This window comes from Coturnix japonica, chromosome 28 (assembly GCF_054131305.1).
Source record: "Coturnix japonica strain WE chromosome 28, WE-NBRP24, whole genome shotgun sequence".
Classification (NCBI taxonomy): Eukaryota; Metazoa; Chordata; class Aves; order Galliformes; family Phasianidae; genus Coturnix; species Coturnix japonica.
The window spans coordinates 1,511,912-1,582,809 of record NC_140690.1 but is presented as its reverse complement, the minus strand read 5'-3'; the positions used below and the strand labels follow the sequence as shown (position 1 = coordinate 1,582,809).

Sequence of the window (70,898 nt, the reverse complement as noted above, 5' to 3'; positions counted from 1 at the left end):
AACTATGCGGCAGGAGCTGCTGTGGGGCTGATGTGGGTCGTATCTTTAGGGCAGGAGCTGCTGTGGGTCAGATCTATGGGGCAGGATATGCAGTGGGGTAGATGTGGATCAGATCTATGGGGCAGGCACTGCTGTGTGTCTGATATGGGTCAGATATATGGGGCAGGAGCTGCCATGGGGCAGATCTATTGGGCAGGAGCTGCAGTGGGTCTCATGTTGTTCAGATCTATGGGGCAGGAGCTGCAGTGGGTCTCATGTTGTTCAGATCTATGGGGCAGGAGCTGCTGTGGGGCACATGTGGGTCAGATCTATGGGGGTTGAGCTGCTGTGGGGCTGATGTGGGTCAGATCTATAAGGCAGGAGCAGCTTTTGGAAAGATGTGGGTCTGATCTATGGGGCAGGAGTAGCTGTGGGGCAGATGAGGGTCAGAATTATGGGGAAGGAGCTGCTGTGGGGCTGAGGGGGGTCGGATCTATGGGGCAGTAGATGCTGTGTGTGTAGGTCTATGGGGCAGAAGCTGCTGTCGGGCATATGTGAGCCAGATGTATCGGGCAGGAGCTGCTGTGGGTCAGATGTGGGTCACATCTTTGGGGCAGGAGCTGAGGTGGGTCGGAGGTGGGACTGATCTATTGGGCAGGAGCTGCTGTGGGGCTAATGTGGGTCAGATCTATAGGGAAGGTGCTGCTGTGGGGCTGATGTGGGTCACATCTATGGAGCAGGAGCTGCTGTGAGGCACATGTGGGTCGGGTCTATGGGGCAGGTACTGCTGTGGGGCTGATGTGGGTCGGATCTATGGGCCATGTGCTGCTATGGGGCACATATGTATCAGATCTATGGGGCAGAAGCTGTTGTGGGGCACATGTGGGTCAGATCTATGGGTCAGGAGGTGCTGTGAAGTTGATGTGGGTAAGATCTATGGAGCAGGAGCTGCTGTGGCTCAGATCTATGGGGCAAGAGATGCAGTGCGGCTCATGTGGATCTGATCTATGGAGCAGGAGCTGCTGTGTGGCTGATGTGGTTCAGGTCTATGGGGCAGGAGCTGATGTGGGCCAGATGTGGGTCTGATCTATGGGGCAGTAGCTGCTGTGGGTCAGATCTATGGGGCAGGAGCTACTGTGGATATGATGTGGGTCATAACTATGTGGTAGGAGATTATGTGAGACAATGTGGGTCAGATCTATGGGCAGGAGCTGCTGTGGGGCACATGTGAGTCAGATCTCTGGGGCAGGAGTTGCTGAGGGGAAGATGTGGGTCTGATCAATGGGGAAGGATCTGCTGTGGAGATGATGTGGGTCAGATCTATGGTGCAGGAGTTGCTGTGGTTCAAATCTATGGGGCAGGAGATGCTGTGGAGATGATGTGGATCAGATATTTGGGGCAGGAGATGCTGTGGATCAGATCTATGGGGCAGGAGCTGCTGTGGGGCTGATGTGGGTAAGATCTATTGGGCAGGAGCTGCTGTAAGGCAGATGTGATTCAGATCTATGTGGCAGGAGCTGCTGTGGGGCTGATGTGGGTCAGATCTATGGGGCAGGAGATGCTGTGGGGCTGACGTGGGTCAGATATATGGGGCAGTAGCTGATGTGGGGCAGATGTGGGTCTGAACAATGGGGCAGGAGCTACTGTGGAGATTATGTGGGTAAGATCTATGGGGCAGATGCTGCTGTCAGGCAAATATGAGTCAGATCTATGGGACAGGAGCTACTGCGGGGCAGATCTATGGGACAGGAGCTGCTGTGTGGCTGATGTGGGTCAGATCTATGGGGCAGGTGCTGCTGTGTGTCAGATCTATGGGGAAGGAGTTGCTGTGGGACAGATCTATGGGACAGGAGAGTCTCTGGGGCTGATGTGGGTCACATCTATGGGGCAGGAGCTGCTGTGGGGTAGATGTGGGTCAGATCTATGGGGCAGGAGCCGCTTTGGGGCTTATGAGGATTAGATCATTTCGGTAGGAGCTGCTGTGGGTCAGATATATGGGGCAGGAGATGCAGTGGGGCAGTTGTGGGTCAGATCTATTGGGAAGGATCTGCTGTGGGGTAGATGTGGGTCAGATATATGGGGCAGGAGCTGCTGTGGGGCAGATGTGGGTCTGATCTATGGGGCAGGAGATGTTGTGGGTCAGATCTATGGGGCAGAAGCTGCTCTGGGGCTGATTTGGGTCAGTTTTTTGGGAAAGGTGCTGCTTTGGGGCTGATGTGGGTCAGATCTATGGGGCAGGTGGTGCTGTTGGTCTCATTGGTGTAAGATCTATGGGGCAGGAGCTGCTGTGGGACTGATGTGGGTCAGATCTATTTGTCAGGAGCTTCTCTGTGGCACATGTGGGTCAGATCTATGGGGAGGGAGCAGCTGTGGGACTGATGGGGTTTAGATCAATTGAGCAGGAGCTGCTGTCGGTCAGAACTATGGGGCAGGAGCTGCTGTGAGGCAGAGGTGGGTCAGATCTATGGGTCACGAGCTGCTGTGGGTCAGATCTATGGGGCAGGAGCTGCAGTGGGACACATGTGGTTCAGATTTATGGGTAGGAGCTGCTGTGGGGCTCATGTGGGTCAGATCTATGGGGCAGGAGCTGCTGTGTGGCTGATATGGTTCAGATCAATGGGGCAGGAGCTGGTGTGGGGCTGATGTGGGTCAGATCTATGGGGCAGGAGCTGGTGTGGGGCTGATTTGGGTCAGATCTATGGGGCAGGAGCTGCTGTGGGGCAGATCTATGGGACAGGCTCTGCTCTGGGGCACATCTGGGTAAGATCTATGGGGCAGCAGCTGCTGTGGGGTAGATGTGGGTCAGATCTATGGGGCAGGAGCTGCTGTGGGGCAGATGTAGGTCAGATCTATGGGGCAGGAGCTCTTGTGGGACTGATGAGGGTCAGACCTCTAAGGCTGGAGCTGATCTGGGTCAGATCTATGTGTCAGGAGCTGATCTGGGTCAGATCTATGGGGCAGAAGCTGTTGTGTTGCAGATGAGGGTCAGATCTATGGGGCAGGAGCTGCTGTGGGGCTGATGTGGGTCAGATCTGTAGGGCAGGAGCTGCTGTGGGGTAGACGTGGGTAAGATCTATGGGGCAGGAGCTGCTGTCGGGCTGATGTGGGTCAGATCTATGGGGCAGGAGCTGCTGTGGGGCAGATGTGGGTCTGATCTATGGGGCAGGAGCTGCTGTGTGTCAGATATATGGGGCAGGAGAAGCTGTGGGTCAGATCTATGGGGCAGGAGCTGCTGTGGGGCACATGTGGTTCATATCTATTGGGAAGGAGCTGCTGTGGGGCAGATGTGGGTCATATCAATGGGGTAGCTGTTGCTGTGGGTTAGATCTATGGGGCAGAAGCTCCTTTCGGGCATATGTGAGTCAGATGTATAGCAATACCTGGCCCATAGATGTGACCCTCATCAGCCTCACAGCAGCTCCTGCCCCATAGATCTGACCAACATCAGCCCCACAGCAGCTCCTGCCCCATAGATCTGAACCACATCTGACCCACAGCAGCTCCTGCCCCATAGATCTGACTCACATATGCCCGACAGGAGCTTCTGCCCCATAGATCTAACCCACAGCATCTCCTTCCCCATTGATATGACCCTCATCAGACCCACAGCTGCTCCAGCCCAATAGATATGACCCACATATACCCCTCAGCAGGTTATGCCCCATAGATCTGACCCACATGTGCCCCACAGCAACTCCTGCCCCATAGATCTGACCCACAGCAGCTCCTGCCCCATAGATCAGACCCACATCTGCCCCACAGCAACTCCTGCCCCATAGATCTGACCCACAAGAGCCCCAAAGAAGCTCCTGCCCCATAGATCTGACTCACGCCTGCCCCACAGCTGATTTGCCTCTTAGATCTGACCCACATCAGCCCCAGAGAAGCTACTGCCCCATAGATCTGACCCCCCACAGCCTTACAGCTGATCCTGACCCAAAGATCTAACCCACAGCATCTCCTGCCCCATTGATATGACCCTCATCAGACACACAGCATCTCCTGCCCCATATATATGACCAACATCTGCCCCATAGCAGATCCTGCCCCATAGATCTGAACCACATCATCCCCAGAGCACCTTCTGCCCAATAGATCTGACCCCAATCAGCCCTACAGCAGCTCCTGCCCCATAGATCTGAACCACATCTGCCCAACTGCAGCTCCTGCCCTATAGATCAGACCCACATCTGCTTCACAGCAGCTCCTGCCCTACAGATCTGTCCCACATGTGCCCCAGAGCAGCTCCTGTCCCATACATGAGCCCCACAGCAGCTCCTGCCCCATATATCTGACCCACATCTGACCCAGAGCAGCTCCTGCCCCATAGATCTGAGCAACATCATCCCCACAGCAGCGTCTCCCCATTAATCTGACCCACATGTGCCCCAGAGCATCTCCTGTCCCATAGATCTGCCCCACAGCAGCTCCTGCCCCACAGATCTGATCCACATCAGCCCCACAGCAGCTCCTGCCACATAGATCTGAGCCACAGCAGCTCCCGCCCCATAGATATGAACCATATCTGCCCCACAGCAGCTCCTGCCCCATAGATCTGACCCACATGTGCACCACAGCAGCTCCTGCCCCATTGATCTGACCCACATGTGCCCCACAACAGCTCCTGCCCCATAGATCTGATACACATGTGCCCCATAGCAGCTCCTGCCCCATAGATCTGACCCACAGCAACCCCACAGCAGCTCCTGCCCCGTAGATCTGACCCACAGCAGCTCCTGCCTCAATAGATCATACCCCAATTAGCCCCACAGCAGAACCTGTCCCATAGACCTGACCCACATGTGCCCCACAGCTGCTCCTGCTCCATAGATCTGACCCTCATCAGCCCCACAGCAGCTCCTGCCCAATAGATCAGTCCCACCTCTACCCCACAGCAGATCCTTCCCAATATATCTGACCCACATCTGCCTCACAGCAGCTCCTGCCCTATAGATCTTACTGCAATCAGCCCCACAGCATTTCCTGCCCCATAGATCTGACCCATATGTGCCCCACAGCAACTCTGGCCCCATAGATCTGACCCACATGTGCCCCACAGCAGCTCCTGCCCAATAGATCTGACCCACATCTACCCCACAGCAACTCTGGCCCCATAGATCTGACCCACATGTGCCCCACAGCAGCTCCTGCCCCATAGATCTGACACACATATACCCCAGAGCTGGTCCTGCACAATAGATCTGACCCCAATCAGCCCTACAGCAGCTCCTACCCCATATATCTTACCCACAGCAGCTCCACAGCAACTCCTGCCCCATAGATCTGATCCACATGTGCCCCACAGCAGCTCATGCCCCATAGATCTGACTCACATCTGCCCCACAGCTGCTCATGCCCCATAGATCTGACTCACATGTGCACCAGAGCAGCTCCTGCCCCATAGATCTGATACACATGTGCCCCATAGCAGCTCCTGCCCCATAGATCTGACCCACAGCAACCCCACAGCAGCTCCTGCCCCGTAGATCTGACCCACAGCAGCTTCTGCCTCAATAGATCATACCCCAATTAGCCCCACAGCAGAACCTGTCCCATAGACCTGACCCACATGTGCCCCACAGCTGCTCCTGCTCCATAGATCTGACACACATATACCCCAGAGCTGGTCCTGCACAATAGATCTGACCCCAATCAGCCCTACAGCAGCTCCTACCCCATATATCTTACCCACAGCAGCTCCACAGCAACTCCTGCCCCATAGATCTGATCCACATGTGCCCCACAGCAGCTCATGCCCCATAGATCTGACCCACATCTGCCCCACAGCTGCTCATGCCCCATAGATCAGACCCACATCTGCCCCACAGAAGCTCCTGCCCCATAGATCTGACTCACATGTGCACCAGAGCAGCTCCTGCCCCAAAGATCTGATCCACATGTGCCCCACTGCATCTCCTGCCCCATACATCTGACCCACAACAGATCCTGCCCCATAGATCAGACCGACATCTGCCCCACAGCAGATCCTGCCCAATTGATCTATCCCCCATCAGCCCCACAGCAGCTCCAGCACCATAGATCTGACCCACATCTGCCCCACAGCAGCTCCTGCCCCATAGATCTGACCCCCCTCAGCACCACAGCACCTCCTGCCCCATAGATCTGATCCACATCTACCCACCTTTGAAGTACTTTGGTCCTTCTCTGCCAGTCGATCGCCGCAGCATCTGGTTGTCTCCTGCTCAACACTCTGTCCTACATCCCTCCTACACAGGCCAGAAACCAAGGCACAGAAAGTATAAGGGATCCCCAAGGGTCTGAGGCGTCTTCCCTGCTGGAACAGCAATGGAGGACACAAGACCACAAGAAGCCAGATTCAGGCAGAGAAGCTTGAGGGTGCAGCCATCTGCATTAAGGTTGCTATGGTTTGGCGTTGCAAATACTACTCTGCCTGACTGGGGCAGGGCAGGCTTATGCAAGTGTTTAAGCAGACGTCTTTCTGGTCCTGTAGGAAGCAGCAGGTCTGAATTAAAAGGAGCAATGAGGCAAGGAGTGCCCTGAGCTTGTTTCCTAAATAGAAGGCAGTGTGGGACAATTTGAGGAACAGGTATTCAACTACTGTAATGCAGAGCACTATTTTTGTCGCCTTCCAGCAGTCACCGATTAATGGAAGATTCTTGTCCTTCCCAGACTCCACTGTTGGTAACTCACATCTACAGCCTCTCTGGGCAGCCTGTGCCATTGCCTCACCACCCTCTGTCTGAAAAAGTTTCCCCCTAGTATCTAACCTAACATGTAGCCTAATTCTCCTCTCTTTATTCACAGGAGATGTGCTCTAGACCTCTAATTATCATTCTGACCTTCCTCTGGAGCTAATCCAGAAGCTCTGCACCTTTCTTGTGCTGTGGGCTCCAGATCTGGACACAGTACTGCAGATGGGGACTCATGAAGGCAGAGTGGAGGGGAGCAAGAGCCTACTTCTCCATGCTGCCACTTCTCTGTGGATACAGTTGGTCTTCCAGACTGCAAGCACACACTGCTGGTTCATGTCCATCTTTTTGTCCACCAGAACCTCCAAATCGTTCTCCACATTTCTTCCATGAGGAACAGCTCCATGATCTTCCCAGGCACAGAGGTAAGGCTCACTGGCCTGTAGTTTCCCATGTGATTTCCTTCCTGCCTTTCTAAAAACTGGGAGTGATGTTTCCCTTTTCCAGACCCCAGGGACTTCTCCTGCCTTCTTCTGACAGCCATGACTTTTCAAATACGGTGGAGAATGGCTGGGTGAGCGTATCAACCAGCTCCCTCATGACTCTGGGAAGCACGTCATCCTGCCCCATGGACTTGGACATATCCAGTCTTATGAGGAGGTCTTGGACTTGCTCGTCTCTTACAGTAGGAAGGATTTTGCTCCCCTGGTGTCCACCTAAATGTTCAGAGACATGAGTGTCATTCACTTTCTAGGCTCTTCTTGTGGCTCCTTAAAGTCCAAGAAGTCTCATTTTCAGCTCTCCTTACGCTTTTACCACACAAAGTAACCTGTTCCAGTTGCTTTCTCTTGTGGAAGGACAAAGGAGATTGACAGTGCACCATAAGTCAGAATATAAACTGCTGCTATACAGAAAATATTTCTGATTTCTTCAGTATTTGTCTGGAAGACAAAGCTCATAGAAAAATGTTCTAAAGTGTGAAGAACGAGCCCCTTTCAGGACTGAAAATGACTTCTGCTTTAGATGAATAACATGAATGTCTTACACGAAAAAATACTAATCTGGAAAATATGAAATAGGAGTCAGAAATGTTCCTGATGAGCTGCACATGAAGAGTATGGCAGAGTTTCCTTAGGGTAACCATCTTCTTTATTACCCTACAGGAATGGGTAACAAGGGCAGGAGTATGGTTCATCATTCCCTTCTTAGTTTGATGGCAGCTCCCTCTTTGTGCTGGGAAGGTAAATAATGATGGGAGAGACCCCTGGGTTTTGGTGGGACATGAAATATCTGTGGTCACAGCAGGTATGTGTCAGCTGTCACAAGGCAGACATACACAGGTAATGCAGGGTAAATTAAACGAGAGCCTGTACAATGAATATGATTAAAAACTGTGTAATAACAGCTCAACAAGAAAACCACTTGAAAGAAAGCAGGGGATCTGGCAGTGTGAATATATGCTAATTATAGAATGGATATTTGGCTGACGTCAGTAAGAATGTGCAATGTGTAATTTTTATGTGTCAGATAAGTACAATAGGCTGTTTTCTATGTTTAAGAAACCCTGACACTTGGGTCTCCAGGCTGTCTCCCCAAGTTATTCCCTAGTGTGCTTCACAGCACTAAGAATGTGGAACTGGATCATTCTCTTAGCCCTCTTGCATTGCTAAGTGTGAGATCCTCTGTTCAGAATTGGATTAGCTATCAATGAGTGATGCACAGATGCTATGGCAGACCCACAGTCCTTCCACTTCTGCCCTCCTACTGCTGACCTGTGAGCGCAGATGTACTGTTCTATAAGATGCTTTAGAGAGCTCAGGCTTAGCCAGTTGCTGCACCCACAGAAAGGCAGAGGGAAGGGCTGAAAGTCTGTGGTGACAAAGCTGGGCTGCTGAGGGGCTGATTTTCAGTTCTGTCACAGAAATCCCAGGGCCATTTGCAGTCCTTCAGGCAACTGCCCATTTGTAATAGGCTGACAAACTTGTCTTGTGCGTCACATCTGTTCAGGCTGCAGAATTCTTGGAGCAGGGTTCATTTCCTATGGAGAAAACCTCACTCTGTTTGGGTCTCTCCCTTTCTACAAAGAAAGGAAAATGACAGCAATCAAAATGATAAACACAAACATAGGACATTGCTTAGTTAGGATGTGTTTAACAGTCAACAGCAGTGTAACACTTATTCCTCAGGCAAAGAAAATAAGAAAACGAGCCATCTGGGCTTGTCTCTTCCCAGTTTTGAATGAGGCAACAGCATTAATCTTTTATTCCCTCCATTTTGGGCCTGGTAAACTTGGAGTTCTGAGAGATGTGGTTTTTGGTGAATAGATGTGGCCTTCAGTATTCTCCTTTTACTCCAAAGTCTGAATCTCTGCATTCCCCCATATCACATTAATGCTTTCTTTCCCCCTCCCCCCTCCCAATAAATAAATAAATAAATAAAAACAAAAATTAATAATAATAAAAAAGCAAGCTCTCAGCTTATGAAGAAATAGCTGACAACAACCTTCTGGACAAAGCGTTTTTATGGAGTACAGTTCATATTTATAGGGAAAAAAGATCCAGAACTTTGTGCTCTGTAGTCTCCCAGTACCATATCCCACACATGCTAACACACCCTTAGGACAAAGATTACAACTGGAAATAATGATGTGGCAGTTATCCTCCACCCTGATAAAACTTCATCCATTGATGAAAAAGGTGTGTTCCACAACCTAGTGCCCATGCCATGTGGTTCGTATCAGTGGGAGAAAGTAAGGGGGAAAGCTAGAAGGTACTGTTCACATTAAGGAAATACAAGAGAAGATTTTTTTTGTTTTCCTGCACAGAGGTTGCCTTGCTTAAGCTTTATTCTGCTATGGAGGAAATGCATACACTTTTCTTCCTCATTTTCCCTTGCTAACAGAGGGAAAAGTCTGACAAGAAGAGTTATTGTCACCTTCCTCATCCTTACTACTTGCTGACACTGGAGAAGAAAATCCTCTGGGGACTACATGGCTTTGTTTCTTGGCTGTCTACTGTGCAGTTGTCCCTTCTCTTTACTTTCTCATTTCCTTAAGGTAACATCAAGCTGATGTGTGCAGCCCACCAATAAAAGTCTGTGGAAGTAAGCCTTTCTCAGGAGGTGCTGTGCTACTGTCCTCACTCATTTGCAAAGTTCCCTCTCCATTCTTTAGCATAATCTCCAGGTGGGAATGGCAGGAGGCAGTTACAGAAGGAACTGCCAGACCCCAAAGCAGAGCTGGTGCAGGAGGGTACCACACAGCCATGACTTCAGGTTGGGAACTCAGAAGACCATCATACTTGAGCAAGGAAGAGTCCCTTTAAATAATGAGATGTGCAGAAACACCAATGAGTAGAGAAATAAAAATTCTGGCCTTTTCAGTTTATCATATTGGCTTATAAGTTGTGAGAAATCTATGCTAGTTCTTTGAGAGGGACAGATTTTGTTTCTCTACTTTTCAGCTTACATTTGCACCACTGAGTTACTGATGGAAAAGGAATGTTACCTATAACAAAGATAAGCTTTATCTACTGATTGCTTTAAATAAACCCTCATTCCTTTCAGCTTTCACAGCTTGTAGTCTGTTAATCCCGTCAATCATTGACTTTAAATGTAGGAAATATGTAGTAAATGCATGTCAAGCTCTCTCAGTGTGTGTCAGAGAATCCAGCCACAAGCCTAAGAACAAGTAGGGGCCCTAGCCTTAAAAGAAACTGGGGGTGGGGAGTCAAACCACATTTGGGCCACCACCACAATAAATAAAATCCAGGCAAAATATGGGTGAACCATGGGCTGACAGCTCAGCCTCAAAGGGTTAAAGTAAAGGGGTCAGCCAGGTTGGATGGCCCTGTTCTAACCTGACCTGCTGGGTAGCAGCGCTCCCATGGCAGGGGTTGGGTGGGCCCTGAGGTCCCTTCCAACCCAACTATTCTGTGGTTCTATGATCCTTGAGAGCCCCTTCCAAATCGGGATATTCCGTGATTCAATCTCGTGTGCTGAGCGCTCCCTCTGCTGGCACACACACATAGCTGGATTTTTCCCTACTCAGGCTGGGAAAAAAACGCGCCAGTGGAGCTGATGAAATGAAAGAGGTCATCGAAACAGAGCCCGTGGGGACTTGAAGGCTGAGCTTACCTTTTCTTCTTGGTACAGTTAGCGATCAGCGTCGTTCATTACCTTCAGCACCATGCAGATAGCGCCTGTATTTTACACAGGCCTTAGAGCTGGTTTTCTTTCACTTATTAACTGGAACGGCCAGTAAAAGAATCTGAAGTTTTTCTTCAGTTTCTGATAACAGGGCAACAAGTTTGTTTAGTCACTTCTTTTTTACAAAAGCTGTGACCTGAGGAACGGATTTATAAGCAGAGCATTTCTACACTCATGTAAAAATCCTGTGGAATGCAAATGTCCAGAAGAATTTTAGCACCCACTGTGGGCTTTGTCCTTCCAGTGCAGAGCAGACTGGCACATTGTTCAGCCTTGTCTGTTTAGAGCATAAAGTCCAAGAATGGCACCACATGAAAGTTTGTAATGCAAGGATCAAGTACCCCTCATAGTCAGCACCATCAGCTCCCACAATATCCCACAGCACAGCACTGAGGACCTGAGTGGAAGGTGGTGGGATACCTGTCTATGTTCCCATGATGCTGCCTCTAGGACACATGCTCATCCCTGGATAAGCAGTATAGCAAAAACACATCATCAGAAAACAAAGATTCCATCTTTCTGTTTTTCCTTGTCTATTGCTACTGAATTTCTTGTTCCATTGGGCTCGAATCCATAATGGCTTATATATGGATATGACAGTCCTGTCCTCTCTCCCCTCTAAACATGTGTACAACCACACAAGCAGCCAGACACAGCCCTGACACAGTTGCCATTCACAATCACTATCCCCCAGGGCAGCACAGTAAGCTTTCATCCCACAGGATGAACTACTGCTTTAATGGAGAGGGGAAAACACAGGGGGCAGCCAGAGACAGCTTTGTTCTGCTCTGGATGCATCTCCAGCAAAATCACGTTCAGTTAGGTGGCATACATCTCACAGTAACAGAGGGCAGTTTGCTATCTGCAGAAAAGGTGAAAACCAAAAGAAGTATTATTCACAAAACATAAAGAAATACTGTTATATGTCTTCTCTTTGAGTCATTATACACAGTCATTACAGAAAAAATGTTCTCCTTGCTGGGCATTGCAGCAGGATTTAGTTACGTCTTCTCTTAGAGATCCACATCTTATTCATGCTTACACCATGTCAAGTCAAAATGAGGACGGGCATTTTGTAGATGCGTGGTATGAGAGGCCAATATTCTGTTAGTAATGCTTTCCTCCCAAGGTTTGAAGGCAGCACCTTTTCCAGCCTCATTTCAAATACTGCATCACATTTAAATCCCAGCTTTCCTAACACAGATGCAATGTTAGGAAGCCATGTGAGGAAAGACAGGGATGGCTTTAAGTCTCTAAATAAGAAGAAAGAGAATCATCATCAAGGAGGCTGACTGACTGAAAAAGAATGTGCTTTTCCAGGCCATTTCTGAAGGTACAGCTGAGGGCTAACCCATAACAGTTACTTTACTTGCAGGGGCTGCCTGCAGGCAGCGGGTCCGGCAGCCGGCACCCAGGCGGCTGCAGCCAGGGGACCCCGGCCTCCCAAGCGCCGAAGGAGAAACCGCAGCTGACGCCGAGCTCGAGCCTCTCACAGCCGGCCAATGCGTGCTGCAGCAGCTTGGGGAATGAACCAGCCTCTGGACCCGTCCCTGCTGCCACCAAACAGCGGCTGGAGCCCTGGAGACATTTGTACTTCCTTGTCGTTCACCGCTTCATCTTACATGGGAGACAGCTTGCCACGCAACCCAGCACTGCAGGAACTTCCCTGGCGCCCAAGAGAGCAAGAGCAGCGTGCTCCTGAGGCCGGCCTGCTTTTCCACTCCTTATCGCTCACGGTGAACATACAGCATGAAGTCACGGTGATGCCAGAGGAGTGGGAGCCTTGGGAGGACCCGCAGCGCCCACCTTTCACCAGCTCTGTCTGGGTAGAGGAAGGCTGCTGGCTGCGCACCGATGAAGATGACAGTGATGAAGATGACGAGTGAGCGCCCTGCAGTGGGGTCATGTCGGCGCCCGCATAGTGGCCCGAGGTGGTAGTGGATAGACCGATAGTTATAAGGACAGGTTGTTTCAATAATAAATCGTTTCAGTTGTCACTTCAGTTTGGTCATTCAGTCCTTTCCTTGAGGGCGAGATCTCAGATGCGATTTTAATTTTGTCAGTGAAAACGTGCAAGGCTTTGGCTTGGTTGAACGAGGTGTACTCCCGCAGGGAACTCATCCCGATACTTCCATCACCCGCCCCTCATCCCGCCCCGCTCGGCCCTGGCTCCGCCCGGCTCCCCGGGCCGCGGCTGCGCGGAGGGCGGTGTGAGCGGGGAGCGCGTCCCGTGCCGAGCCGACAGCCGCCCCATGGCCGTGCCGCCATGCTGCCCAACACTGGGTAAGGCGACCTGGGCTTTCCTCCTTCCTTCGGCGGGGCCGCGAGCTCCGAGCCACAGGAGCTGCCGGGGCCGAGCCGGGGCCGGGGCCGGGGCCGGGGCCGGGGCCGGGGCCGGGGCCGGGGCCGGGCGGAGGGACAGACGCGTGCTCCGCAGCCCCTTGAGGGCGATGGGACGCGGGGTGGAGGCCGCGGCCGGGCACGGTGGCCCCGGAGCGGCTGGGTTGGACCCGGAGTCCCGCTCGGTGCTGTTTGCTCACGGGCCGAGCTGTGTGCACGTCCGGAGGGCAAAGTGCGGCTGTGGGTGTGCTGTGGAATCTGAATTGAGTGAGTGCTGCGGCGTTATTTCTGCGCTGCTAATGAACGGGGACATACGTTGACCTTATTCGTTCCTGTGTGTTGCAAGCAGTAGTCATGAGATCCTGTACGAGTGCAGAAAGCGCCCACGGTGCAGCCTGTGGGCTGCCCTGGTTGCGGCCGTGCCTGCTGCAAAAGGAGCCCACCTGCATGATTCTAACTCCCTGAACCTGTCCAGTTAACATTTCTCTTACCCCTTAGGCTGTTCAACCATCCAGACTATTATGTATTTACTTGGATACAAAAGTATTTTGAGAGATGGTAATGAAAGCCTTGCTAATGTGAATGGTGTCAGCTGTTATCACTTTGGCCTCAAATCCTTTCATTCTATCACAGAAGTCAATCAGGTTCACCAGGCTTGATTTTACCTACTGAGATTGATGATGCATTGGAACATGCTGCCCAGGGAAGTGGTGAAGTCACCATCCCTGGTGATGTTCAGGAAGGGTTTAGATGTGGCACTGAAGGACATGGTTTAGTGGCCATAGTGGGGATGGGTTGAAGGTTGGACTATATTGTCTTTTCCAACCTTGCAAGTTCTAAGATTACCTCTCATCTATGGCTAGTTTCTCATGTCCTGGTAAACCATGTTCCTAAGCAAGGCACAACCAGTGTCTGCTCTCACTGAATCACCCATGCCACTCAGCAACGCCTTTCCCTTGTTCATGCTCTTCCTACCCACATTATAGCAGATAAACAAGTTGCCACTGGCTTCCCTTGGAAGTCTCAGCTGCAGGTGAACTTTGGTTCTCCTCACACTGTGCTGAAATGCTCATGCAATATTCCCAGTTCCTTTTTATCTCACTGGTGCTTCCACTCTGTGTGACACCTTTGTACACAGGGGCTCAGTCACAAGTCGTTTGCACAGCTGTGTCAGCCTGCTGGTTGGTTGGACAGACTTGTGGGGATTTATTGGGTTAAGTGCAGTTACTTGCAAACTGAGTTTTACTGTGAAAGCCTTAAGGAAAATCATGGTCATTTTTGAAAATCTGATTTTTGGCTCTTGTCTTTGGCACCCTGCATTGGGATTGTGATCCTGGACTTTGCCTTTACAGCGTGTTGAGCTACTGGTCCTCTGTGTTCAGAGGGCCAAAAGAATTAAATTACAGAGAGCTGCACTGAGTATCAAAATGTTAGAATTGGTTGGTTTTGTTGTTTTTAGAAGTCACTCCTTTTCTGCTTTTGGAGAATGCAGCAGTTCTGTTGTGGGCAGCCTTGGATTATTGTACAAAAAGTCTTCAGTGGTGGTGAAAGGCTTATATTTCCAAGAAGGTTCTGCAGGTAAGAGTTAAGAGTTTTTCATAGGATTTCTTAATACTACACCATGTTTTCTATTCCCAATAGAGATAGGAAGGCAAAATCTTTTTTTCTCTATGCTTCCACATTTGATTTGATAGCGATAAAGCTCATTGCTGTCTTTTTAAATAGAAATTATCTTTGAGGAGTGAAGGAGGCCCCAATTGCGTCTTTGGGCTAGAACATATGTTGCTCATCTTAAACCTGTGGATTATCTTTTAAACTTCAACACTTGGAACATGGTTAAACTCCTCTTGCAGGTCCATGTTCCTTCTCTGCAACATCCCCTTCTCAGAGTATACAAAAAGGATTTACAACGTGCTTTTTTCCTTTTTTTATTCCCTCCCCAATTCAATACTCATGTAAAAGGGTCAGTTTGTATCTGAAGGGGGTGGTAGGAGCTGGGAGAGTTTCTGTACTCTAGGAAGATGATGCTTTGACCCCAGAAAGTTGATTTTTCCGTGACTTACATCCTTCAAAAGTAAAATTCTATGTGTAGACTAAATATGTATCCTACTAAATATGGGATTTTTGTGTGCTTTTTGTAGCCTACACAATTTGTAAATATGGCATGTCCATGTGTGTCTTGGGAATGGCAGAAGAATTTAAAGGAGAAGTTGCTGTCAATGCTTTATGGCCTAAAACAGGTGATTATTTTGAATTGTTGTGTTTTGTCCTATACAGGTGGTCTTATTTAGGACTGATTCAGAACACCGAGCACTTCTGTGTATTTTTTTGTGATCAAAGATGTTGTGTGGGTATTGGCTTTCTTTCCTAGTTCTCACTGTTGCCTTCCTGTTTTCACTTAAACTTGCCTTCAGCCTGAGCACATTCTGCTTTTTCTCCTGTCTTGTCACTGCTCCTTTCAACATGACTCGAACTTTGTTTTGCACACCATCCCTGAGTAGTATTGGACATTTATGTCAATATTTAGAATCCCCAGCTAGTTAGATTGCCAGGAAATAGATGAAGCTGACAAGATATGTACCTCTGTAGATGTAAAAAAAAAAAAGTTTTGGCTGAGTGGGAAATCAATTGCTTCTTCACACAACCATCCAACACTTCTTGCAAGTCACAGCACACTGAAGGGCCGCATAGCAGAAAAATAACTTGGTGTGCCCATCTTATACTAGCTCCAGTTTATTGTCCATGGGTCAGTGAGGACCAGGGCTGCTGTTGAAGGTTTGGTAGCTGCTGAACAAAGCGACCAGTGTCTTGAAAGCATTAGAAGCAGCAAGTGAGCTTTCAAAATTTGTATGTATCGGTGTTTCCTTGATGAAAACTGTTCATGTTCTGAAGTATAAAAGTTTGTAATGTTCAGTCTAGGAAGAAAAATGTTGTTTTGAAAGGTTTAACTGCCAAAACAAAAGTTAACTACTTTAGAGAGTGAGAGAGGTGACTTCTGTAGAATCTACATTACAATTACAAAGTTTTTAATTTAAAGAACATCATATATATGTGATCAGCTTCAATGCTGGAGATTAACACTGTGCTAGGATGGTTCTATTGGTTCATCCAGCTCCTTGAAACAAGAAAATATGCTGATAGTGAGATGTTATGAGCTCTCGATTTAACTAAAAGTGAAAGAGGTAGCCTGCCAAAAGGATGTAAGAGTGTGAATGAGTAGTAGAGGTACTGCAGGGTCAAAGTGGAAGATGCTGTATGTATGAATTAATGGAAAACCAGCAGCACTTTGTATGAAATAGATGGAAGGATGTGCAGATTGCAGGACAGTAGATGGTTTTTCATATCAGTCTTTGCCCATAGTTTTGCTATATTTAGAACAATAATAATTGGCTGTAATGTGAAAGTAGAGGAGCATAAGCCAGGAAAAGTTTGAGTTTGTGCTATTGGGTTTCTCATCTTTAACTTAGAGTCACTTTGTTATCTCACAAGTTATTGTGGGGCTAAAATTGAGATTTTCAGTATGGTAATGGCTGCAGAAAATGTTAATTGCTGATGCACATTCACTTTGAGAAAGATAGTTGTCCTGTTAGTTTTTCATGTCCTAAATAAAGCCAGAGGAAGTCTTTGTGTGGAAAGTATTGATAGAAGCATTGAATAATATGAATATTACAAGGAGTTCTTCCCTTTATTCCTCTTTTGGTTCCTTTAATACTTTTCAAGTAAGGGAATCTTTACACTTTGAGGATTGTTTGCTGGTTGACCATTCTTCGCTGGTTGATGGTATTTCACAGTTTAGTCTTCTCATGATTTACTTTCATGTGAGAGGAGAATAAAGTTTATGCATTTGCCAAAGAGATGAGTATGTGATGTCATTAGTGTTAAACTTGTAATTTCCTGTCCTCTGAATTTTCCAGCCATACATACAGCTGCTATGGATATGCTGGGAGGATCCGGAATAGAGAAGCAGTGCAGAAAAACTGACATAATTGCAGATGCTGCATATTGCATTTTAACAAAGCCGAAAACTTTCACTGGAAACTTCATTATTGATGAAGTTCTACTGAGAGAAGAAGGCGTTAAGGATTTTGATGTCTATGCAATTGCACCAGGCAAAAGAGATCTTTAAAATGAGAAGTTTGCTAAGGAAGGAAGGCCATATGGGGAATATGGATATATTCCTTTGACTCAGTCAAAAGATGCTTTGCCTCACGTTTGAGAATGTGGATTCTGGGAAAGCACATAATAGTCCACTGAGGCTCTAATAATCAATGCCTATATAAATATATATATATATATATATATATATGTTTTAAACCCATTAGCAAAAAGAAAATAGACCTGCACCACAAGCGCATGTATTACTATTTACCAAATAGTGAGATAGTGTTTCTTCATCTTCAGATGTTTCTGACTGAATTTGTAAGAGGCTTCTGGGTCTGATTTTAAATGTACCAGAACCTAAACATGTCACCTTGTCTTTTTTCAACCTGTAATTCATTTACTGGTAAATTGAGGTGCTGTTGCCTTCAGAATGGATTCCTGTTTGTGCTGTTCACCCTTACTTGGGCTTACTGTTATTGTTCAACTCCCCTTTAGGTCACCCCCTGATGCCTGACTTCTTCTTGGATGCTGAAACTGACATGACAGCCACATAATCAGAAGGCCGTGGAAGGGCAACCTCTGCATGTACATGTCGATTATTTGTGATGATAATGAATGCCTCCTCTATTTCAAGTTACTTTTGGACTACATTCAAGCTATGTGGCAAAATCTCTTGTATTTGGGCTGTTTGATTTATGGAAGTGACTTTAGTGTCTGCAACTTTCACAGTTCATAATCAGCACCTTGTTTTGAACAACCTTTTTGCTTTTTACCACCAGAGTTAAGTGGTATGAAGATTATGAGTAAATATTGCTGTAAAAAAATCACAAGCAATCAGCATATTTTGCAGGAGTGTTACATCTTTCTTGCAGTGTGAGAACTTGAGAAGCTTCTATTCCTACATGAAGTTCTCACAGTCGTACATGATGTGAATGTCTACAAGATGAAATAGAGAAGTTGTTTTTTTACAAAAGCATCAGGTTCACTTTTTCAGAATAGTGATGTTTCTATTGGAGGGCAAATAGGAATACTGAATATGTTTTATAGGAGTGCCAAAACAAATATAGGAAAGAAAGAGGCTAAGTTTGAAAAGAGCCCAGTTCCCTTGAAAATACTATTTGTGAGTGCGCACTTAGACTTTTCTGCCAGGAACTGATACTGCCAACTGCCCAGATCTCCAACACAGTAGCAATTCACTGAGTAGAATAATTATTTCCTGATACACTGACCTTCTGCATGGCTTTTAGGGGCTGCTAAGCATTACATGCCTTATAAATTGCAAATGCTCTTTCTTAATGTTAAATGAGCACATTCACTGCAGTGTAGAAAGTTGCTGATTAAAGTAGTGAATTGATTCACACCTTAGAAGCTTTTGCAGAAGAACTGCTGAAAACATATATATTCTTAGAAAGATAAGTGAGATAGAGCATTCCAGCATTTTACAGAGAATCCATCTGTTTCTTTTAGGTGCTTCACAGGCATCAGGTGGAGCCAAGCTTAATAAAGAATCAGCTTCAGCAGGGCCTGTTGCAGAAACATTCAGAGTTATTCAGGGAGAACTCAATAAAGAAATAGTGAAATCCACGCAGGGCGTCTTTCAGTTTGAATTGTCAGGTAAGACCATCACTTGTAAAATTCTCAAATGCTCACTTTTCTAGCAAGAGTCAGTCTGTATTTTCACATGTAAATACTTGTCTTTTATAACTGGTCTAGGAACAGGGACATCTTTGGGTGTGCTCTATAAGATGCTGCCTTTCAGAGCCAACTTCAGCACATGTGGGATTTACCCTGCTGCTGTTGTCACAGGGAGATGCTTTCTGCATCAGCAGCATGTGCTGCTCTTTTGGGGACTGTGGTGTGTTTTCCTGGTGTTTCATTTCTGCTGTGTCACCCTGCTGGCCGTGCTGCACAGGGTCAGCATGGTAGTTCTGTTCCAAACCCCTGCTGCCTCCAGCTCCACCAGCAGCCACTGCCTTGTCCCCTGACACTGTGGCACTGTGGGGCATCTGCTGGGGCTGACCTTGTCTGCACAGAGAGCGCGGGGCAGCTTCTGGCACAGCACCTCCAGCACGTCTAGCACGAAGATGGGAGAGAAAAGCAGGCGGGGGTAGCAAAGGGCAGGGCACATCAGTCCTTGTGGTGCTGCCACAGGTTCTCCCTGTTCCACTCAGGTGATGAAGGAGGCACTTGGTACCTTGACCTGAAAACCAGCAGTGGGAGTGCTGGGTTTGGGAAGCCTCCTGCAGCAGCTGATGTTGTGATGAGCATGTCGAGTGGCGACTTTGTGAAGATGTTCACTGGTGAGTAACAAACGGGTTTGGCAGAACTGAGGCAGCTACTGGTGGCAGGAAACATCTTGCTGATGGATGAGCTGACAGGCTCACCTCTCTTTGTGGTCTTGGAATTGGATGAGCTGTAGCTGGAAGTGCATGGCCTTTAAATTCCCTTCCAACGTAAGTCACTCTGTGAGTCCATGATTTTATAATAAAAATATCTACTGCTTTGTTCAGTAGCTATTGAACTTTTCAGAGCGTAGCTTCAGAAAGCATCCAGTCAATCTGTTGAACCTCTTTTCTGATGCTTTTACAGTAGAACTTGGTAGCAAAGTAACTACTATATGATATCGCAATCTCCAGTTCCTTTCCTTTTCCTGATGATTCTGTGTCTTCTTTTTAGGTAAACTAAAGCCAACCATGGCCTTCATGTCAGGAAAATTAAGGATTAAAGGTAACATGGCACTAGCATTGAAGCTAGAGAAGATGCTGACACAGTTTAATGCTAAACTGTGAGGGAGAAGCTGTACCAGCAGAACATCCAGCCTTTCTTTTATAATAGCAATGCTACATTTTAAAACGATAATCTACTTTTTTCTCTTTTTTTGTGTGTATAACAACTGTGGATAAAATGCTGATCTGTTAGAGAAGATCTAATTTAGTTTTATTAAGACTGAAAGGTGTTTGTGATTAAACAATTCCTTCTTGAGAATACTTCTATTATGTAACTGGTGTTTTCCTTTCTTACACTCCTTTGGAGCAATGCAACACACCTGAAGTGGGTTTTCTTTTACATATTTGCTTGCATGCGTGCATGTCCCATAAGAAGTCTGGGAGGAGCAAATATCACCTTGCAGATCTTCACACAAACACACCCCCAGCCCAGACTGCCACAAACAAGGTAATCCCTCCCACAGCACCTGCGTGCAGCACCAGAAGGTTTAAACTACAACATGTTTACAGGCACATCACCTTCCCTCTTTAGCATGGAAAGAATGGAAACTCATGAGAAAAAGCACAAATGCTCTCTAAGGGGACAAGAGCACAGATCCTCCTCCTGGTTCAAGAGCACGTGCAAAGCCAGAGGTAGCAACCTCACAGTGTTGCCAACAGAACTGCTCAAAATGTAGGGCATTTTACTCCTAAGTATGTAGAGAATATTTCAAGACTTAGAATTTATTTTCTAACTCGTGCAATGGTCAAATAGTTTATAGTCTTCAAAGCCTGTGCTCAAACAAAATTATTTGTGCTGTAAAGGTTCCATCCCTGTTGAATTCTGGTAATAATACAGAGAATGTTGAATTCACTTATGCACTCTGCAGTCCCAGCGCCATGAAAAACATGAAGGAACTTTCCTTTTGAGGTGACAGCTTGCCTGTGGCTGTGTGGTTGTTCCCACACTTGGCTACATTATGCAATACTGTATGTGTAATGCTGGTTGCAGCAGTGCAATCAGGAAGTATGCCTTAGGATTGCCAGGGCTGTTACATCTGGAAGGAGATGTAAGCAGATGTGGCTTGTTCTCATCTAGATAACATGAAGAGTATTGAGGGGATAGTGCAAGAAAAAGAATCTTTCAAAAGCAGTCAAACAAGTGCTTTGCTGCATGACCTGAAAGGGTGATGGTACCAGATTGTCTTGGTGTGAGCACATGGTAAGATTTTTGTGTTAATAACTAAAGACCGTTAGATACGCTGCTGTTCTCTGAGCTGAATAAACATCAGCTGGCGGTACCTCATGTATGAGCAGAGGATGGGTGAGAAGGTGGTGTGTTTGGAAACTGGGGGTGGCTGGGATCTAGAAGATGCAGAGTGAGCTGACAAAAGGTAAAGGTTGAAAACAAAATGGGAAAAGAGTTTTGCCAGTTCCTCAGCCGGTGACCCTCCTGAGAACTGAGAGTGGGGAAAAATTAATCAGATGAAATTCCAGCTCCCTCCCTTGAAGACTGACAACGATTTTAGAGGCACATGTTCATGTTGGACTACACCTCTTTTCCCCTATGAATAAAAAACCTTGCTGCCTCAAAAAACATGGCACCTTACCCTTCTTTGATCCAGTCTTGCTCAGATCTGGAGGAGCTGGAGAGAGCTGCAGCATAAGTATTCACATATAGTAGTACTTTTAAACACAACCTGTAGGTGACAGCAGGGCAGCAGCACCTCCAGTGCTGTGGGCTGCTCATGGGTGTGTTGCTCAATTCTATGCAGCTGGGAGCTGCTTGCAAAATGCTGAATGTGCTGTGACCAGCACAGTGCAGAGCTTTTACTCTATCTCACTTTCTGCCTTCCCTCGGAATAATGCACCTACTCTATCACAATTGCATTTGTGTAAAAATGAATATTTGAAACCCTGTTCTTTTGGTTACTCAGCTGATCTCCATTCCCTTGTTAGTAGTCCTGTGTTTTTTTATGGCTTGCACCATCATTAGTCATCTGCCTGTGCTATAAGATTCTCCTTTATCTCTCGTTTGCCTACGCCATATTCAAGCATTTCCAGGAAAAGCTCAGGGTATTGAAATATCCTTGAGTGGTCTAAGTATTCTTTCAGAATATAGGAGGAAGGAATGTGCTTTAAGCACCCGCATCTAAGTAGCTTCTGCTACACTCATAAATTAGATCTAATCCAAGACCTGTGAATAACAGCTCCCCTCTGCTTTATAGTTTAGCTGTTCTTTTGGAAACCTGAATTGTGAGTATTGTGTGAGAAACAATTGATGCAATTACATTTGCTGGAAAGAATAACGACTGTCACTTCCTTTGGAACAAGAGGAAGTACACCATTTTGTGCTTTTTCTGTCTAATACAACAGCACATGTGAGATAAGTAGTGACTAGATCTAAGGGAAGACATGTAATATGTTCTCTCCACAAGTAATTCAGCTTCAGCAGATCCACTGCAGTTACATTTTCTAAGGTACCTCAAACGAGATCAAGGCTTGGCTTTTCAAAAGATGCGTTTGCATGTGGGAGGGAACCTCTGAATGTTGTGCAATGAGCTGCAGCCTCTCTTCAGCCCCTAAATTAATGAAGATCCGTGTAAGTATGTTCAGCACACAATCAAAGTGCTGCCAAAACAGTCCCATTTAATGCAATTATCAGCTACTTTGCACTGTCCGTGCTTTCCCTTTGTTGGCACCTACAACACAATGCTGTCACAAGGGGAGCACGCAGGCACACAGCCCTTGGCAGCCCTTCTACATGATGCTGGGCAGAGGTGAAAATACAAAGAGGCTCAGTGAGGCAGGCACAGAGTGCCAGTGTCAGGTGCTCAGGTGGGGCTATGGGCATTCTGGGGACCTTCCCTGCCCAGAAAGTGTCTTTTTTGGCTCAGTGAGAGTGTTTTGAAGGCCCTCCAGGAAAGCATGATTTGGGAGTGGAAGATTGGTATGTCATGCTGGTCACACATCCATCCTAGTGCAGAACAGAGAGCATTCATTCACACTCCTACTACTGCTCCTTTAAGCTCTCCTACAGTCTGCAGTTCTGATTTACCAGCAGTCAGCAAAGAAATCATAGCTTCTTCCTACTCATTTGTCTCTAGCAGTCAAATAAAACCATTTGTGTCAAACCTTTCTCTCTGTAGCACCTGCTTTGGCCTGGAGGCGTCTCCCTCAGACTCACAGATAAGCATGCTGGCCCTGAAGGATTCCAAACCATGGCTCTCACCACAGCTCCCCTCTCCCCAAGTTGAAACATACCTTTTTACAGTTATAAACTGCATGTAAAGATCATCATACTCGAATAGAATGCACATGTTTTGACTTAGCCAAATGGAACTGTGTGGTAATAGTTACTTGCAAAGAGTTTGCTCTGCTCTCCAAGCCATTTTGAAAGCTGTGTGCCTTGAAGGCCAACTGCTCTGATTTTAATGCCTCTTTTATCCATATTTCTGTGCCTAATTCAGTCATACTGCAAAAGTGAAGGTAGTTACATGGATTTACAGCACCTTTGGGTCTCAGCAGCAGCCTGGAGACGCGAAGCACATGTGCTTGGAGACTCATACTGCCCAAGTGCTCTTTTCTTCACCAAAGGTCCTCTTCCTCAGTTAGAAGGTGCCATGGTGGAGCTGCAGGATCCTTCTTCGGGGAGATTTGATCACCAGAGTGAGGAGATGATTATACAGAATTTGTCCACATGGGTGTGTGTGCATGATGACACTAAGCTGAGTGGTGCAGTTGAAGGAATGCCATTCAGAGGGACCTTGACAGGCTTGAAAGGTGGGCCTGAGTGAACCTAATGAGGTTCAACACGGCAAAGTGCAAGGTTTTGCACTTAGGTTGGAAGAACCCCAGGCACCTGTACAGGCTGGGAGGAGTGGTCCTTGAGAGCAGCTCGGCAGAGAAGGACCTGGGGGTCCTGATGGATGAGAAACTTAACATGAGCCAGTAGTGCGCTCTGGCAGCCCGGAAAGCAAATGGGATCCTGGGCTCCATCAGGAGAGGGGTGGTCAGCAGGGATAGGGAGGTGATCGTCCCTCTCTACTCTGCTCTTGTGAGGCCCCATCTGTTGTACCGTGTCCAGGTGTGGAGCCCTCAGTACAAAAAAGACATGGAGCTGTTGGAAGGGGCCCAGAGGAGGGTCACGAAGATGATCAGGGGGCTGGAGCACCTCCCCTATGAGGACAGGCTGAGGGAGTTGGGTTTGTTCAGCCTGGAGAAGAGAAGGTTGCGGGGTGACCTCATTGCAGCCTTTCAGTACCTGAAGGGAACTTACTGCCAGGAGGGGAGTAAACTCTTGGAAAGGGCTGATAATAGCAGGACTAGGGGAAACTGATTTAAGTTGAAAGAGGGAAGATTTAGGTTGGATGTTAGGGGGAAAGTTGTTTACTAGGAGAGTGGTTAGGCCCTGGAACGGGCTGCCCAGGGAGGTTGTGGATGCCCCGTCCTTGGGGGTGTTCAGGGCCAGGTTGGACAAGGCCCTGGGCAACCTGATCTAGTAAAGGCGTATGTTTGGTGGCCCTGCCAGGCAGGGGGGTTTGTTCTTCATGATCCATGAGGTCCCTTCCAACCTGGGTCATTCTGTGATTCTGCGATTCTGTGATTCTGTGATCTAATCCCCATCAGCCACACAGCAGCTCCAGCCCCATAGATCTGACCCATATCAGCACCACAGCAGATCCAGCCCCATAGATCCGACCCACATCTACCCCAGAGCAGCTCCTGTCCCACAGATCTGCCCCACAGCAGCTCCAGCCCCATAGATCTGACCCATATCAGTACCACAGCTGTTCCTGCCCCATAGATCTGACCCACATCTGACACACAGCAGCTCCTGCCAAATTGATCTGACCCACATCAGCACGACAGCAGCACCTCTCCCATAGATCTGACCAACGACTGCCCCACAGCAGCAACTGCCCCATAGATCTGACCAACATCTGCCCCACAGCAGCTCCTGTCTCATAGATCTTAAACACATCAGCCCCACAGCATCTCCTGCCCCATAGATCCGACCCACATCTGCCCCTTAGGAGCTCGAAACCCATAGATCTGACCGACAGCTGCTCCTGCCACATAGATCTGACCCACATCTGCCCCAGAACAGCTCCCGCCCCATAGATCTGACCCACATCGGACCCACAACAGCTCCTGCCCTATAGATCAGACCCACATCTACCCCACAGCAGCTCCTGCCCCATATATCTTACCAACATCAGCGCCATAGCATCTCCTGCCCCATAGATCTGACACACATCACCCCCACAGCAGCTCCAGTCCCATAGATCTGACCCACATCTACCCCACAGCAGCTCCTGCCCCATAGATCTCAACCACATGAGCCACACAGCAGCTCCTGTCCCACAGATCTGACCAACATCAGCTCCACAGCAGCTCCTTCCCTATAGATCTGACCCACATAAACCCACAGCAGCACCTGTTCCGTAGATTTGACACACATCATCCCCACAACTGCTCCTGCCCCAAGGATCTGATATACATGTGCCCCACAGGAGCTCCTGCCCCATAGATCTGACCCACATCTGCCCCACAGCAGCTCCTGCCCAGTAGATCTGACCCACAGCAGCTCCTGCCCCATAGATCTGACCAACATGTGCCCCAGAGCAGCTCCTGCCCCATAGACCTTACCCACATCAGCCGCACAGCAGCTCCTGGTCTATAGATCTGACCCACATGTGCACCACAGCAGCTCATGCCCCATAGATCTGACCCACCTCTGCACTACAGCAGCTCCTGCCCCATACATCTGACTCACATATGCCCCACAGCTACTCCTGCCCCATAGATCTGACCAACATCTACCCCACAGCAGCTCCTGCCCCATAGATCTCACTCACATGTGCCCGAGAGCAGATCCTGCCCCATAGATCTGACCCACAACTACCCCACAGCAGCTGCTGCCCCATAGATCTGACCCAAATCAGCCCCACACCAGCTCCTGCCCCATAGATCTGACCCACATCAGCCCCACACCAGCACCTGCCCCATTGATCTGACCCACACCAGCCCCACAGCAGCTCCTCCCCATAGATCTCACTCACATGTGCCCGAGAGCAGATCCTGCCCCATAGATCTGACCCACAACTACCCCACAGCAGCTGCTGCCCCATAGATCTGACCCAAATCAGCCCCACAGCAGCTCCTGCCCCATAGATCTGACCCACATCAGCCCCACACCAGCACCTGCCCCATTGATCTGACCCACACCAGCCCCACAGCAGCTCCTGCCCCATAGATATGACACACACCTGCCCCACAGCAGCTCCTTCCCTATAGATCTGACCCACATAAGCCCCACAGCAGCACCTGTTCCGCAGATCTGACCCACATCAGCCCCACAGCAGCTCCTGCCCCATAGATATGACCCACCTCAGCCCCTGCCTCATAGATCTGACCCACATGTGCCCCTTAGCAGCTTTTGCCCCATAGATCTGACCCACAGCAGCTCCTAACTCATAGATCTGACCCACATATGACCCACAGCAGATCCTGCCCCATAGATCTGACCCACAGCAGCTCCTGCCCCATAGATCTGACCAACATCAGCTCCACAGCAGCACCTACCCCATAGATCTGACCCACATCTGCCCCACAGCAGCTCCTGTCACATAGATCTACAGACATGTGCCCCACAAGAGCTCCTGCCCCAAAGATCTGATACCCATGTGCCCCACAACAGCTCCTGCCCAATAGATCTGACCCACATCTGCCCCACAGCAGCTCCTGTCTCATAGATCCTAACCACATCAGCACCACAGCAGCTCCTGCCCCATAGATCTGACCCTCATCAGACCCACAGTAGCTCCTTTCCATAGATCTGACCCACATCTGCCCCACATGAGCTCCTGCCCTATAGATCTGACCCACTGAAGCCCCACAGCAGCTCCTGTTCAAAATCTCTCACCCACATCTGTCACATAGCAGTTCCTGACCCATAGTTCTGAACCAAATCATCTCCACAGCAGCTCCTGCCCCATAGATCTGAACCACATCTGCCCCACAGCAGCTCCTGACCCATAGATCTGACCCACATCTGTCCCACAGCAGCTCCTGACCCATAGATCTGACACACATCAGCGCCACAGCAGCTCCTGCCCCATAGATCTGACCCACATCAGCCACACAGCAGCTCCTGCCCCATAGATCAGACCCACATCTACCCCACAGTAGATCCTGCCCCATAGATCTCACCCACATCAGCCACACAGCAGCTCCTGCCCCATAGATCAGACCAACATCTATCCCACAGTAGCTCCTGCCCCATAGATCTGACCCACTTCAGCCCCACAGCAGCTCCTGCCCCATAGATCTGACCCATATCAGCACCACATCAGCTCCTGTCCCATAGATCTGACCCACATCAGTCCCACAGCAGCTCCTGCCCCATTGATCTGACTCACTTGTGCCCCACAGCAGCTCCAGTCCCATAGATCTGCCCCACAGCAGCTCCTGCCCCATAGATCTGATGCACATCAGCCCCACAGCAGCTCCTGTCCTATAGATCTGACGCACAGCCGCTCCTGCCCCATAGATCTCACCCACATCTGCCTTACAGCAGCTCCTTCCCCACAGATCTGACGCATATCAGCCCCACATCAGCTCCTGTCCCATAGATCTGTCCCACAGCAGCTCCTGCCCCATAGATCAGATTCACATCTCCCCATAGCAGCTCCTGCCCCATACATCTGACTCAAATATACCCGACAGCAGCTTCTGCGCCATTGATCTGCCCCACAGCATCTCCTGCTCCATTGATATGAGCCATATCTACCCCACAGCAATTCCTGGCCCATAGATGTGACCCTCATCAGCCTCACAGCAGCTCCTGCCCCATAGATCTGACCCACATAAGCCCCTCTGTAGCTCCTGCCCCAGAGATCTCACCCAAATCATCTCTACAGCAGCTCCTGCCCCATAGATCTGACATACATGTGCCCCACAGCAGCTGCTGCTTCATAGATCTGTCCCACATCTGCCCCACAGGAGCTCCTGCCCTATAGATCTGATCCACATAAGCCCCACAGCAGCTCCTGTTCAATATGTCTCACCCACATCTGCCCCATAGCAGCTCCTGCCTCATAGATCTGAGCCACATCATCCCCACAGCAGCTCCTGCCCCATAGATATGACCCACAGCAGCCCCACAGCAGCTTATGTCCCATAGATCTGACCCATATGTGCCCCACAGCAACTCCTGCCCCATAGATCTGACCCTCAGCAGCTCCTGCCCCATAGATCAGACCCACATCTGCCCCACAGCAACTCCTGCCTCATAGATCTGACCCACATGTGCCCCACAGCAGCTCCTGCCTTATAGATCTGAACCACATGTGCCCCACAGCAGCTCCTCCCCCTTAGATCTGTCCCACAGCAGCTTCTGACACATAGATCTGACCCTCATCATCCCCACAACAGCTCCTGCCCCATAGATCTGACCCACATCTGCCCCACAGCAGCTCCTGCCTCATAGATCTGACCTACACACTACATCCGGATCTCACTACAGCCTCCCTTCAGGAAGTTAGAGAGAGCAATGAGGTCTCCCCTGAGCCTCTTCTTCTCCAGGCTGAACAATCCCTGCTCCCTCAGCCTCAACTCATACAGCCTGTGCTCCAGACCCCTCACCAGCTTTGTTGCCCTCCTCTGAACGCGTTCCGGGGCCTCCATGTCTTCCTTGCACTGAGGGGCCCAAAACTGAATACAGCACTCGAGCTGCGGCCTCATCAGTGCTGAGAACAGGGGGACAATCACCTCTCTGCTCCTGCTGGCAACACTGTTTCTGATGCAGGCCAGGATGCCCTTGGCCTTCTTAATATACATCAAAGGAATCTCCTGAAAAGGAAACCAGAATATCTGGCAACATGAAACAAAGTTCTGATTCATAAAAGACTTGCAGCAAGGCCTGAATCTCTTGTGTAATCTGCTCTTGATTTATCCCATTAGCACTAGGTGGAATGCAGAAGCTTCCTGAGACGTGATAATCAAAACCTAGTCCAATGCCTTTAAAAAAGCCTTTAAGAGATTACTCCTCCTTGGCTGTTTAAAATAAACTTAGGTAATACAAAATGTTGGAAAATTTTTGGACAGCTCCCCAGGGCCGGGCTTTGGAAGGCCGTATTGACGAGAGTCAATCAAGCTCCGGCTGCAGGCGTATATGTGTGTGCCAGTTCTTCAACACAGTAGAAATCACAACTTGCTGCGTGATCAAAATTCTGCATGTGCTACTCCTGAACCCCAATTACTTCCAACGGTGTTAAATTACCCCTTGATCTCAAAGCTGAACAAAACAACAAAATGCCACACCAATACTGAATACATAAAAACAAACAACTCCTTGGGCCTCAAGGGGAGGCTGATGCACAGGCCACGGCTGCCAGCGTGCAGCTGGGCTTCCCAGGGCAAACAGCAGCACACGGTGCATCAGAAGCTGAAAGAACCCTCAGGGAAGAGAGGCCAACTCAAGGGGCTGAGCACGGGACACCCTTCTTCCTGCCGGGCTGCTTCCCCTCCTCTGGTTTCTTTCTGTCAGTCCTCAGAGAGCAAGGAGATGCTCACAGCCTGTCACCAGCACTTACGGGTTGGCTGAAAGGCCACAGGTTGGGAAGACCAACAAGGAAACGGGGGAAAACCTGCACCATGTCAAGGGAGAGACGTGAAGCCGACCGCTTCATCGCCCTGTGATTGCCAGCCCGAGCGAGGGACGTTCTGACCAGCTACTGAAAGAGGCTGCACCAGGTTTAGAAAGTTCGCTTCAATTTTATTGCGTACAAGAAGATTTGGCTTGTATTTATTACCCCGCCCACACCCTAAAATGAAGCCCCAGTGCCCAGGATTGCCGCTTAGCAATCAGTCACTCAGCCTCCAGTCAGACCCAAGGAGAAGCCAAACCCCAGGGCTACGTCACCTCCTCCCTCTCCAGTCCCAGCCAGCCCTATTTCAACCTAACCCTACACTAGGCCTGGACCTCAAGAGACACACCCTGAAGGAACGCAGCGTCTCCAGCTCTTGCCATACACCAAGTCCTGCACAGGTGAAGCCCTCTTTGCTTCTAACGCAGCACAAGTCCTTCCTGTCCAGTTCACTTCCATCATCTCCACCGTCCATGACAGGGAAAGCACGGCTGTGCCGGTAAACTGGACTGTTCAGTCAGCAGGTTTTGGTGCCACCTCCGAGGAAGCGCTGCAGGTGGTTCTGCTGTCCTTTGTAGCTTCTTGCTCAGGCCATCATCGTTGCTTTCTGCTTTCCTTCTCGGCTTTCTTCCTCAGCTGAGCAGCGCTTGCCTTGCCTCAGCTTTCCTCACTCTCTCCCAAGTCTCAGTCCCCAAACTCTCCGTGTCATACAAGAATCAATTCGGAAACGCTCAGGGAACCTTCTCAGCTAACAACTGATTGGCGGCTCGCTTTGGGAGCTCAAGTCACCCTGCTGGGCACGTTGGGCTGCCAGAACTGGGAACCGCCTTCCTGACAGTCGGGCACACAAGAAACTCCACCCCTGTCTCGTTCCCCAAATCCCACACAAACCAGAGCCTAAAGCCCTTTCCTGCAAGGCGGTCCCTGCACGGGCGGGAGGACCCTGTGCCTGGCAGCTCATAGGGAGCAGCAGTAGCCACAGGATAAGACTGAGCTGGCACCTCCAGGCTGCTGGCAACAGTTACAGATGGTTCCCTCCCACCCAGTTGCCCGTGCCTTTCTCCTATCCCATGAGAGCACCACTTACTGCCTTTGGGAACTTGGAAACTTGCAGCATGATGGCCAGCACAGAGAAGCTGCAAAACGGCTCCGTAGAAGAGTCTGTGGCGCAGCATGTTCTTCATTAGCATGGGCTCAGGGATCTCAGGTGGCCAGAAATGCAGTTCAGCAGCCATAGCACAGACAGCCTGCTGCTCTACTGCTCTCACGGAGGCTGCCTGCTGTGAGGGGGGAAAAAGAGGCATCTTTTTGTGTGCCCCCGTGGCGCAGGTGGTAGGAATGCTGCATTGCAACACCGGGGCCCGGGTGTTCGAATCCCCCTGTGGTGCAAGTGGTAGAAGTGCCACCCTGTAGCACAGAGGCTGGAATCCCGGGGGTTGGACTCGATGATCTCTAAGGTCCCTTCCAACCCGCACGAGACTATTACTATTACTATTACTATTATTACTCTCAGGCACTGTGATGGAGTTACTTCCTGCTAGAAACATTTCCAGGCTGACTTAGAGAAGTGCTCTGAAGCTTGGTCACCTTGGGCTACCGACCCAAGAACAAAGAGGGACAACAAACTTGCATTTCAATTGCCCTTTAGCGCCCGCCTCGGAGAAGAGCCCTCAGCCTTCAGTATTGCTGCACTTACAGGTTAGGGGAAGAGAAGCAAGAGGACGGGTGGGTGTCAAAGAAGGGAAAATTTACCAGGCAAGAATAAACCTATCCCTGAGCTCCATCACACACATGTGAATACTGCCTTACTAATATGAACAATAACATCATTCACACAGCTAAATTTACTCACATTCACGTACCTGGTTGTGGACATGTTCGAGGCCTCGCTGCTGCTGTGCTGTTCAACGCCGGCCACAGCAATAAAGCGTGCAGAAAGCCCATCTGTTGCAGACAGAGGAGTGAGCCGTGCTTAACCAACACTGCTTCAGTGCACGCTTAAAGTAAGGCACACCTACCTTGCGCTGGCCATGCAGGAAGCTCGTGATGCAGCTCCAGACGGCTCTCCTGAGGCCCAGCTTCATTTCACGGCCACTCACGCTCTGCTGCTGGACATTCTGCAACGGAAAAGCCACCGGATGCAAATCCCATCCCTCGCAGATGGCATCAGACCTCCGCTCTCATGGCAGTCGCACTCACGGCTCCGGGGGAGAAAGCAGACGTGTGCTTACCGAGCGAGCGCTGTTTGCTGCCAGCTGCTGGTAGGAACCCACGCCTAACCCTACAGTACCAACAGTAACCTATGCCTAACTCTACTATGGGAACAACAATCTACTCCTAACACTAAAGAATGAAGAGGAACAAACTCCTAACAGGAAAACACCAACTACTAACACTAAAACTACTCCTAACCTACTCCTAACACTAAAAAATGAACAATAAGCAATGCCTAACTCAAAAACACAAACAATAACCTATGCCTAACTCAAAAACACTAACAACAACCTACACCTAACTCTAAAACTAACCTAAACCCAAAAACCAACTATAGAAACAGGGACTGGAACAAACAGGGTAAAGATGGGACTGCAGAATGTGGCTGCAGAATAGGCCCAAAGGAGGAACAGATGTTACAAAAATGCCACCCAGCTAATGCAGGGGGCGGGGGCCGTGCAGCGGGTAAGGAGCTCAGCTCCTGGACCAGCCACAGTGGAGCTGTGACCATGCCAGCGTGGGGCCTGAAACGGTGGTGTGGTGCCAGGCCAGCTATGCCATGGGTGGATCCACCTCCATGGGCTCCTCTGGAGGTGGATCCACCTCCATGGGCTCATCTGGAGGGGGATCCACCTCCATTCGCTCATCTGGAGGTGGATCCACCTCCATAGGCTCCACATGGGTGGTGGTCACGGGGCTGGTCCAGGCATGATGGAATATGGCTCTCTTACCCATCCTCTGCCTGGTGGTCATGGCGGGCCCCCTCCTCCTTCTCACTCCTAGGGCCCCCAGCTCCATCCTCCCGCCTGAAACAGGGAAAACTTCTACCCTAGCCTTCTTAGCTGCCGACATGGCTGATAACTGCCACAACTGTCAGAGGCGAGTGCGTTGCGCGCGGCAGCGGTGACCAAGGTGACGTGTAGAGGGTTCTAAAATGGCGGCCGCACTGCTGGCACTGGTGTTCCACATAGGATGAGGAGGGGGCTGGTAATAGCAGGACAAGGGGAAACTGATTGAAGTTGAAAGAGGGAAGATTTAGGTTGGATGTTAGGGGGAAAGTTGTTTACTAGCAGAGTGGTTAGGCCCTGGAACGGGCTGCCCAGGGAGGTTGTGGATGCCCCGTCCTTGGGGGTGTTCAGGGCCAGGTTGGACAAGGACCTGGGCAACCTGATCTAGTAAAGGTGTATGTTTGGTGGCCCTGCCAGGCAGGGGGGTTTGTTCTTCATGATCCATGAGGTCCCTTCCAACCTGGGTCATTCTGTGACTCTGTGATACTGGTGTGTGGCTGCTTGTCCCAGCGCGCTGACCTTTTGTCTTCAGGTTCACCAACAAGACTGTAACTGATTTATGGAGGAGGCAAGTGATGGGTGCTACTGTGTGACAATCAACATCACTTTGTGGACATTTGAAAGCACCTTCCTCCAGAGCTGTTCACCTCCAGAAGAGGGTGCTCAGAAGTGTTTACTGGCAGAAAATCTGGCAGCTGCCCCCCCCCACAACAGGCCCCAGCCCGGCCTGAGCCACGTGACAGTGACAGGAAGTGCTTCCTGCAGGCGGCGGAGAGCACTTCCGGGCCATGGCGGCCATGAGCGGGGCCGGGAGGAGCGGGCTCTGTGCTGCGAACGGGGTCGGGCCTCGGTGCGGGGGCACGGAGGGGCTGTCGGGGGAGGAGCTCGCGGCTCTGCCGGCACCCAGAGGCGGCTCCCGGGCGGCTCCACGGTCTCGCTGTGCTGCGGAGTCACCCGGCCGGCCCCAAAAGCCTGGAGGCAGAGCCTGAGCCGGCCCCGGCCCGGACCGTGTGGTGCGGCTCCGGCCGTGCTGGGCTGTGCGGCACCAAGAGGAAGACGTCCGTTCGTTTGCCGGCCGCTCGCTGGCTGTAAGATCCGGGTGGCGCCGAGGCCCGGTTAAGAAATGGCGTGGATGAAGGTTTGTACGGATGGAGTGGGTCTGGATTGCAGTGAGCGGGACGAGTCCGGGCTGCGGTTTGGCGTGGTTGTGTTGGTTGCTTTGAAGGGCTGCCGTCATAGGGCGGAGGGAGAGGGAGAGGGAGGGAGCTTTGAACAGTGCGGGCAGTCAGGAGCACGTCGCGTTTCTGCCTGCTGTGTTGGCGCTGCCGTAAGTCTTTGGGTCCCCAGGGAGGCTCTCCCTGGGGGTGTCCCGATTGGAAGGCAGGATTCAATCCCGCCGCAGCCCGTCCATGGCAGGCAGACGCTTCTCTCCTCTGCTCATGGGACTCAGCAGTGCCAGGGGTTTCACAGCGCGTGTTGCAGTGGCCGGCAGCCTCCGTGTGTTTTTCTGTTGCAAACAGGATCCCATGGTGGAGCCGAACTAGAAGCAGACGTTGGTGTCTTGTGGCAGGAGCAAGGGCAGTGGAAGCGCTGCCCAATGCCGGGCGGTGGTGACTGCTATGAGAGCAGGGGTCTGATACCATCTGTGAGGGATGGGATTTGCATCCGGTGGCTTTTCCGTTGCAGAATGTCCAGCAGCAGAGCGTGAGTGGCCGTGAAATGAAGCTGGGCTTCAGGAGAGCCGCCTGGAGCTGCGTCACGAGCACCTTGTGTGTGTGCTGGCCATCATGCTGCCAGTTTCCAAGTTCCCAGAGGCAGTAAGTGGTGTTCTCATGGTCTGAGAGAAAGGCACGGGCAACTGGCTGGGAGGGAACTGTCAAATACAAGATACGAAATGCTAAAGTATTGATGCTACAGATAAAGCTCAGTTTGCATTTTTGTTAGAGTCTGTGACAACAAATACAATGTCCCTGAAGAAATGGCTTTTTTGGCCATTAAAAGACAAAATGCAATCTTTTGATTTGCACAAAGCAGTAAAAACAACACTGGAGCGATTTTCTTTATCCTTTGACAGAGTCTCTGGGTCTTTAATGTCCCTTCCCACCCAAACCATTCCACAATAATATATTTCCACAATGTAAATGTGAAAATATCTGCCATGGTCTCCTGCTGCTCTAGATGACTGGGAATCCTCAGCGTCCATAACAAGCCCAGGGGGAGCCTGGTCCTTGCGGTGGAACAGATCTACCCAGTGGGACACGCTCCCAGTAATTCTTCCCCAGCAGCCTGGCACTCACCCACTAAGGGGTGCCACAAGCACCCACTCTATGCAGCCCTGCTGCACAGGAGGAGCAGCCCGTGGGGAGGCCCAGCCAGCAGCCTGGGGATGTGAGGTCACTATGCCCTGCCACATTGCTGCCTTGTGCCACAAGATCACAATGCCCAGCTGCGTGCTCTAGGTGTTCTGTGCCCCAGTAGCAGCACTCGTTGTGGCTGTAGCAGTGGTGATAGCAGCATGGCACGAGTACTGGGGGCCACGGCCCCCACCTGCCTTGCCGTCCTCCTACTGATAGCCATGTGTTGTCAGGAGACTTGTGCTGCTCCAGGGCGAGCAGCAGGAGCAGGTGGGTGGGCAGAGATGGGGTAAAAAATAAGCGGAAATGAGAGTGAGAAGCCCAGGTTCTGGTTCCAGTGGCTCTGTGCCTTATAGCCCTTAGGCTGCCTTCGATAGGGGCGGGGGGATATTGGAAAAGGGGGACAGGCAGCACCACAGGAGCTGGGCAAGGGCATGAGGAAGCCCTGTGCTCCCACGGCTCTGCCACTGGCTGGGTGGAGCGTGCTCTTCATCCTGGGGGTGTCCCAGGGGAGAACGTGGAAGGTGTGTGCTGGGAAAAGCATGAGCATTTCTGCTCCAGCTGCCTGATGCTCCCCATAGAAAAATCCTGGTTCCCAACAGAGACCCCCAGCTGTAGCCCAGTGTGTTTCAGGCACCTTTTCTTTGTATGCTCTTCCACGCGGTCCCGGAGGGGTGCTGCATGTGGCCAGGAGGGAGCATTTGTAAAGCTGCCGAGTGCTAGGCTTCAGGTCACCCTGGCCCCTCTATAGCTTTGGCGATCAAGGCCTGAGTCTCCCATCCCGTTACCTGGCCCCTTCCCTGTCACTAAGGGAGAGGAAGATCACAACATGCAATGGGAACAACCCTCTTCTGTTCTTTCTTCTAGATGATGACATTGGTACTCCTTCCTCAGATGACTGGAAGGAGACTGCTTTTGTGCCTCAGGGGAAACTCCGAGGTAAGTTGTGAGTGTCTGTTTCCTTGGAAGTCGAAAAATTAGTGTTATAATAGCTTATTTGGGTACGTAAGGCTCTCCAAAGGTCTTTCAAGTCTCTTTGTGCTTTGAAGGTCGTACACAGATCAGTCATTAGTATTTCTTTACTTGGAGAATTGTCACATTTCAGTGGGAAGGCGGCCCTTGCCAGTCTTTGCTCCTATTCCTTTGCTGTTTGGGCCATGTCATTCCCTGACCTGCAGCCAGTCCTCACAGGTCACTGCAGGAAAAAAAACAAGGCAGACCCCAGTGCGCAGTGGAAGCTCTCCTCACCTGTGTCTGATCACTCTTGTGCCTGCAGGCCCCTTTGGTGCATTTCAAAAGCAAAGTCGCGTCCCTGAGCCTGGGGTGGATGCCAGAGGTAAGTCACCAGTCTTCATCTCATGATCTTTGCTCATATTTGGCTGTGGAGGTTCAGGGGGGGTTCATCTTTTCACTGCCTGGTGATTTCTTCTCCATGAGAAGCTTGGGTAGTCACTGTTTCTTGGGTGCTGCATGCTCTCAGCATTCCGTTGACTTTGTCTCCGTACATCAGAGATCTCCCCACTAAAAAAACCTTGAGGGGCCAAATGTTCTTCTATGCCTTCTCTGAAGATTGTTTTACATGGCCTGGAGAGAGTATCTGGAAATCTGCTGAGTGCCAGCCAACTGCCCACCTGGCTTCTCTGCAGCTTTGCAACTTTTGACCCAGGTCTGAGTGCCATGTCATCACCTGAGCCCCTTCCAGTCACTGCAGGTCCCTAAGGAAGAGAGAAATTACAGCATACCATGTCATGAGATTTTACTTCCTTTGAGAGATGCCAGCTCACAGTCCTAATGTCAGCCAGGCGCGTCTGCAGGTGTGAGTGAGAATGCACACCTGTGTGTGTGTGCCCTGCCCTCGCACAATGCCCTGGTCCCATTCAGTGATGCCGTTATGCGTTTAGGTAAGCTGCAGTGTGTGGTGAAAAGTTCTCATTCTTTGGTTGCAGAAGTGCCTCCAGGGAAGGCCGTGCTAAATCCTTAGTTGTGCTGGAACCCCACAGGCATCCCAGGGGTGGCTGTTGTCGTTACTGACTTCACTGAAAAGACCGTTCAGTTTAGTACCTTGTTTGTCTGAAAGTTATCTTAATGCTTTCTGTTTAGGTCCTGAGAAACAGAAAGAGGCCCTGGAAACAGGAAAATATCTGCAGACACTGCCCCCTCTGCTAATGAAAATCATGAAGGACAAAGCACGTGGTAGGTGTATTTCCGTCTGTTCCCTGAAAGGCTTGTGAAACTGAATTTCTAGAAATTCATGTGGAGAAACTGCACCATCTTCCTGATGAGAAGCAGTTACTTACAGTCCCACTCCCTTACCTCCTTTCTAAAGAGACAGGTGGAGCACCTATGCGCTGGCTTGCATTTTGGAACGGCAGAGTTCGCACACTGACTGTCCCCCTGAGAGTAATAGAGGCCATGCACACAACAACTGTCACTCCAGGTAAGGGCCGCTCATAGAGCTCCGTGGCCGTGGTTAGAGGTTGCTCCCCTCCCAGTGCAGCCAGTTCCCAGGGACTTAGGAACTTTGTCCTTTTGGGAACTAGGCCACCAGAACCACATTCAGCAGATAAGGAGAGGAAACAGGACCCTCCATAGTACCTCCTGTGCACAGACCCTGCATTCCAGAGCTTGCTGTGCTTCCCCTGAGCCACCAGGCACAACAGCAGCCCGGAGCGGGATCCTTCCTGTGGTTGTTCTTGTCCACGTCACTCAAAGCAGCAGCTGGTGAAACAGATCCACATTGTTTTTCCAGGTGCGGATGGTGAGGAACACGCAAATGCCGCAGACAATAATTTTATCAAGAAGTACTGCCTGGGATTTGGTGAGGCTATCTTCGTTACCATGCTGATGGCAATGTTTTCGTGCTATCGTCTTGTCCGACAACGGAGGCAGATAAACCAGTGAGTTTTTGATCACCCCCAACCCCATCCTGCCCCCTCTCTTTACTATAGGGATCCTGTGAGCAAGGAGGCATTTCTAGTTAAAGCAGCATAGAGAAGCCAGTTAGTTGTTGCCTAACACTGTCTGAGATTGACACTGTCAGACATTTAACTGGTCTCGCCATTCCTGCTGCATGTTCTTACTGCTGGGCCTGAGACAGGCCGGGAGCTGAGGGTGGCTCTATCATGCACTGTGAGGAAGGAGAGCAGGGGGTTCTCCTGTGCCCTCAGCACGTTTCTCTCCCTGCAGGCACCTTGCTGAAGATGCTGCAGTCCAGCATATTGCCCGCAGCAACCTCACGCTTGGACAAACAGCTTGCTCGCCTCAGTGTGCTGCACAGAAAAGACGTGGCACAAATAACCGGTGCCTGTGCAGTGACAATCTGCCCACCAGCCGCAGAGCATCACCAGAGCGGCCCCTGCCAGGCCTGACAGCTGTCGGGCTCAGCTGCCCCCAGTGCAGCCCCCGTAGCCCACCAGCCCAGGCTCCGTGGCCCCTGGGAAGTACATCATGCCCAGTGGCCCCTATCCACCTTGGGCATCAACACCTCTTTCAGGGGACAGGAGGGACCCACCTGGTTTGGAAGCTTGCAGTCATCGGCTGGCACCCAAACAGCAGCACCCTGGCATCAACACCACCCTCCTGTCCCCCACCACCATTCTTCAGGGGTTGGCAGTGGCTCCCTCAAAGTGTCACCCGCAGGCAGCCACTGCCTCAGGGAAGCTTGAGAGGCCTGTCAGCCTCCAGCACCATCTCTGCCCTCACCCTCCCCTCCACCATCCATCAGGGGATGGAAGCGACCCCAGCAGAGTATAGACCTGGGGACATCATCCAACAGACGGACGACCATTGCCTGGGGGAAGCCAACTGGCCCAGCAGCCCCCTGTCCCCCCCAGGAACTGTCACCAACTTTCCTTCACCATCCTTCAGGAGGTTGGAGCAGCCCCCACAGGGTGGCAGTTTGAGGGCATCGTCCGACACCCAGAAAACTACAGCCAGGGGAAAGCATACCAGGCCCCACAGCTCCCAGCCCCCCACAGCACCAACTCTGCCCTCCCGCTCCTCTCCTCCATCCTTCAGGATGTGGGAGTGCCCCCCCCCACAGGGTCGGCATGGGGGCAACACCTGTAAAACCTCTGCCTGGAAAAAGTATGACAGGCCCAGCAGCCCCAAGATCCCCCCAGCACCACCTCTCTCTTCATGCTCCTCTCCACCATTGGTCAGGGGGTGGGAGCATCATCACTGGTCAACACAACAGGGGGTTCTTTCTTTAACATCCTTATTACACCTTCCGAACTGAGTATACCTTTTCTACAAAAATTCTCAGCACCACAGATGATCATATTCAAAACATCTATAACTATATGGAATATAGATATTGTAAATTAATTCAATAAAATTCAACAACAAAACAAAATAACCAAGAAGCTGCTTCCTTCAAAAGGCAGAGTATTCTGACGAGGAGAAAACAGCAATACTAACATCACGTCACAGCGTTGCCATCAGGGCTCAAGCTAAGGCAGCCAGCTGACCAGGGCAGAACTTGTGTTAGATGCTGCTCAGTGACAACACCCAGAATGAAGTAGCAAGGATGTGAAGTGTAGGAGACTACTTGCGCTTATCACATTCTGTCTGCTGTAACAGCACTACTCAAAGATTTCTAATCAGGCCAAGATCTTTGTGAAGCAGCAGTTTGTTCATTACTGCCATCATGGCCGCACACCCCTACTGACTGTTGGGCAGGGCTGCAGTGGAGAACGCCCTCCACACGCAGTCCTGGGCAGGCAAGGGCTGTCGGTGCACAGTGCCACACGCTCCTTGCCATCTGCACACACGTGGGCTGGCTTTGCACTGCCAGGCACATCGTCTCGCCTGGGCACTGCAGGTCCTCGCTTGGTGGTATGCAGAGACAGCGGGGCCAACAGATGAAGTTATCTGTGTTGTGTGCAATACTTGCATGACTTGGGAGCTGACAATCCTTGTGGTTCTCTGTCCTGCTCCAATTTATAGGAAGGAGAGGAGGTCCATACGTGTATGCCTGAGCATGGTTCAAATGTTGGAGGACGGACGCTATTACGACTTAGGGTGATTAGGAAGGGAAGGCGGGCAATAGAAAAGACAGGAAAAAGAATCAAGGAGTCTTTATAGGAAGCAAGAGGGAGAGAGAGTCACCACCATGGATCTGACGTGTTTAGTAGTTCAGTCATTGATCTTCAGTAGTGGTGGGTCATCAGGAGTTGTTGTTCCGCTGACGATGACTGTGACCACGGCAACAGTTTCCAATGATAGTATAAACTTACAAATAAGTCCAACGTGGTTCAGTCAGCTCTCCTTGGTGTGACAGCTCAAATCCAAAATGGTTGAGTAAGCTCTCCTTGGAATTGCAGCTTCTGGCTCTGGGATCTCATCTGGACCTTGCCAGCAGACAAGAGGGAGCAGGGACGCCCACCTGCTTCTTGTTCTTCACCGGACACGATGGTATCATTCCCCAGTTTTTCCATACCAAGCTGGAGCCAGATCTTCTGCCAGTAAACACTTCTGAGCACCCTCTTCTGGAGGTGAACAGCTCTGGAGGAAGGTGCTTTCAAATGTCCACAAAGTGATGTTGATTGTCACACAGTAGCACCCATCACTTGCCTCCTCCATAAATCAGTTACAGTCTTGTTGGTGAACCTGAAGACAAAAGGTCAGCGCGCTGGGACAAGCAGCCACACACCAGTATCACAGAGTCACAGAATGACCCAGGTTGGAAGGGACCTCATGGATCATGAAGAACAAACCCCCCTGCCTGGCAGGGCCACCAAACATACACCTTTACTAGATCAGGTTGCCCAGGGCCCTGTCCAACCTGGCCCTGAACACCCCCAAGGACGGGGCATCCACAACCTCCCTGGGCAGCCCGTTCCAGGGCCTAACCACTCTCCTAGTAAACAACTTTCCCCCTAACATCCAACCTAAATCTTCCCTCTTTCAACTTCAATCAGTTTCCCCTTGTCCTGCTATTACCAGCCCCCTCCTCATCCTATGTGGAACACCAGTGCCAGCAGTGCGGCCGCCATTTTAGAACCCTCTCCACGTCACCTTGGTCACCGCTGCCGCGCGCAACGCACTCGCCTCTGACAGCTGTGGCAGTTAGCAGCCATGTCGGCAGCTAAGAGGGCTAGGGTAGAAGTTTTCCCTGTTTCAGGCGGGAGGATGGAGCTGGGGGCCCTAGGAGTGAGAAGGAGGAGGGGGCCCGCCATGACCACCAGGCAGAGGACCCCCCTGCAAAGGGGCACATGTGGGTCAGATCTATGAGGCAGGGGCTGAGGTGGGTCATATCTATGGGGCAGGAGCTGCTGTGGGGCTGATGTGTGTCACATCTACGGAACAGGTGCTGCTGTGGGGCTTATGTGGGTCAGATCTATAGGGAAGGAGCTGCTGTGGGGCAGGTGTGTGTCATATCTATGGGGCAGGAGCTGCTGTGGGGCTGGTGTGGGTCAGATCTATGGGGCAGGAGCTGCTGTGGGGGTGATGTGTGTCAGATCTATGGGGCAGGAGCTGGTGTGGGGCTGATTTGGGTCACATCTATGAGGCAGGAGCTGCTGTGGGGTAGTTGTGGGTCAGATCTATGGGGAAGGAGCTGCTCTGGGGCACATGTGAGTGAGATCTATGGGGCAGGAGCTGCTGTGGGGTAGATGTTGGTCAGATCTATGGGGCAGGAGTAGCTGTGGGGTAGATGTTGGTCAGATCTATGGGGCTGGAGTAGCTGTGGGGCATATGTGAGTCAGATCTTTGGGGCAGGAGCTGCAGTGGGGCAGATGTGAGTCAGATCAATGGGGCAGGAGCTGCTGTGGGTCAGATGTATGGGGCAGGAGCTGCTGTGGGGCTGGTGTTGGTCAGATCTGTGGGGCGGGAGCTGCTGTGTTGCTGCTGAGGGTCAGATCTATGGGGCAGGAGCTTCTGTGGGGCCTATGTGGGTCAGATCTGTGGGACAGGAGCTGCTGTTGGGCTCATGTGGTTGAGATCTATGGGGCAGGCGTTGCTGTGGTGCTGATATGGGTCAGATATATGGGGCAGGAGCTGCTATGGGGCAGATGTGGGTCAGATCTATGGGGAAGGAGCTGCAGTGGGGCAGATGTGAGTCAGATCAATGGGGCAGGAGCTTCTGTGGGGATGATGAGGGTCAGATCTATGGGGCAGGAGCTGCTTTGGGGCAGATGTGGGTCAGATCTATGGGGTAGGTACTGCTATGGAGCTGATCTTGGTAAGATCTATGGGGCAGGAGCTGCTGTGGGGTATATGTGGGTCATATCTGTGGGGCAGGTGCTGCTGTGTTGCTGCTGAGGGTCAGATCTATGGGGCAGAAGATGCTGTGGGGTAGATCTATGGGGCAGGAGCTGTTGTGAGGCTGATGAGGGACTGATCTTTAAGGCAGGAGCTGCAGTGGGGTGCATGTGGGTCAGATCTATGGGGCAAGAGCCGCTGTGGGTCAGATCTACTGGGCTGGAGCTGCTGTGGGTCTGATGAGGGTCAGATCTATGGGGCGGGAGCTGTTCTGGGGCAGATGTGGGTCAGATCTATGTGGCAGGAGAAGCTGTTGGTCAGATCTATGGGGTTGGTGCTCCTAAGGGGCAGATGTGGGTCGGATCTATGGGGCAGGAGATGCTGTGGGGCTGATGTGTGTCAGATCTATGGGGCAGGAGCTGTTCTGTGGCTGTTGAGGGTCAGATCTATTGGGCAGGAGCTGCTGTGGTGCTGATGTGGGTAAGATCTATGAGACAGGAGCTGCTGTGGGGCACATGTTGGTCAGATCTATGGGGCAGGAGCTTTTGTGGGGCACATGGGTATCAGATCTTTGGGCAGGAGCTGTTGTGGGGCACATGTCGGTAGATCTATGTGGCAGGAGCTGCTGTGGGGCTGATGTGGGTCAGATCTATGGGGTAGGTGCTGCTGTGGAGCTGATGTTGGTCAGATCTATGGGGCAGGAGCTGCTGGGTTGCTGTTGTTGGTCAGATCTGTGGGGCAGGAGCTGCTGTGTTGCTGCTGAGGGTCAGATCTATGGGGCAGGAGCTGCTCTGGGGCCTATGTGGGTCAGATCTGTGGGACAGGAGCTGCTGTGGGGCTCATGTGGTTGAGATCTATGGGGCAGGCGTTGCTGTGGATCTGATATGGGTCAGATCTATGGGGCAGGAGCTGCTACATGGCAGATGTGGGTCAGATCTATGGGGCAGGAGCTGCAGTGGGGCAGATGTGAGTCAGATCAATGGGGCAGGAGCTGCTGTGGGGATGATGAGGGTCAGATCTATGGGGCAGGAGCTGCTGTGGAGTAGATCTATGGGGCAGGAGCTGTTGTGAGGCTGATGATGGTCTGATCTATAAGGCAGAAGCTGCTGTGGGGCGCAAGTGGGTCAGATGTATGGGGCAGGAGCTGCTGTGTGGCTGATGCGGGTCAGATCTATGGGGCAGGAGCTGCTGTGGGGCAGATGTGGGTCAGATCTATGGGCAGGAGCTGCTTTGGGGCAGATGTGGGTCAGATCTATGGGGTAGGTGCTGCTGTGGAGCTGATGTTGGTAAGATCTATGGGGCAGGAGCTTCTGTGGGGTATATGTGGGTCATATCTGTGGGGCAGGAGCTGCTGTGTTGCTGCTGAGGGTCAGATCTATGGGGCAGAAGATGCTGTGGGGATGATGAGGGTCACATCTATGTAGAAGGAGATGCTGTGGGGTAGATCTATGGGGCAGGAGCTGTTGTGAGGCTGATGAGGGTCTGATCTTTAAGGCAGGAGCTGCAGTGGGGCATATGTGTGTCAGATTTATTGGGCAGGAGCAGCTGTAGGGTGCATGTGGGTCAGATATATGGGGCAGAAGATGCTGTGGGGCAGATTTGGGTAAGATCTATGGGGCAGGAGCTGCTGTGGGGCTCAAGTGGGTCAGATCTATTGGGGCAGGAGCTGCTGTGGGACAGATGTGGGTCTGATCTATGGGGCAGGAGCTGCTGTGGGGCTGATGAGGGTCAGATCTATGGGGCAGGAGCTGCTGTGGTGCTGATTGGAATCAGATCTATGGGGCAGGAGTTGTTCTGTGGCTGATGTGGGTCAGATTTTTAGGGCAGAAGGCTCTGTGGGGCAGATGTGGGTCAGATCGATAGGGCAGAAGATGCTGTGGGGTTGATGGGCGTCAGATCTATGGGGCAGGAGCTGCTGTGGGGATGATGAGGGTCAGATCTCTGGGGCAGGAGCTGTTGTGAGGCTGATGATGGTCTGATCTATAAGGCAGGAGCTTTTGTGGGGCGCATTTGGGTCAGATGTATGGGGCAGGAGCTGCTGTGGGGCACATGTGGGTCAGATGTATGGGGTAGGAGCTGCTGTGTGGCTGATGTGGGTCAGATCTATGGGGCAGGAGCTGCTGTGGTGCTGATGTTCTGATCTATGAGACAGGAGCTGGTGTGGGGCAGATGTGGGTCAGATTTTTAGGGCAGAAGGCTCTGTGGGGCAGATGTGGGTCAGATCGATGGGGCAGAAGATGCTGTGGGGCTAATGGGCGTCAGATCTATGGGGCAGAAGATGCTGTGGGGCTAATGTGGGTCAGATCTATGTGGCAGGAGCTGCTGTGGGGCAGATCTCTTGGACAGGAGCTACTCTGGGGCACATTTTGGTCAGATCTATGGGGCAGGAGCTGCTGTGGTGTAGATGTGGGTCAGATCTATGGGACTGGAGCTGCTGTGGGTCTGATGGGGCTAGATCTATGGGGCTGGAGCTGCTGTGGGGGTGATGTGGGTCCGATCTATGGGACAGGAGCTGCTGTTTGGCTGATGTGGGTCTGATCTATGGGGCAGGAGCTTCTTTGGGGCTGATGTGGGTCAGATCTATGGGGCGGGAGCTGCTGTGCGTCTGATGTGGGTCAGATCTATGTGGAGAATGTTTATGCAGAATGGCTTCATGAGAAAGGACATGAAGAGATTCCACTAGTTAAATTGTAAAAGAATGAACGTGATTAAAGACAAAGACGGTCTATCCTAGGGCCGATCACGGGCTAAGCAGCTATGGAGAAATCAGGATGTGAAAAGACAGGGTATGTAGCTAAAGACGAAATATGTATCTAGAGGCAAGGACGGCCTGAGGGAAAAGCAAGATGTGTAGCAAGGTGTAGACAGAGCTGCAAAGAAAAAGTATCCATAAGACTAACCACAAAGGTCAGATGAAGTAATGTGTAACCCACCAATCCTGAGCTTTACTTTTGCAATATGCATGAACTTATTACTGATTGTATAAATGAGATGCTGTAACACCTAATAAACGAGACTTGTTGACCATGATAGCATGAGACTTGGCTCCCGCGGTTACTTCCAACAAAGCTGTGTTACAGAAAGGCAGAATTTCTATACGTCCTTATCAAACTAGTTTTTTCTTTTAGTTTGACTCCTGACTTTAACTTTGAAATCAGACAAAGACCTTACAGTAGCAGACGTATCTGATGAAGAATTCACCATTTGTTTACTGTTACAGCATGAAATGATTTGTAAAATGAGTACAGAGCAGGTAAAGAACATCTACCATGTGAAATCAAGGATCATCCATTCCTGCCCTAAACACACACTTATTCACCGAAAAAATTCTCCCTCTACATATCCAAAAGCTGATTTTAACAGAAATCAGAGCATAGACAGAAACACACAATCAAAATTAAAATGTTTCTTTGTGAGTCATTATGAAGTTAATAAAACATTTAATAAACACAGTGAGTCCGAGCTTCAGAGATGCTTTGTGTTTTTATTTATTTATCTAGCCGGAAGAATGTACACACACATTTCCTTGGACTGTGGTATTGAGAGATACACTTAAAGCAATCAAGCTGAAGTATAACAGAAGTATATCTAAAGCACCTTTCTTGAAGGACGGCAGGATCACTGAGGATAAGATAATACAGAGCCATAAATGAGAAGGATCAGAAGGACCAACCAACCTGTATAGCATTTCAGAGTGTAGCTGGTTCTTAGAAGAACGAATGACTCTATGGTTCTATGATTCTGTGACTTAAGGTTGGAAAAGACCACTGAAGGTCATCTAGTTCAACCATCAACCCACTCCCAGCATGCCCACTATGTCCCTCAGAGCCACATCTACACGTTTCTTGGACGTCTGCAGGGATGGTGATTCCACCATCACCCTGGGCAAACCTTTCCAATACCTAATGACTATTTTTGAGAAGTTGTTTCTCCGAACATCCAGTAGAACCTCTCCTGGCACAACTCTAAGCCACTCCCTCTTGTCCTGTCACTAGTTACACACAAAAAGAGGTTGAACCTCACCTCACCACAACCCCCCTTCAGGAAGTTGTAGAGAGCAAATGAGGTCTCCCCCCAAGCCTCCTCTTCGCCGGACTAAATACCCCCATCTTTCTCAGCTGCTCCTCACAAGACTTATGCTCCAGACCCCGCACCAGCCTCATTACCATTCTATGAACATGTGCCAGGGTCTTTCTTGTAGTGAGGGGGCCCAAAAATGAACACAGTACTCAAGTCACAGCTTCACCAGTGCCAAGTACTGAGAGATTATCACCTCCCTGGTCCTGCTGGCAACACTATTTCTGATACAAGCCAGGCCTTCTAGGCTACCAGGCACACTGCTGGCTCACATTCATCTGGCTGTCAACGAACACCACCAGAATCTAGATTCTAGCCACAAGCCTGCAAAATGGAGTGGCATGATATTGTGATCAAAGTGCAGTAGCTGGCACTTGACTTTGTTGAAGCTTATACAATTGCCTTCAGCTCATTGATCCAGCCAATTCAGATCCCTCTGTAAGGCCTTCCTACTCTCAGGCAAATCAACACTTCCTTCCAGTGAGGAGTCATCTGCAAACTCACTGAGGATACACTCAATCCCCCCATGCAGATCATCAATAAAGATATTAAACAGGACCTACCCCTATACTGACGCCTGGGGAAAAAAAAAAAAAAAAAGTCAATTAATGAAGCTGGGAAACAGCACAACATTAGGCACCTCTTTGTATTCTAAGTGAGACAAGAAAGAATATTTTCCACTTTAAATTCACAGTATGTAATTAGCAACAGGATAATAGTTATCTATAAATACCTACAAAATCCTTTTACTGAAGGCTTGTTTTGTTCTGGAGACAAACCATCTGTGCATTCCACTCAGAATCTGTATTTACAAATGCTCTGACTTATGTCATTGATATCAGATCAAAAGAACCACAAGCTAAAAACTGCTAACAAAGATAAGAACCAGCTTAAGTCGATCTGCATATACTAAAAGTTTAACTCTCACTGGGTTAGTAGAAAAAAACTACAGTACTGGAATGTAGAGGATTTTACAGACACTTTACACCTGTGTTTTTAACTGTGTATCTGAAGCCCAGGCTGCCCAGCAAAGCCACCAGGTGGCACGAACACATAGTACCAGAGGTGCTTTCTCTCACCATCCCTCAGCAAAGGCACTGCCCCAAAACAAACTGTGCGATCAACCCACCAAATGACAGAAGCACAAAATCATTTATCTGAAATGAATCTGAAAATATCTGGCAAACCAATACCCTTCATAAAAAGAGGAAGAGATGATTAACAAAAAAAATACATTCTATTTCCTCACAATTATTGGGTTCAACTTCAGGCATCTTTTTATTCACTCAACATATCCTTTAAATATCAGGTCACAGTAGCAGCCCCTGTTTTGTTACACAAGATGAAGAGCAGTCATGCCCTGCCCGGCATTAGAGTTCTCATCACCTGTTAACTCATCTGTGAGCTCATATGCAGCAATAATGTATAGATCAATCAGGAAATTAAAAAACAAATAAAAAACCAGCAGGATGCCATAAATGTTGTAATGATTCAGCAACAGGAAATAGTATTTAACTATTTGTGGCATTCGACTCTCTAAGACAAGATCAAACCATTTCAGAAACAATAAATGTCAAAAACCCTCTCAAATCTGTATCAAAGAGCATCAAGACCTCCAAAACATTGTACCCTAGAGCTTAAACTCTCAGGAAAGAAGATGACACATACATACAAGAAAATACTTTAAGGCTGTCAGAGAGAAGGCACCTACTACATTAAAGCATTGCAACTCGATCCTTGCAACACTGCAGTACTTGCACTCTTTACAGTTAGCTGAATTCCATTTCTAGACCATCAGAAGAGCAGTAGAACAGGTGCCATTTGTAAACAGTGAGCTCTTCAGGAGTACAAGATGGATATTAACACTACCCAGCAAATGCATGCCTTGGGCAACAAATACATGAGCTCTACTTCACAGCGTCAATTGATGTGATATCTAAAGTATTCATAAATAATATCCACATATACTATTGGCTCCATTTAAATCTAATCAGAACTTGGTACAGTGTATATTAACAGTTATTGCAAAAACGGCTTTCAAGTTAAATTTTTCAATACATGGTCCTTCTACAAGGAATATAATGATTGCACCCAAAAAATTCAAATAGCATATCCATGCAACACTTAGATTGCTCAGAGGGATTAATAATTCTTTTGACAAATGAAATGGATGCGACAAAAGACAGAAAGTACTGATCACACAAGAACATTACGTGCGTGAAAACAGGACACTCAAAGTCCATGACGTGTTAAATCACCACTAAGATCATCACGTCCATCTATCAGAGACAAACATGAACTTTTATTGAATACTACACGCCATACGTGTTTTGCATGTGTGTAATGGCCAGGGAGACCTGAGGGGGATCATGGGATCACATGGCTGAGGCCCCACTCTCGTAGGAAACACCCATGCCAAGCACATGAGATGTGGGGAAGGGAGAGGGCAGCGGCACTGGGAAAAGCCCAGAAACTTGAGCTGGGGCTGGAGCACGTGCTGCGGGTTAGGATGGCTCACTGTGATGAGCCAGCAGTGGACTGCGGCATCGCTGTGAGACGGGCAGTGATGTACCCAAGCGAAGGTCAAGCGAAGGTGACGCCCAGCAGCTTGGCCAAGCCATGGTTGGAGACATCACCAGGCAACAACGGATTGTGACCCGATAGGCCGCACCGGCTTTGTCGCGGGCGCAGCAGCTCAGCCCAGCAGTTCGTTCCTGGCCTCCGACCGAGCGTGTGTGCGAGGACTGGAGTGTGGACAGGGCGAGCTTTGGTGCTGGAAAGTGCTCTGGGTGCTGTTAGCACAGCTCCCAGCGGCCTTCTCAGAGCCATTTGTTCTTTCCCCGAGCCTGCCGGGAGCAGGCAGACGGGACATCCTAGAGAAAAAAGCGTGTGCAGCAGCACAGGTAGGCGGCACAGAGACTGGCAGCGGGGGGGCACAACTTGAGGGACCCTTCCCAGGCCGGAGTCTGACTAATGTCTCTTGTCCTCTTCCAGCGTGTCACCTGCTGCTGCTGCTGCAGCGTTAGTGCTGGGGAGCACGTTACCATCTCCCGCTCCCACTGGCCCACCGCAACTGGTGGAAGGATGGAGGCAGAGTTTGAGACCCGCTGCCCCGTGTGCCTGGAGAACTGGGACAGCGCAGCATACGCCATGCCTTGCTGCCACCAGTTCTGCTTCCGCTGCATCCAGCGGTGGACAAGCACCAGGCCCCAGTGTCCGCTGTGCAAACGGGATGTGAAGACCATCATTCACTCCGTGCAAGCGGACGACAACTACAAGGAGGTGGAGGTCAGACCAGCTGCACAGGCATCCGTTGCTACACGGAGACCCGCACTCCACCACGCAGCCCGGCCATGGCCTGCAGTGCCCACGCATCCTCTGGGCGGCCTCTCCCCTGCCACCTGGGCTTCCCTCTTCAGGGAGCAGCCGGCCCTGCTGCGGCCCCTGCGGTCCTGGCTGCGCCAGAACCTGCACCGCATCCTGGGCACCGAGGGGCCACAGGCAAATATCCTGGTTGACAGTGTCATCTGGGCCCTGCTCCTCGTAGGCTTGGCAGAGGGGATCCTGATAGAAATGCTGGATCCTGACCTGCACGGCCACACGGTGACCTTTGTGAGGCACTTCATCGCCTTTGCGGTGCGGAGGTGCAGCCGGGTGGCAGGCCGCTTCCTGGGCCTCAACATCCCCCCTGCTCCTGGGGCACAGGAGGCCACAGCAGCAGAGCCCAGAGCTGCCACACCAGAGGAGCCACCTGTCCCTGGCTCAGCACCCTCCAGCAGCCCTGCCAGCTCCAACAGGGACGAAATGCTGGGCAGGGCAACACAAGAGGTTCGTAGGCATCCCAGCCGCCCACACGGCAACCCTGCAACTGTCACCACAGAGCAGGCAGCGCCTCAGGAGGAGCCAGGAGAGCCTGTGGCAGGGCCCTCCGGCACCAGCCCACCTGAGGGGACCCGGCGAGCCCCGAAGAGGAAGGCCGGCGACTCACAGGCCTCAGCACCATCAAAGAAGAGGCCACCCCGCCGGCAGCAATAGAAGAGCCCATGGGGCAGCTGAGGAGGCTGGGGCCAGGCAGCACCCGGGACACACACTGGCCCCAACGGACCCTTGTCATCACCGTCCAATTCAACCTCAAATAGAAAACAGAAAGACTGCAAACAATAAATTAACATTGAAAAAAACTGAAAAACAAAGTGTTGGTATTGAGTGTTGGTATTGATAACAGCACAGCTGTTGACGCTTCCCCATCCTTGACGCTCTCTCCCCTTTTTCCTACTGCCGTGCAACTGCTGCCACTGTTGCATTCCAGACACGAACCCCACGGGCTTCAGAGAGGGCAATGGCAAATCTCTGCTCCTGGGGACCAACATCCACAGGCCGTGCTACAGCTGGGGTCAGGAAGCTGGAGCAGAACCACCAGTCCTGCTGGACACCAGGCTGAACCTGCAAGGAACCCACCCGGGCTGCCTTGCCGAACGCTGTCCTGGGCTGCGTGAGGCCAGGTGCCACCCGTGGGTGAAGGGCGGTTATCCCGCCCTCTGCTCAGCCCTGAGGAGGTCACAGCTGGAGCGCTGGGACCGCAGCTGGGCTACCCAGCACAGGGGATAACAACACACTTCTTCCCATTACGAGTGGACCATTCGCTTCTACCACTCCAGATCCGCAGCCCATCCCTGTACAACCGCTCTTAAGTAGGGACCTATACACTTCCTTCTTTGCAGGCATTTGAAATGTCTCTACAGAAGACAAAACCAGACAAAAATCTTTCCGTGCCTATCCACACCACGTTCCTAAGACAACACAGCTGGTTCTTAAACACGGTAGTACGTACCCTTGGTTTACTGCACATCTGGTGAACAGAAAGTTCTCCAGCCTCACTACGGAACAAAGAACTCCACCGTCATTCCCATGCTCCCTATGAAGCATCCTGAGCTCCAACACTCACTCAGTCCCTCACTCAATCTTCCCCCTGCTAATGTTCTTCCATCTAATTCCACCTCACATCACAGCACAAGCTGTCACAGACTGGTGTACAGTCTCATCAAAGGGAACGCTGCTTGTTTGCCATCAGAATTCATTCAAAAATGAAACAATTCAACAACCATCAACCACTACTTCTCATATTACCTACAGGCAACAATGCCTGAAGAACTGGAGTGTCAGATGGCATGCAAAACATTAGAAGTTGGCTCGTAGGAATGAAAGAATTTCATGAGAGAACGGGGCTAATGACACAAGGAGTGCCATAGACATCAAAGATAACCACTGGAAGAACCGATGGGATTAATAACTCTTTTGACAAATGAAATGGATGCGACAAAAGACAGAAATTACTAATCACAAAAGAACTTGACGTGCGTGAAAACAGAGGACACTCAAAGTCCATGACGTGTTAAATCGCCACTAAGATCATCACGTCCATCTATCAGAGACAAACATGAACTTTTACTGAATACTACACGCCATACGTGTTTTGCATGTGTGTAATGGCCAGGGAGACCTGTCAGATCTATGGGGCAGGAGCTACTGTGGGGCAGATGTGCATCAGATCTATGGGGCAGGAGATGCTGTGGGGATGATATGGGTCAGATCTATGGAGCAGGAGCAGCTGTGGAGATGATGAGGGTCAGAACTATGTGGTAGGAGAAGATGTGGGACAATGTGGGTCAGATCTATGGGGCAGTTGCTGCTGTGGGGCTAATTGGGGTAAGATCTATGGGGCAGGAGCTCTTGTGGGTCAGATCTACGGAGGAGGAGCTGCTTTGGGGCTGATGTTGGTCAGATTTATGGGGCAGGAGCTGTTGTGGTGCACATGTGGGTCAGATCTATGGGGCAGGAGCTGCAGTGGGGCAGATGTAGGTCAGATCTATGGGGCAGGAGCTGCTGTGGGCCTTATTGGCGTCAGATCTATGGGGCAGAAGATGCAGTGGGGCAGATTTGCATCAGATCTATGGGGCAGGAGCTGCTGTGTGGCTGATATGGTTCATATCTATGGGCAGGAGCTGCTGTGGGGCTGATATGGGTCAGATCTACGGAGCAGGAGCAGCTTTGGTGCAGATGAGAGTCAGATCTATGGGGCAGTAGCTGCTGTGGGTCAGATCTATGGGGCAGGAGCAACTGTGGAGATGATGTGGGTCAGAACTATGTGGTAGGAGATGATGTGAGACAATGTGGGTCAGATCTATGTGGCAGGAGCTGCTGTGGAGCTGATGCGGGTCCGATCTATGGGGCAGCAGCTGCTGTAGGGCTGATTGTGGTCAGATCTATTGGGCAGGAGGTGCTCTGGTGCATATGTGTGTCAGATCTGTGGGGCAGGAGCTGCTGTGGGGCACATGTGGGTCAGATATACGGGGCAGGAGTTGCTGTGGGGTAGATGTGGGTCAGATCTATGGGGCAGGTGCTGCTGTGGGGATGTTGTGGCTCAGATCTATGGGGCAGGAGCTGCTATGGGGCATATATGGGTGAGATCTATGGGGCAGGAGCTGCTACGGGGATGATTGCGCTAAGATCAATAGGGCAGGAGCTGCTGTGAGGCAGATGTGGGTCAGATTTATTGGGAAGGATCTGCTGTGGGGTAGAGGTGGGTCTGATCTATTGGGCAGAAGCTGCTGTGGGGTAGAGGTGGGTCTGATCTATTGGGCAGGAGCTGCTGTGGGGCTGATGTGGGTCAGATCTACGGAGCAGGAGCTGCTCTGGGGCACATGTGGTTCAGGTCTGTGGGGCAGGTGCTGCTGTGGGGAAGATGTGGGTCAGATCTATGGGGCAGGAGCTGATGTGGGTCAGATCTGCGGGGCAGGAGCTGCTATGGGGCACATGTGTATCAGATCTATGGGGCAGGAGCTGCTGTGGGGCGGATGTAGGTCAGATCTATGGGTCAGGAACTGCTGTGGAGCTGATGTGGGTCAGATCTATGGGGCAGGAGCTGCTGTGGTGCTGCTTGGAGTCAGATCTATGGACAGGAGCTGCTTTGGTGCACATGTGGGTCAGATCTATGGGGCAGGAGCTGCTGTGTGGCTGATATGGGTCAGATCTATGTGGCACGCGCTGCTGTGGGGTAGATGTGGGTCAGATCTATGGGGCAGGAATTGCTGTGTGGATGATGTGGGTCAGATCTATGGTGCAGGAGCTGCTATGGGGCAGATGTGGGTCAGATCTATGGGGCAGGAGCTGCAGTGGGGATGATTGCGGTAAGATCTATAGGGCAGGAGCAGCTGTGAGGCAGATGTGGGTCAGATCTATTGGGAAGGATCTGCTGTGGGGTAGAGGTGGGTCACATCAATGAGGCAGGAGCTGCTGTGGGCAGATGTGGGTCTGATCTATGGGGCAGAAGCTGCTGTGGGTCAGATCTATGGGGCAGGAGTTGCTGTGGGGCACATGTGGGTCGGATCTATGGGTCAGGAGCTGCTGTTGGGTAGATGTGGGTCCGATCTATGGTACAGAAGCAGCTTTGGGGATGATGTGGCTAAGATATATGGGGCAGGAGCTGCTATGGGGCAGATGTGGGTGAGATATATGGGGCAGGATCTGATCTGGGAATGATTGCGGTAAGATCTATAGGGCAGGAGCTGCTGTGGGGTAGAGGTGGGTCAGATCAATGGGGCAGGACCTATGTGGGGCAGAGGGGGTTCTTATCTATTGGGCAGGAGCTGCTGTGGGGAACATGTGGGTCAGGTCTATAAGGCAGGTGCTGCTGTGGGGCTAATTGGGGTAAGATCTATGGGGCAGGAGCTGATGTGGGTCAGATCTATGGGGCAGGAGCTGCTGCGGGGCTGATGTGGGTCAGATCTATGGGGTAGAAGCTGCTATGGGGCACATGTGTATCAGATCTATGGGGCAGTAGCTGTTGTGGGGCACATGTGGGTCAGATCTATGGGCCTGGAGCTGCTGTGGGGAAGATGTAGGTCAGATCAATGGGTCAGGAGCTGCTGTGGGGCTGATTTGGGTCAGATCTATGGGGCAGGAGCTGATGTGGGTCAGATCTATGGGGCAGGATCTCCTGTGGGGCTGATTGGCATCAGATCGATGGGACAGGAGCTGCTGTGGTGCACATGTGGGTCAGATCTATGGGGCAGGAGCTGCTCTGCGGTATATGTGGGTCAGATCTATGGGGCAGGAGCTGCTGTGGGGCTGATTTGGGTCAGATCTATGGGGCAGGAGCTGCTGTGGGTCAGATCTATGGGGCAGGAGCTGCTGTGGAGATGATGTGGGTCAGAACTATGTGGTAGGAGATGATGTGGGACAATGTGGGTCAGATCTATGGGGCAGGAACTGCTGTGTGGCTGCTAAGGGTCACATCTATGGGGCAGGAGCTGCTGTGGGGCACATGTGGTTCAGATCTATGGGGCAGGAGCTGCTGTGGAGCTGATGTCGGTCAGATCTATGGGGCAGGAGCTGCTGTAGGGCTGATTGGGTTCAGATCTATGGGGCAGGAGATGATGTGGGGCACATTTGTGTCAGATCTATGGGGCAGGAGTTGCTGTGGGGCACACGTGGGTCAGATCCAAGGGGGAGGCGCTGCTGTGGGGTATATGTGTGTCAGATCTATGGGGCAGGAGCTGCTGTGGGGATGATGTGGCTCAGATCTATGGGGCAGGAGCTGCTGTAGGGCTGATTGGGGTCAGATCTATGGGGCAGGAGATGATGTGGGGCACATTTGTGTCAGATCTATGGGGCAGGAGTTGCTGTGGGGCACATGTGGGTCAGATCCAAGGGGGAGGCGCTGCTGTGGGGATGATGTGGCTCAGATCTATGGGGCAGGAGCTGCTGTGGGGCAGATGTGGGTCAGATCTATGGGACAGGAGCTGCTGTGGGGCTGATGTTGGTCAGATCTATGTGGCAGGAGCTGCTCTGGGGCATATGTGGGTCAGATCTATGGGGCAGGAGCTGCTGTGGGGCAGATGTGGGTCAGAACAATGGGGCAGTATCTTCTGTGGGGCAGATTTTCGTCACATCTATGTGGGAGAAGATGGTTTCGGGCTGATGGGGGTTTCAACTATGCGGCAGGAGCTGCTGTGGGGCTGATGTGGGTCGTATCTTTAGGGCAGGAGCTGCTGTGGGTCAGATCTATGGGGCAGGATATGAAGTGGGGTAGATGTGGATCAGATCTTTGGGGCAGGCACTGCTGTGTGTCTGATATGGGTCAGATATATGGGGCAGGAGCTGCCATGGGGCAGATCTATTGGGCAGGAGCTGCAGTGGGTCTCATGTTGTTCAGATCTATGGGGCAGGAGCTGCAGTGGGTCTCATGTTGTTCAGATCTATGGGGCAGGAGCTGCTGTGGGGCACATGTGGGTCAGATCTATGGGGGTTGAGCTGCTGTGGGGCTGATGTGGGTCAGATCTATAAGGCAGGAGCTGCTTTTGGAAAGATGTGGGTCTGATCTATGGGGCAGGAGTAGCTGTGGGGCAGATGAGGGTCAGAATTATGGGGAAGGAGCTGCTGTGGGGCTGAGGGGGGTCGGATCTATGGGGCAGGAGCAGTTGTGGGGCATATGTGTGTCAGATCTATGGGGCAGGAGCTGCTGTGGGGCTGATGTCGGTATATCAATGGGGCAGGAGATGCTGTGGGTGTAGGTCTATGGGGCAGAAGCTGCTGTCGGGCATATGTGAGCCAGATGTATCGTGCAGGAGCTGCTGTGGGTCAGATGTGGGTCACATCTTTGGGGCAGGAGCTGAGGTGGGTCAGAGGTGGGACTGATCTATTGGGCAGGAGCTACTGTGGATATGATGTGGGTCAGATCTATAGGGAAGGTGCTGCTGTGGGGCTGATGTGGGTCACATCTATGGAGCAGGAGCTGCTGTGAGGCACATGTGGGTCGGGTCTATGGGGCAGGTACTGCTGTGGGGCTGATGTGGGTCGGATCTATGGGCCATGTGCTGCTATGGGGCCCATATGTATCAGATCTATGGGGCAGAAGCTGTTGTGGGGCACATGTGGGTCAGATCTATGGGTCAGGAGGTGCTGTGAAGTTGATGTGGGTAAGATCTATGGAGCAGGAGCTGCTGTGGCTCAGATCTATGGGGCAAGAGATGCAGTGCGGCTCATGTGGATCTGATCTATGGAGCAGGAGCTGCTGTGTGGCTGATGTGGTTCAGGTCTATGGGGCAGGAGTTGCTGTGGTTCAAATCTATGGGGCAGGAGATGCTGTGGAGATGATGTGGGTCAGATATTTGGGGCAGGAGATGCTGTGGTTCAGATCTATGGGGCAGGAGCTGCTGTGGGGCTGATGTGGGTAAGATCTATTGGGCAGGAGCTGCTGTGGGGCAGATGTGATTCAGATCTATGTGGCAGGAGCTGCTGTGGGGCTGATGTGGGTCAGATCTATGGGGCAGTAGCTGCTGTGGGGCAGATGTGGGTCTGAACAATGGGGCAGGAGCTACTGTGGAGATTATGTGGGTAAGATCTATGGGGCAGATGCTGCTGTCAGGCAAATATGAGTCAGATCTATGGGACAGGAGCTGCTGCGGGGCAGATCTATGGGACAGGAGCTGCTGTGTGGCTGATGTGGGTCAGATCTATGGGGCAGGTGCTGCTGTGTGTCAGATCTATGGGGAAGGAGTTGCTGTGGGACAGATCTATGGGACAGGAGAGTCTCTGGGGCTGATGTGGGTCACATCTATGGGGCAGGAGATGCAGTGGGGCAGTTGTGGGTCAGATCTATTGGGAAGGATCTGCTGTGGGGTAGATGTGGGTCAGATCTATGGGGCAGGAGCTGCTGTGGGGCAGATGTGGGTCTGATCTATGGGGCAGGAGATGTTGTGGGTCAGATCTATGGGGCAGAAGCTGCTCTGGGGCTGATTTGGGTCAGGTTTTTGGGAAAGGTGCTGCTTTGGGGCTGATGTGGGTCAGATCTATGGGGCAGGTGGTGCTGTTGGTCTCATTGGTGTAAGATCTATGGGGCAGGAGCTGCTGTGGGACTGATGTGGGTCAGATCTATTTGTCAGGAGCTTCTCTGTGGCACATGTGGGTCAGATCTATGGGGAGGGAGCAGCTGTGGGACTGATGGTGTTTAGATCAATTGAGCAGGAGCTGCTGTCGGTCAGAACTATGGGGCAGGAGCTGCTGTGAGGCAGAGGTGGGTCAGATCTATGGGTCACGAGCTGCTGTGGGTCAGATCTATGGGGCAGGAGCTGCTGTGGGACACATGTGGTTCAGATTTATGGGTAGGTGTAGCTGTGGGGCTCATGTGGGTCAGATCTATGGGGCAGGAGATGCTGTGGGGCAGGTGTGTGTCAGATCTATGGGGCAGGAGCTGCTGTGGGGCTGGTGTGGGTCAGATCAATGGGCCAGGAACTGGTGTGGGGCTGAGGTGGGTCAGATCTATGGGGCAGGAGCTGGTGTGGGGCTGATTTGGATCAGATCTATGGGGCAGGAGCTGCTGTGGGGTAGTTGTGTGTCAGATCTATGGGGCACGATCTGCTCTGGGGAACATGTGAGTGAGATCTATGGGGCAGGAGCTGCTGTGGGGTAGATGTAGGTCAGATCTATGGGGCAGGAGTAGCTGTGGGGCATATGTGAGTCAGATGTATGCGGCAGGAGCTACTATCGTGCAGATGTGGGTCAGATCTATGGGGCAGGAGCTGCTGTGGGGTAGTTGTGTGTCAGATCTATGGGGCAGTATCTGCTCTGGGGTACATGTTGGTCAGATCTATGGGGCAGGAGCTGCTGTGGGTCAGATCTACTGGGCAGGAGCTGCTGTGGGGCAGATGTGGGTCAGATCTATGGGGCAGGAGCTCCTGTGGGGCACATGTATATCAGATCTTTGGGGCAGGAGCAGTTGTGGGGATGATGTGTGTCAGATCTACGGAACAGGTGCTGCTGTGGGTTTATGTGGGTCAGATCAATGGGGCAGGAGCTGCTGTGGAGCTGATGTTGGTTAGATCTGTGGGGCAGGAGCTGCTGTGGGGCCTATGTGGGTCAGATCTATGGGGCAGGAGCTGCTGTGGAGGTGCTGTGTGTCAGATCTATGGGGCAGGAGCTGCTTTGGGGTAGATGTGGGTCAGATCTATGGGACTGGAGCTGGTGTGGGTCTGATGGGGGCTAGATCTATGGGGCAGGAGCTGCTGTGGGGGTGATGTGTCTCAGATCTATGGGTCAGGAGATGCTATGGCGCTGATGTTGGTAAGATATATGGGGCAGGAGCTGCAGTGGGGTAGATGTGGGTCTGATCTATGGGGCAGGAGCTGTTGTGGGTCCGATGTGGGTCAGATCTATGGGGCGGGAGCTGTTGTGGGTCCGATGTGGGTCAGATCTATGGGTCAGGAGCTGCTGTGTGGATGATATGGGTCAGATATATGGGGCAGGAGCTGATATGGGGCAGATGTGGGTCAGATCTTTGGGGCAGGAGCTGCAGTGGGGCAGATGTGAGTCAGATCAATGGGGCAGGAGCTGCTGTGGGTCAGATGTATGGGGCAGGAGCTGCTGTGGGGCTGGTGTTGGTCAGATCTGTGGGGCGGGAGCTGCTGTGTTGCTGCTGAGGGTCAGATCTATGGGGCAGGAGCTGCTGTGGGGCCTATGTGGGTCAGATCTGTGGGACAGGAGCTGCTGTGGGGCTCATGTGGTTGAGATCTATGGGGCAGGCGTTGCTGTGGTGCTGATATGGGTCAGATATATGGGGCAGGAGCTGCTATGGGGCAGATGTGGGTAAGATCTATGGGGCAGGAGCTGCAGTGGGGCAGATGTGAGTCAGATCAAAGGGGCAGGAGCTTCTGTGGGGATGATGAGGGTCAGATCTATGGGGCAGGAGCTTCTGTGAGGCACATGTGGGTCAGATGTATGGGGCAGGAGCTGCTGTGTGGCTGATGTGGGTCAGATCTATGAGGCAGGAGCTGCTGTGGGGATGATGAGGGTCAGATCTATGGGGCAGGAGTTGCTTTGGGGCAGATGTGGGTCAGATCTATGGGGTAGGTACTGCTGTGGAGCTGATGTTGGTAAGATCTATGTGGCAGGAGCTGCTTTGGGGCCTATGTGGGTCAGATCTGTGGGACAGGAGCTGCTGTGTGGCTCATGTGGTTGAGAACTATGGGGCAGGAGCAGCTGTCGGGAAGACGTGGGTCATATCTGTGGGGCAGGTGCTGCTGTGTTGCTGCTGAGGGTCAGATCTATGGGGAGAAGATGCTGTGGGGTAGATCTATGGGGCAGGAGCTGTTGTGAGGCTGATGAGGGACTGACCTTTAAGGCACAGCTGCAGTGGGGTGCATGTGGGTCAGATCTATGGGGCAGGAGCCGCTGTGGGTCTGATCTACTGGGCTGGAGCTGCTGTGGGGCTGATGTGGGTCAGATCTATGGGGCAGGAGCTTTTTTGGGGCACATGTAAATCAGATCTTTGGGGCAGGAGCAGTTGTGGGGATGATATGTGTCAGATCTACGGAACAGGTTCTGCTGTGGGTCTTATGTGGGTCAGATCTGTGGGACAGGAGCTGCTGTGTGGCTCATGTGGTTGAGATCTATGGGGCAGGAGCTGCTGTGGGGAAGACGTGGGTCAGATCTATGGGGCAGGAGATGCTATGGCGCTGATGTTGGTAAGATCTATGGGGCAGGAGCTGCAGTGGGGTAGATGTGGGTCTGATCTATGGGGCAGGAGCTGTTGTGGGTCCGATGTGGGTCAGATCTATGGGGCAGGAGCTTCTTTGGGGCTGATGTGGGTCAGATATTTGGGGCAGGAGCTGCTGTGGGGATAATGTGGGTCAGATCAATTGGGCAGGAGCTGCTATGGGGCAGATGTGGGTCAGATCTATGGGGCAGGAACTGCTGTGGGGCAGATGTGGGTCTGATCTATGGGGCAGGAGCTGCTGTGGGGCTGATGAGGGTCAGATCTATGGGTCAGGAGCTGCTGTGTGGCTGATGTGGGTCTGATCTATGGGGCAGGAGCTTCTTTGGGGCTGATGTGGGTCAGATCTATGGGGCGGGAGCTGTTCTGGGGCAGATGTGGGTCAGATCTATGTGGCAGGAGAAGCTGTTGGTCAGATCTATGGGGTTGGTGCTCCTAAGGGGCAGATGTTGGTCGGATCTATGGGGCAGGAGATGCTGAGGGGCTTATGTGGGTCAGATCTATGGGGCAGGAGCTGTTCTGTGGCTGATGAGGGTCAGATCTATTGGGCAGGAGCTGCTGTGGTGCTGATGTGGGTAAGATCTATGAGACAAGAGCTGCTGTGGGGCACATGTTGGTCAGATCTATGGGGCAGGAGCTTTTGTGGGGCACATGGGTATCAGATCATTGGGGCAGGAGATGTTGTGGGGCACATGTCGGTAGATCTATGTGGCAGGAGCTGCTGTGGGGCTGATGTGGGTCAGATCTATGGGGTAGGTGCTGCTGTGGAGCTGATGTTGGTCAGATCTATGGGGCAGGAACTGCTGTGGTGCTGGTGTTGGTCAGATCTGTGGGGCAGGAGCTGCTGTGTTGCTGCTGAGGGTCAGATCTATGGGGCAGGAGCTGCTGTGGGGCCTATGTGGGTCAGATCTGTGGGACAGGAGCTGCTGTGGGGCTCATGTGGTTGAGATCTATGGGGCAGGCGTTGCTGTGGATCTGATATGGGTCAGATATATGGGGCAGGAGCTGCTACGGGGCAGATGTGGGTCAGATCTATGGGGCAGGAGCTGAAGTGGGGCAGATGTTAGTCAGATCAATGGGGCAGGAGCTGCTGTGGGGATGATGAGGGTCAGATCTATGGGGCAGGAGCTGCTGTGGAGTAGATCTATGGGGCAGGAGCTGTTGTGAGGCTGATGATGGTCTGATCTATAAGGCAGAAGCTGCTGTGGGGCGCAAGTGGGTCAGATGTATGGGGCAGGAGCTGCTGTGTGGCTGATGCGGGTCAGATCTATGGGGCAGGAGCTGCTGTGGGGCAGATGTGGGTCAGATCTATGGGCAGGAGCTGCTTTGGGGCAGATGTGGGTCAGATCTATGGGGTAGGTGCTGCTGTGGAGCTGATGTTGGTAAGATCTATGGGGCAGGAGCTGCTGTGGGGTATATGTGGGTCATATCTGTGGGGCAGGTGCTGCTGTGTTGCTGCTGAGGGTCAGATCTATGGGGCAGAAGATGCTGTGGGGTTGATGAGGGTCACATCTATGTAGCAGGAGATGCTCAAGGGTAGATCTTTTGGGCAGGAGCTGTTGTGAGGCTGATGAGGGTCTGATCTGTAAGGCAGGAGCTGCAGTGGGGCATATGTGTGTCAGATTTATTGGGCAGGAGCTGCTCTAGGGCGCATGTGGGTCAGATCTATGGGGCAGGAGATGCTGTGGGGCAGATGTGGGTAAGATCTATGGGGCAGGAGCTGCTGTGGGGCTGAAGTGGGTCAGATCTATTGGGGCAGGAGCTGCTGTGGGGCAGATGTGGGTCTGATCTATGGGGCAGGAGCTGCTGTAGGGCGCATGTGGGTCAGATCTATGGGGCAGGAGCTGCTGTGGTGCTGATTGGGATCAGATCTATGGGGCAGGAGCTGTTCTGTGGCTGATGTGGGTCAGATTTTTAGGGCAGAAGGCTCTGTGGGGCAGATGTGGGTCAGATCGATGGGGCAGAAGATGCTGTGGGGTTGATGGGCGTCAGATCTATGGGGCAGGAGATGCTGTGGGGATGGTGAGGGTCAGATCTCTGGGGCAGGAGCTGTTGTGAGGCTGATGATGGTCTGATCTATAAGGCAGGAGCTTTTGTGGGGCGCATTTGGGTCAGATGTATGGGGCAGGAGCTGCTGTGGGGGAGATGTGGATCTGATCTATTGGGCAGGAGCTGCTGTGGGGCTGATGTGGGTCAGATCTATGGGGCAGGAGCTGCTATGGGGCAGATGTGGGTCTGATCTATGGGGCAGGAGTTGCTGTGGGGCTGATGTGGGTCAGTTCTATGGGGCAGGAGCTGCTGTGTGGCTGATGAGGGTCAGATCTATGGAGCAGGAGCTGCTGTGTGGCTGATGATTTGGGTCAGATCTATGGGGCAGTAGCTGCTGTGGGGCTGATGTTGGTCAGATCAATGGGGCAGGAGCTGCTGTGGGGTAGATATGGGTCATCTTGATTGGCCAGGAGCTGCTGTGGTGCAGATGTGGGTCAGATCTATGGGGCAGTAGCTGCTGTGGGGCAGATGTGGGTCAGATCTATGGGGCAGGTGATGCTGTTGGTTAGATCTATGGGGCAGGAGTTGCTGTGGGGCACATGTGGGTACGATGTATAGGGCAGGAGCTGCTGTGGGGCTGATGTGGGTCAGATCTATGGGGCAGGAGCTGCTGTGGGGATAATGTGGGTCAGATCAATTGGGCAGGGGCTGCTATGGGGCAGATGTGGGTCAGATCTATGGGGCAGGAGCTGCTGTGGGGCAGATGTGGGTCTGATCTTTGGGGCAGGAGCTGCTGTGGGGCTGATGAGGGTCAGACCTATGGGGCAGGAGCTGCTGCGGGGCTGATTGGGATCAGAGCTATGGGTCAGGAGCTGCTGTGTGGCTGATGTGGGTCTGATCTATGGGGCAGGAGCTTCTTTGGGGCTGATGTGGGTCAGATCTATGGGGCAGGAGCTGTTCTGGGGCTGATGTGGGTCAGATCTATGGGGCAGTAGCTGCTGTGGGGCTGATGTTGGTCAGATCAATGGGGCAGGAGCTGCTGTGGGGTAGATATGGGTCAGATCTATGGGGCAGTAGCTGCTGTGGGGCAGATGTGGGTCAGATCTATGGGGCAGTAGCTGCTGTGGGGCAGATGTGGGTCAGATCTATGGGACAGGAGCTGCTGTGGGGATGATGTGGGTCAGATCTATGGGACAGGAGCTGCTGTGGGGATGATGTGGGTCAGATCTATGGGGCAGGAGCTGCTGTGGGGCATATGTGGGTCAGATCTATGGGGCAGGAGCTGCTGTGGGGCTGATTTGGGTCAGATCTATGGGGCAGGAGTTGCTGTGGGGCTGATGAGGGACAGATCTATGGGGCAGGAATTTCTGTGGGGCATATGTGGGTCAGATCTATTGGTCAGGAGCTGCTCTGGGGCACATGTGGGTCAGATCTATAGGGCAGGAGCTGCTGTGGAACTGATGTGGGTCAGTTCTATGGGGCAGGAGCTGCTGTGGGGCAGATGTGGGTCAGATCTATGGGGCAGGAGCTGCTGTGGGGCAGATGTGGGTCAGATCTGTGGGACAGGAGCTGCTGTGTGGCTCATGTGGTTGAGATTTATGGGGCAGGAGCTGCTGTGGGGAAGACGTGGGTCAGATCTATGGGGAAGGAGCTGCTGTGGGGGTGATGTGTGTCAGATCTATGGGGCAGGAGATGCTATGGCGCTGATGTTGGTAAGATATATGGGGCAGGAGCTGCAGTGGGGTAGATGTGGGTCTGATCTATGGGGCAGGAGCTTCTTTGGGGCTGATGTGGGACATTTCTATGGGGCAGGAGATGCTGTGGGTCACATGTGCGTCAGATCTATGGGGCAGGAGCTGCTGTGGGGCAGATGTGGGTCAGATCAATAGGGCAGGAGCTGAAGTGGGGCAGATGTGGGTCAGATCTATGGGCAGTAGCTGCTGTGGGGCAGAAGTGGGTCTGATCTATGGGGCAGGAGCTGCTGTGGGGATGATTTGGGTCAGATCTATGGGGCAGGAGCTGCTATGGGGCAGATGTGGGTCTGATCTATGGGGCAGGAGTTGCTGTGGGGCTGATGTGGGTCAGTTCTATGGGGCAGGAGCTGCTATGGGGCAGATGTGGGTCTGATCTATGGGGCAAGAGTTGCTGTGGGGCTGATATGTGTCAGTTCTATTGGGCAGGAGCTGCTGTGTGGCTGATGAGGGTCAGATCTATGCGGCAGGAGCTGCTGTGTGGCTGATGATTTGGGTCAGATCTATGGGGCAGTAGCTGCTGTGGGGCTGATGTTGGTAAGATCTATGGGGCAGGAGCTGCTGTGGGGCAGATATGGGTCATCTTGATGGGCCAGGAGCTGCTGTGGTGCAGATGTGGGTCAGATCTATGGGGCAGGAGCTTCTATGGGGCTGATGTGGGACATTTCTATGGGGCAGGAGATGCTGTGGGTCACATGTGCGTCAGATCTATGGGGCTGGAGCTGCTGTGGGGCAGATGTGGGTCAGATCTATGGGCAGTAGCTGCTGTGGGGCAGATGTGGGTCTGATCTATGGGGCAGGAGCTGCTCTGGATCACATGTTGGTCAGATATATGGGGCAGGAGCTGCTGTGGGGATGATTTGGGTCAGATCTATGGGGCAGGAGCTGCTATGGGGCAGATGTGGGTCTGATCTATGGGGCAGGAGTTGCTGTGGGGCTGATGTGGGTCAGTTCTATGGGGCAGGAGCTGCTGTGTGGCTGATGAGGGTCTGATCTATGGGGCAGGAGCTGCTGTGTGGCTGATGATTTGGGTCAGATCTATGGGGCAGTAGCTGCTGTGGGGCTGATGTTGGTCAGATCAATGGGGCAGGAGCTGCTGTGGGGTAGATATGGGTCATCTTGATTGGCCAGGAGCTGCTGTGGTGCAGATGTGGGTCAGATCTATGGGGCAGTAGCTGCTGTGGGGCAGATGTGGGTCAGATCTATGGGGCAGGTGATGCTGTTGGTCAGATCTATGTGGCAGGAGTTGCTGTGGGGCACATGTGGGTACGATGTATAGGGCAGGAGCTGCTGTGGGGCTGATGTGGGTCAGATCTATGGGGCAGGAGCTGCTGTGGGGATAATGTGGGTCAGATCAATTGGGCAGGGGCTGCTATGGGGCAGATGTGGGTCAGATCTATGGGGCAGGAGCTGCTGTGGGGCAGATGTGGGTCTGATCTATGGGGCAGGAGCTGCTGTGGGGCTGATGAGGGTCAGACCTATGGGGCAGGAGCTGCTGTGGGGCTGATTGGGATCAGAGCTATGGGTCAGGAGCTGCTGTGTGGCTGATGTGGGTCTGATCTATGGGGCAGGAGCTTCTTTGGGGCTGATGTGGGTCAGATCTATGGGGCAGGAGCTGTTCTGGGGCTGATGTGGGTCAGATCTATGGGGCAGTAGCTGCTGTGGGGCTGATGTTGGTCAGATCAATGGGGCAGGAGCTGCTGTGGGGTAGATATGGGTCAGATCTATGGGGCAGTAGCTGCTGTGGGGCAGATGTGGGTCAGATCTATGGGGCAGTAGCTGCTGTGGGGCAGATGTGGGTCAGATCTATGGGGCAGGAGCTGCTGTGGGGAAGACGTGGGTCAGATCTATGGGGCAGGAGCTGCTGTGGGGGTGATGTGTGTCAGATCTATGGCGCAGGAGATGCTATGGCGCTGATGTTGGTAAGATATATGGGGCAGGAGCTGCAGTGGGGTAGATGTGGGTCTGATCTATGGGGCAGGAGCTGTTGTGGGTCCGATGTGGGTCAGATCTATGGGGCGGGAGCTGCTGTGTGGCTTACGTGGGTCTGATCTATGGGGCAGGAGCTTCTTTGGGGCTGATGTGGGTCAGATCTATGGGGCAGGAGCTGCTGTGGGGATAATGTGGGTCAGATCAATTGGGCAGGAGCTGCTATGGGGCAGATGTGGGTCAGATCTGTGGGGCAGGAGCTGCTGTGGGGCAGATGTGGGTCTGATCTATAGGGCAGGAGCTGCTGTGGGGCTGAGGAGGGTCAGATCTATGGGGCAGGAGCTGCTGTGGGGTTGATTCGGATCAGAGCTATGGGTCAGGAGCTGCTGTGTGGCTGATGTGGGTCTGATCTATGGGGCAGGAGCTTCTTTGGGGCTGATGTGGGTCAGATCTATGGGGCGGGAGCTGTTCTGGGGCAGATGTGGGTCAGATCTATGTGGCAGGAGAAGCTGTTGGTCAGATCTATGGGGTTGGTGCTCCTAAGGGGCAGATGTTGGTCGGATCTATGGGGCAGGAGATGCTGTGGGGCTGATGTGGGTCAGATCTATGGGGCAGGAGCTGTTCTGTGGCTGATGAGGGTCAGATCTATTGGGCAGGAGCTGCTGTGGTGCTGATGTGGGTAAGATCTATGAGACAGGAGCTGCTGTGGGGCACATGTTGGTCAGATCTATGGGGCAGGAGCTTTTGTGGGGCACATGGGTATCAGATCATTGGGGCAGGAGCTGTTGTGGGGCACATGTCGGTAGATCTATGTGGCAGGAGCTGCTGTAGGGCTGATGTGGGTCAGATCTATGGGGTAGGTGCTGCTGTGGTGCTGATGTTGGTCAGATCTATGGGGCAGGAGCTGCTGTGGTGCTGGTGTTGGTCAGATCTGTGGGGCAGGAGCTGCTGTGTTGCTGCTGAGGGTCAGATCTATGGGGCAGGAGCTGCTGTGGGGCCTATGTGGGTCAGATCTGTGGGACAGGAGCTGCTGTGGGGCTCATGTGGTTGAGATCTATGGGGCAGGCGTTGCTGTGGATCTGATATGGGTCAGATCTATGGGGCAGGAGCTGCTACGGGGCAGATGTGGGTCAGATCTATGGGGCAGGAGCTGCAGTGGGGCAGATGTGAGTCAGATCAATGGGGCAGGAGCTGCTGTGGGGATGATGAGGGTCAGATCTATGGGGCAGGAGCTGCTGTGGAGTAGATCTATGGGGCAGGAGCTGTTGTGAGGCTGATGATGGTCTGATCTATAAGGCAGAAGCTGCTGTGGGGCGCAAGTTGGTCAGATGTATGGGGCAGGAGCTGCTGTGTGGCTGATGCGGGTCAGATCTATGGGGCAGGAGCTGCTGTGGGGCAGATGTGGGTCAGATCTATGGGCAGGAGCTGCTTTGGGGCAGATGTGGGTCAGATCTATGGGGTAGGTGCTGCTGTGGAGCTGATGTTGGTAAGATCTATGGGGCAGGAGCTGCTGTGGGGTATATGAGGGTCATATCTGTAAGGCAGGTGCTGCTGTGTTGCTGCTGAGGGTCAGATCTATGGGGCAGAAGATGCTGTGGGGTTGATGAGGGTCACATCTATGTAGCAGGAGATGCTCAAGGGTAGATCTTTTGGGCAGGAGCTGTTGTGAGGCTGATGAGGGTCTGATCTGTAAGGCAGGAGCTGCAGTGGGGCATATGTGTGTCAGATTTATTGGGCAGGAGCTGCTGTAGGGCGCATGTGGGTCAGATCTATGGGGCAGGAGATGCTGTGGGGCAGATGTGGGTCAGATCGATGGGGCAGAAGATGCTGTGGGGTTGATGGGCGTCAGATCTATGGGGCAGGAGCTGCTGTGGGGATGGTGAGGGTCAGATCTCTGGGGCAGGAGCTGTTGTGAGGCTGATGATGGTCTGATCTATAAGGCAGGAGCTATTGTGGGGCGTATTTGGGTCAGATGTATGGGGCAGGAGCTGCTGTGGGGCAGATGTGGATCTGATCTATTGGGCAGGAGCTGCTGTGGGGCTGATGTGGGTCAGATCTATGGGACAGGAGCTTCTGTGGGGCTGATGTGGGTCAGATCTATGGGGCAGGAGCTTCTATGGGGCTGATGTGGGACATTTCTATGGGGCAGGAGATGCTGTGGGTCACATGTGCGTCAGATCTATGGGGCAGGAGCTGCTGTGGGGATGATTTGGGTCAGATCTATGGGGCAGGAGCTGCTATGGGGCAGATGTGGGTCTGATCTATGGGGCAGGAGTTGCTGTGGGGATGATGTGGGTCAGTTATATGGGGCAGGAGCTGCTATGGGGCAGATGTGGGTCTGATCTATGGGGCAAGAGTTGCTGTGGGGCTGATATGGGTCAGTTCTATGGGGCAGGAGCTGCTGTGTGGCTGATGAGGGTCAGATCTATGGGGCAGAAGCTGCTGTGTGGCTGATGATTTGGGTCAGATCTATGGGGCAGTAGCTGCTGTGGGGCTGATGTTGGTAAGATCTATGGGGCAGGAGCTGCTGTGGGGCAGATATGGGTCATCTTGATGGGCCAGGAGCTGCTGTGGTGCAGATGTGGGTCAGATCTATGGGGCAGGAGCTTCTATGGGGCTGATGTGGGACATTTCTATGGGGCAAGAGATGCTGTGGGTCACATGTGCGTCAGATCTATGGGGCTGGAGCTGCTGTGGGGCAAATGTGGGTCAGATCTATGGGCAGTAGCTGCTGTGGGGCAGATGTGGGTCTGATCTATGGGGCAGGAGCTGCTCTGGATCACATGTTGGTCAGATATATGGGGCAGGAGCTGCTGTGGGGATGATTTGGGTCAGATCTATGGGGCAGGAGCTGCTATGGGGCAGATGTGGGTCTGATCTATGGGGCAGGAGTTGCTGTGGGGCTGATGTGGGTCAGTTCTATGGGGCAGGAGCTGCTGTGTGGCTGATGAGGGTCAGATCTATGGGGCAGGAGCTGCTGTGTGGCTGATGATTTGGGTCAGATCTATGGGGCAGTAGCTGCTGTGGGGCTGATGTTGGTCAGATCAATGGGGCAGGAGCTGCTGTGGGGTAGATATGGGTCATCTTGATTGGCCAGGAGCTGCTGTGGTGCAGATGTGGGTCAGATCTATGGGGCAGTAGCTGCTGTGGGGCAGATGTGGGTCAGATCTATGGGGCAGGTGATGCTGTTGGTCAGATCTATGGGGCAGGAGTTGCTGTGGGGCACATGTGGGTACGATGTATAGGGCAGGAGCTGCTGTGGGGCTGATGTGGGTCAGATCTATGGGACAGGAGCTGCTGTGGGGCTGATGTGGGTCAGATCTATGTGGCAGGAGCTGCTCTGGGGCATATGTGGGTCAGATCTATGGGGCAGGAGCTGCTGTGGGGCTGATTTGGGTCAGATCTATGGGGCAGGAGTTGCTGTGGGGCTGATGAGGGACAGATCTATGGGGCAGGAACTTCTGTGGGGCATATGTGGGTCAGATCTATTGGTCAGGAGCTGCTCTGGGGCACATGTGGGTCAGATCTATGGGGCAGGAGCTGCTGTGGGGCTGATTTGGGTCAGATCTATGGGGCAGGAGCTGCTGTGGGGCAGATGTGGGTCAGATCTATGGGGCAGGAGCTGCTGTGGGGCAGATGTGGGTCAGATCTGTGGGACAGGAGCTGCTGTTTGGCTCATGTGGTTGAGATCTATGGGGCAGGAGCTGCTGTGGGGAAGACGTGGGTCAGATCTATGGGGCAGGAGCTGCTGTGGGGGTGATGTGTGTCAGATCTATGGGGCAGGAGATGCTATGGCGCTGATGTTGGTAAGATATATGGGGCAGGAGCTGCAGTGGGGTAGATGTGGGTCTGATCTATGGGGCAGGAGCTGTTGTGGGTCCGATGTGGGTCAGATCTATGGGGCGGGAGCTGCTGTGTGGCTGACGTGGGTCTGATCTATGGGGCAGGAGCTTCTTTGGGGCTGATGTGGGTCAGATCTATGGGGCAGGAGCTGCTGTGGGGATAATGTGGGTCAGATCAATTGGGCAGGAGCTGCTATGGGGCAGATGTGGGTCAGATCTATGGGGCAGGAGCTGCTGTGGGGCAGATTTGGGTCTGATCTATGGGGCAGGATCTGCTGTGGGGCTGATGAGGGTCAGATCTATGGGGCAGGAGCTTCTTTGGGGCTGATGTGGGTCAGATCTATGGGGCGGGAGCTGTTCTGGGGCAGATGTGGGTCAGATCTATGTGGCAGGAGAAGCTGTTGGTCAGATCTATGGGGTTGGTGCTCCTAAGGGGCAGATGTTGGTCGGATCTATGGGGCAGGAGATGCTGTGGGGCTGATGTGGGTCAGATCTATGGGGCAGGAGCTGTTCTGTGGCTGATGAGGGTCAGATCTATTGGGCAGGAGCTGCTGTGGTGCTGATGTGGGTAAGATCTATGAGACAGGAGCTGCTGTGGGGCACATGTTGGTCAGATCTATGGGGCAGGAGCTGTTGTGGGGCACATGTCGGTAGATCTATGTGGCAGGAGCTGCTGTGGGGCTGATGTGGGTCAGATCTATGGGCAGTAGCTGCTGTGGGGCAGATGTGGGTCTGATCTATGGGGCAGGAGCTGCTCTGGATCACATGTTGGTCAGATATATGGGGCAGGAGCTGCTGTGGGGATGATTTGGGTCAGATCTATGGGGCAGGAGCTGCTATGGGGCAGATGTGGGTCTGATCTATGGGGCAGGAGTTGCTGTGGGGCTGATGTGGGTCAGTTCTATGGGGCAGGAGCTGCTGTGTGGCTGATGAGGGTCAGATCTATGGGGCAGTAGCTGCTGTGGGGCTGATGTTGGTCAGATCAATGGGGCAGGAGCTGCTGTGGGGTAGATATGGGTCATCTTGATGGGCCAGGAGCTGCTGTGGTGCAGATGTGGGTCAGATCTATGGGGCAGTAGCTGCTGTGGGGCAGATGTGGGTCAGATCTAAGGGGCAGGTGATGCTGTTGGTCAGATCTATGGGGCAGGAGTTGCTGTGGGGCTGATGTGGGTCAGATCTATGGGACAGGAGCTGCTGTAGGGCTGATGTGGGTCAGATCTATGTGGTAGGAGCTGCTCTGGGGCATATGTGGGTCAGATCTATGGGGCAGGAGCTGCTGTGGGGCACATGTGGGTCAGATCTATGGGGCAGGAGCTGCTGTGGGGCTGATTTGGGTCAGATCTATGGGGCAGGAGTTGCTGTGGGGCTGATGAGGGACAGATCTATGGGGCAGGAACTTCTGTGGGGCTGATGTTGGTCAGATCTATTGGTCAGGAGCTGATCTGGGGCACATGTGGGTCAGATCTATAGGGCAGGAGCTGCTGTGGAACTGATGTGGGTCAGTTCTATGGGGCAGGAGCTGCTGTGGGGCAGATGTGGGTCAGATC

The 70,898-nt window shown here is 52.0% G+C and overlaps 1 protein-coding gene and 2 long non-coding RNA genes across 3 annotated transcripts; all 3 read left to right on the top strand.

Moving 5' to 3' along the window:
• The first annotated feature begins 13,048 nt into the window (after window positions 1–13,048).
• Window positions 13,049–20,284, top strand: LOC146756028 (uncharacterized). Its single transcript, XR_014937692.1, has 6 exons — window positions 13,049–13,139; window positions 15,338–15,436; window positions 17,793–17,882; window positions 18,765–18,911; window positions 19,469–19,597; window positions 19,974–20,284. It is a non-coding gene; the product is annotated as an uncharacterized LOC146756028 (long non-coding RNA).
• Window positions 20,285–34,177: 13,893 nt separating this feature from the next.
• On the top strand, window positions 34,178–36,687 carry LOC146756027 (uncharacterized). The gene is made up of 3 exons (XM_085525017.1): window positions 34,178–34,474; window positions 35,879–35,950; window positions 36,288–36,687. Exons 1-3 carry the CDS (start codon window positions 34,445–34,447, stop codon window positions 36,534–36,536), a joined length of 351 nt encoding a protein of 116 aa, XP_085381143.1. The 5' UTR covers window positions 34,178–34,444; the 3' UTR covers window positions 36,537–36,687.
• Window positions 36,236–39,365, top strand: LOC146756026 (uncharacterized). The gene is made up of 4 exons (XR_014937698.1): window positions 36,236–36,347; window positions 37,112–37,204; window positions 37,338–37,448; window positions 37,761–39,365. It is a non-coding gene; the product is annotated as an uncharacterized LOC146756026 (long non-coding RNA).
• The last annotated feature ends 31,533 nt before the right edge of the window (window positions 39,366–70,898 follow it).

What these genes read in the sequence shown, in the direction of transcription:
- LOC146756027 (XM_085525017.1), top strand. Translation starts at nt 34,445, where the DNA reads ATGCTGCCAGTTTCCAAGTTCCCAGAGGCA. An exon ending in TTTCCAAGTTCCCAGAGGCA is followed by an intron (nt 34,475 to 35,878) that starts GTAAGTGGTGTT and finishes TCTTTCTTCTAG; the next exon opens with ATGATGACATTGGTACTCCT. An exon ending in GCCTCAGGGGAAACTCCGAG is followed by an intron (nt 35,951 to 36,287) that starts GTAAGTTGTGAG and finishes TTGTGCCTGCAG; the next exon opens with GCCCCTTTGGTGCATTTCAA.